A 72,089-nucleotide genomic window follows, 5' to 3' on the forward strand; every position below is an offset into this window, starting at 1 on the left:
ATTCCATATCTGTCAACAGACTGCAACTACAGGCTTTACCAAATACCTGCCTCCAATTCCAGAGAATCACAGCTTTTGGCTTTCTTTCTTTGCAATTATGACACTCACTACAGCCACTTACATCTGGGGTAAAGTTGAGATTCAACAAATTTGTAGCTACTGTATATGGGCAAACCCTGAAAGACTTTGAAGACTTTTTAAAATTATAGAAGAATGAAATATATGATAATAATATGGTATATAAAATGATAATAAAAAACAAAACTTATATGTACATGTTTGCAGACTGTTATCACACCATTCTGCTGATAGGCCAAGACAAAACTGTTACATTTGTTTTTAAGAACTGAGAGATATTGGGAGAGCTATGGGAAATTATTAGAGCAGACAAGCTTATAAACAATTCTGTTTCTAATAGAAAGTAAATTTAAATCAATAATGAGAGTGAGTTTCACATATTAAAAGTACTATTACGTATATTAATATACTGTTATGTATTAAGATGTACTACTACATTAAGAGTAGTTCAAAATTCATGGGTAAAATTTTGCTTCTAACAACACACCAAAACATGTTAAGCAGGTTAGTTTTCTTTGTTGGTTTGGTTTCTTTGGTTATGTTCATTTATTTCTTAGTAGGCTTTATGATAACATTCATTTTTTATGGTCTTGCATGCACAATACTGGCGCTTCAGAAACAGGCATAGATTTACAGAGAGAGAGAGCAGGAAAGGAAACCTCCAATTTGTGGTGTGTTGCACATTTTGTGCCATGTGAGAAGGAAGAATGTGAGCAGTAGTATCTGCATGCATATATAGACATAGAGTCAGAGATTTGACTTATATATGCGAACGGTTTTAGTCTTTAAATGGAAATGGGAATAAAACCTGTGCTAATAAGGAACAACAATTGAAGTGTGCTTATATTTCAGTATTATGACCCCATTTCCACTTGCTTATAATTTTTTCAAACTTGAAGCATCTGAGCTTAAATTTTCTATGCTAGTTGTCTATTTCAGGTTGATATTTCTTCAATATTAAAAAAAAAAAAAGTGAATAAATGTTGCTTTTCATTTCATGGTTAAGGAGAACTTTGTGTGTATAAGATGAAAGTATTGGTTTGTACTTACAAACTCTGAATAAAAGTAATTACGTTAAAAAAAACATGATGCCGAAGTAGAGACTGCACTCAAAATGTTTCTGTTTCAGCATGAACATTATAATACTACCTTGATTTTTTTCTGATCATTGTCATTGAAGTGAGTCATTTTTTAAAAAATATTTTAAAGATGAATATTCTCCGTAGACCACAATACAATCTACACTCTAGAATTTATTGCAAACTCTTACTAATTGCTTATTCTATTAGATATGCAGTGATGCATATAATTGATTCACTTTATTAAAGTTTTGGTTTAAATCATGCATGTTTTGTAAGCAAGTCTTCCATTAGATTCAGTAAGCATACTTTGATATGCATCATAAATTTGTTACAGAGCACATAGACTGAATACTTTTCAGAATAATTTAAACTTAAAAATGCTTCCCAGGAACACACTTATGGTGCTCCAACAAAGAATTGTCACTGGGTCTGTAAAACAGGACTACAGTGGATTGAAAGTAAATGATGAAATGCATTTAGAATGTCTGCTGCTCATCACAGACTTTTTCATTCTTCAGGTGCACTTCTACTGCAACACATTATTTGCAAACATTGCCAGTGCATTTTTAAATATTGATAAATTTTATGGATTAGATTAGAGATTCGTCCTTTAAGATCCTGGTTACGCAGGTTTATATGAAAAAAAAAAAAAGTATTATAGATTTTAATAAGGGCACAAGATAAAGTTATTGTGACAAATGAGTCCACAAAAATAATTTCCTTTACTTTGAGATCCTCAAAATGAAAACTTACTATTTTTATGCTGCTTTTCCTTGATGATATGATTAAAAGGAAACGTGTTCTGAAATCTTTTTTTGTCTTAATTTTTTAATGTATGCTTTAACAGACAAATCCAATGTAAGAAATAATTTTATTCAGCTACAGTTCTCTTTTTTCTTTTCTTTTTTTTTCACCCAATCACATTTTTTTAATGGCTTTGTGTTTGAGGTTCTTACCGTCTTTCTAAATTATTCTTTGTCGTTGTTTTGTATAAAATACTGATATAACCTTTTTATTTCCTCGTCGGTACAATATTCATAACTTACCCATAGTGTTTCATAATTTTGAAACATTTTTATATCTTTGGATTGTGACCTTAAAAGAGCCTTCAGCTAATCCACTGTATTTATTACTTGGAAAGGAACAGTACAAAGCAAAGGAATTCCAAATGTTCTTTACTTTTAATCTTTCTAAATTTTTTCTTTCCCTCAAGATATATAACTGCTAAATTTTTTACGGAACATTGTCACAATCCCATTAAAACCAGTTCAACAATTAGTGACATATTCTGGATTTCTTATCAATTCCTTTCTAATTGTTCATTTAGCCTGTAAGCTTTGTAAGGCATGGCTAATGTCACTTATAACTCATGCTGAAGTATTCACAGGACAGTATTTGCTGTAAAATCATAAAAAGGAAAAAAAAGTAGTAGTGATCCTGAAAAACGTGGTGTAAAATGTTCAAGGAAAGAAAAGCAACTGAACCAATCCATTTCTAGCAAATATTACTTTCCTTACATACTGTGACATGCAGAAGCAGTTCATTATAAAGAAAAGAAAACTTCAGCTAAAGCTATCCTGTGATCATTAGAAGTTGAAAGATTTTAATGTTGTTGTTGTTTTCTGCTGCAGTGAAGGTATCAATATGTAATTTTATTATTCACAAATTCTTCAGATGCTGATAGTATAATATATACCAGCATACCATTACTGAGAATCTAATCTTGAGTACTTTCTCCACTGTAAAGTCATTGATGTTGCTTTTATATACTAAGTGTTTTGAGAGGAAATAACGCTTACCTTCCAACCTTTTTTTTTTTCTTTTTTTCTTTTTCCTTTTTCTTTTTTCCTTTTTCTTTTTTTTTCTTCTTTTCTTCTTTTTTCTTTTCTCTTTTTTTCTTTTCTCTTTTTTCTTTTTCCTGTAGATATTATAAATAACCATCACATTCCTAATTTGTCAATGCAGAATATTACAGTAAGGTGATGATTGCTTGGGATCATTTTGTGTTCCTTACGCATTGCAAAATGCCATGAATCACAGAATCATGGAATCATAGAAGTTGGAAGGGACCTCTAAAGATCACTGAATCTAACCTCTCTGCTAAAGCAAGTTCACTAGAGTATGTTACACAGAAAAGCATCCAACAAGGTTTTCAGTGTCTGCAGAGATACTTTTGAATATCTCCAGATTTCATAGCCTCTCTGGCAGTCTGTTCTAGAGCCCTGCCATCTTCAAAGCAAAGAAGTTCTTCCTCATGTTCATATGAAACTTCCTATGTTATAGTATGTGCCAGGGCCCCCGTTCTGATGCTGGGCACCACGTCGTGTGCTTTCACACAGTCATTTTAAGATAAAAGTAATAAAAGTACTGACATGTTCTTTAGATATTTTTGTGTCTAGAATGGCTATAATTTATAAACATGAGACAACAGTGAGGACTTAAGAAAATTCCTAGAAGCATAAAATAATACAGTTACATTTATAAAATCAGAAATATTTCAGCAATATTTTCAAAGTGATATCTTAATTTTTTCCTAACTATTGTAAGAAACGCTCAAAGTCAAAGATTTCAAAGTAGGCAAAGGTCTTAGTGATAGCAGCAAAGTCTATTCATTATTGCAATATAATGGAATGCAATAATGGGCTCACGCTGCCTATTGGTAAGGGAGAAATTACACAGCGGTCAGTGAAATTCATTCCGTTATATATCCTAAACTAGATGCAGGTAATGCTCTCCTGTCACTCATTCACTGGTTGAGCATCTCAGGCTCACAGTATCCCCAACACTGTTGCGATGATACATTTCCATAGAAGGTCCATTACCAACCTGTTATTTTTAGGTATGCTTTGTACTTTTCTATGGAGATAGGAGGGCAATGTTTCCAAGAGTAAGCACATTTGTTCTGTTCCATACTAGGCTCTCTCCACCCTACATTTTTACCTTATCTTGTGCCTGTACCAATTCTGTCCAAGTCATGGGATGGATGATTCTTGGAGATACTTGTTTCTCAATGAAAATCTTGCTAAGAAATAAACTAAGGTAAACTGTACATAAATAAAGATATATTAAAGTTATCTAACTCAAAAAGATGTAGAGAGGCTACTGAGAGGATAGTAGTACTGAAGCATGAAGTAAAACTTCAGTAGGAGACATTATTTTGTTGTTTTTTTTTATATGTTGAAACATTGTTTTCATGTGGGAAAAAAAAAAAATTCCACTGTCTTTTTTCTCACTGTTCTATGCATCTTCCATACATCTGCAAGTTTATATTCAAGAATCTTCTCCATGATTTTTTTTGCAATATTAGATTCAGAGCAGGTGTGGACAAAAAAGGAAATTTTTCTCTTCTTTCTGACATTTCTTTCTGAAAAGACAACAAAAAATTAACCTCCATCATACCAGCACAATGCTAAAGCTTCATTTTGTTGTTGTTGTTGCTGTAGTTTCTGTAGCTGTTCTATTACTTTGCATTATATTTATACTACAATTCTTCTGATGATTCTTCTAAGTCTAGAAAAGATCTAATTAGAAGAGATCTAAAATTTCATTTGAACTGTAGAGGTATGTATAAAATGAAGGACACCTTCTTTTCTCCTGCATGAAGCTCCACATGAATTATCTTCCGCTTTGAGTTTTTTTTCTAGTATGGTACTATTATTTTGATCATGAAGGATCACTTTGCTCCTTTAAAATGCACAAGAAAATTTTGTTTTGACCCTGATCTCCTTCACAGTAACAAGAAATCTTCTTTTGTAACCTTTCACTTCACAGCTTTATTCTTGAGTCTTGGTGTTCATGCCCCTTTTTCTTGTATGCTAAAAAATTTCCATATATATAAAATTACATGTCTCTGAAAGTGTGAGCATTTTCTTTAATTACGTAAGAAAGAATTGCCACATCTATGCAGGTTAATAAGGTTTCTTATCATGTGCTAACATGACATACAAGAACTGTTGAGAAAATTTACTCTATATCCTTACATTTTTAAACACAAATCTAGTTAAAACAGATTGTGGTAATTACCTCAGCAGAAGCTGCTCAGGTTATACTAGGTAACAAGCATGCAATTTATATCCAGCTAACAATATCAATTTCTCCTTTACTAGCTGTAATCAAATAAATATACTAATAAACAACACTTTTTCTTATCATCTCTGAAGTTCAACAATACTCAGTTTTATTTGTTGTTCTCTGGCAAATGTTCCTGCAGAATTTACCCTTTTCTTATCTAGCCAGCATTAAGAGCTATGTTCTTATATGCGATACTTCATTTCCCCAGTAACAGAAAATTTGACTGAAAATAAAATTATTTTGGGAGCTACATTTCATTGCTTTAATCTTGCTTTAAATAAATATTTGCTTTGTTGGAGGCTTGAACATCCTGATTTTTTTATTTTTATTTATTTATTTATTTGTTTTGCTGGATGTAGCAGTGATTCTCTTAGTCTATGCATGGGTACAAAAAAACATTATTTATTTATTTATTCTCTGTATTTTTTTAGACACTACACTAAATATGAATTATTTCAATGTATTTGGATTTGACTCTGCTACCTTTGATTTCTGTTTCTCTTGGAAAACAGGAAGCTTTGAACTATGGCTCTGTTGTTGTGATAGAGCACTGACAGAGCTGACAAGTGCTTTATACATGAACATGCTATGAGGACAACCTTTTGAAATGGTAGATCTAAGATCACCATCAAACATCAATGTTTGTTTTAATATTTAGTCCCCTTCCAAATGTGAACTGGCTTAAAAGAGATTTATATTAGCTATGCACAGTGACTCAACCAGACCAGCACCTTTTACTTGGATCTTTGTCACTTGAGGCAGACAATTATTCATTGTGTTAGAAAGCCTACTTCTGCAGCTGGGATACAGATAGCATATCTTAAATTTCCTACTTGAGGTACATGAGAGGTGAAAACCTGGATCTTCTATATCAAGGTGAATTTTTACTTTAAAATGTATTCTCTCTACTTTAGTTAAGGAATATATACTGGTAATAGTAATGCACTATCCAAAATAGATTTTGAAACACCAGGTAGTTATGTTGTTTCATTTCCAGTAACTATAAAAAAATACAAGAGTGACTAACTTTAATTTATAAGAATTTGTTGAGTGACCAGTGTAAAGCTTCTCTAATAGGACATTAAAGGCAAGTGACTTTAAATATATATATATATGTATATGGTGAGATTTCTATTTTTCTTTCAAAGAAATGAACTTCACACTGTGGAATACAACAACTGGAAAAGTATTTGATTTAGTTTTTAAAACATGTATTTAAAGAGAGAGTTAAATCATACATTAGCAACACTAAATTATTACAAAAGTTATTTATATAATATCATTACAAGACTATTGTGGTGTGCAATGAAGAATTGGGGTGATTTTGGTCTCTCAAATGGAAGATTTCTCTCTCAAAATTTTCAGGCTCCTTTTATGCCTGCTTATCTGAATTTCAGCCTTCCACAGTTCTTTCAGTTGAATGTTAACTACGATATCACTGTTATCACAGGCTATTTCAATTCTAATTTCACTGTGATATTTCTTTTTGTATATTTATACGTAAAGATTTGCTTTACAGTTGAAAAATATGTTTTGGTGTTTGAATATAATGTTGGAAAAAGGTCTACAGACTCTTAGTGCAGTCTAAATAGAAAAAAACCCTTCAACAGTAATCATAATGTGAAGTGAGAGAGGTTAAAGTCATCGAAGAAGTTTCAAAAAATATACACAAAGTATACAGTTCTGATTCACTTGTAACAGTGAAAAGTTTATAGACCTGAATTACTGAAAATTGATAAATGTAAAGAGCAACTTTGGAACTGAAATTTGGGATAGAGTGGGACATATCAATCAGATATGTCAGTGTACCCCCCCCCCTTCCCCCCCGTACAATTGAATCTAGTGATTATGCCCATTGGAAAGACAAATTTTAGAATATGTGCTGATTCCTCCAAACATTTATGTATTTTCTAAAATTATCATACACATTATCCACACAGACCATGAAAGTAAAAGTAGAATGTAGTGAAAGTAGTGATAATTTATTTTAAAACTTACCAGCTTTACTTGGAAAAAAATGTTCCTAATATTTTTCTGTTGAAAAATTTCACTGAATATCATATTCTTGAATTGTACCAGTTAGCAAAAATTCTTCAGAAGTTGTGAATGGCAGTACCTCACATTAAAATTCACTGTAAAATTTTTAGGACCCTTTAGAAGAACTTTGAGATTTCCCGCATCCAAAATTCATCTGTGCCTCACTCCATCAGTTTCTCTAATACAGAAATTATCCACCTGGTATAAACTACTATTCCTGCCATAATTGTTAAATCATTGACACGTGCCTCAGCCGGATGGTAGCATGACCCCTGTACTCGTTAATGGGCTTTTGCAGATGATTTAGCTAACCGTTTCATTGCATATTTAAAAATTTTATAGAAGATAACATTTATGTTATAATAACCTTTGTAGCCCTCTGACAGCTCATCCAACCTGGAGTAATGAACAAGTTTTCATATTTTCAGATGAATGACTACACCCTTCCAGGAGAATAACACCAGCTTAAGTAGACTTTTAATTAAGTTCCACACTAGGCATCAGAGAATACATTCAAAAAAAGGCCATTAAGTTTGTGGGTGAGGAATGGGCCTCATAACATAAAAAAGAAAAAACTACATTGCTTTTTTTATTTGCACAGCAGTCAAATTCTGATCACAAAATGTAGCAGTCCTGTGAAAGATCTTCTTTCTCTTCATAGTGTTAATGAGCTTCTCACCAACACCAAATGATTCTTCCCAATACGTTGTTGCAGATTTCTTCATTTTTTTCCCCCACTCTTCCTCTTTTGGTATAAAACAATATTTTGATTTCTATCTCTTCCATGACAGCATCTCAGGCTCTTAAGTCACTGTGATTCATGCTCTAGTATTATCTGCCCTACTTTTATATTTGAATCACTGGTATATGCATTGTAAAGCATAACTAAAATATGTGCTACCAATCAAATGGAATTTATGGGACAAATATAAAATTTATTGAATTAATTTATTAACATTATGAGTGAGAAAATCATTTGTAGGTCATAAATTGTCCCTCTTGGCCCTAAACAATATGAAAATATGAGTGACACAGAATTTCATCTAAATATGGGATTAAGTTTCCACGTGAATGTTAAAATGACTCTGTTAACATGCACACAGACTACAGATCAGATTTTCAAAAGAACTTATCGTTTGCTTCAGTAATTCAGAATTAATTCAATAATTGTCTAACTAATTACCTTCACATTGGGAATCTACAAACTCAAGAAAGCCCCTATGCTATTTTATTTCTACTGTTATAATCCTAGTTGGTATTTTCTGAAAAAAAACATGGAGAAATTGACAGTGCTGTTAACTGCTGGGGCTTCTGCAGTACTCATAGTGCTAAGACTTGGAGAACTACGTTGTGTCTGCCTCTGCTTCTTTTCCATCACTGAGCAGATAAGTCTTCCTGTCCTTTTGTATATCTTGTTGTTGTTGTTGTTTATTTTGTTTTGTTTGTTTTAAATGTTTAGAAAAATAGTTTTCATTGGGATGTTCTGTGGAGGAATATTTGAGACTTTTGAGAGAAAGAATTATGATAGAGATAGAGACAAATAAGTATGGAAACACAGATTCTTTCCATGTTTCTAGCAAACACATTTTGCAGAAATCAACTCTGCTAGAAAGAGTATCATAGAAAAAAGCTTTTGAGCATCCAATTCTCTAAAATATTTTTGTTCATTTCTTTATAATTTTCACAAAGGTCAAAACTTAAAAGCATTAATTTCACTTTCCTTTCTCCTAGTATTCATTCATCTAATATGTCTGATGTTCTTTTTTGCTGTGTCACAGATTTTGAACACACTATTTTTTTATTTTTTATTTTATTTTTAATGCCTCTGGTAAGCTTCTTCTGCTCACTGTTTTCCTGATACTCTCCACCTACTTATTCTTCCAAAACAGAAATCTGCAACACTAAATAGACTGTACAAGCAGGAGGTCATGTCAGGTCTTTGAGTGGACCAGGAGGCTTTGTAACACCTTCCCACTTTCCCTGGCCTTACCTATCAGCTCTGATTTTTCTCAGCTGTGTAACCTACGATCTGAGAGCTGTGAGGAGTTGTTGGACCTGTTATTGGGGATTTTTGTATTCTTTGCTTGGGATCTATGTTTAAGATCAGGCCCTTGTCCCAGCCCATCGCATGTGCCTCTGACTGACATTGCAATTCTTGTCCCTGACCTGCCCTCATTGACTGGGCCTCTTGGCCCAGTCTCAGACCTTCATTGTCATTATGATCATGGATGGCAATCCACTGATCTTCTTGCAGGGTACTTTGGGACAATGTCCCTTGTTAGAGGAGTCACTGCTCAAACTGCCTTATCACTTCTGACTGCTATGCTTGCTTCTCTCTGACATAATATGCCCTGTGACACCACATTATGAAATGCAATGACTAAAGTAATACTTTATACATAATACTCTAGAAAGTCTCTAGTAAATACACTTAGTCACTGTTTCTGAAATTTAGAAGGTAGCTGCAGGTAAGGTTTAATCTTTACTAAAGGGAATTCATAATATGAGCCTAATCCTTGAAATATAAACTTCACAGACATACAATGTGGTACTTTCTTAATAGCAGTGACTTCTGTTATTTCTTTCTAAAGTAGCTTTGTCTCAGGAAAAATATATCCATACTTTTTTCAGTATAATTTTGGACAGTTAATCTTTTCTACTTTTTCATCTTGATGTTTACTCAACCAGCTGCGCTTTGAACTTGGTTGGGAGTCAGGAGAAAGAAACCCTAAACTACAGTAGAGATGATGCACTGTGGATGTTTATGTGAAACATTGCTAGACTTGAAACCGGAAAGTAACTATGTGAGATGGTGCAGAGAAAGGTCTTCTAACACCTGACAACTGGAAACAGTTGTGCCCTCAGGCACTGGTGCTGTTAAGTACATAAGGTTGTTGCTTTGTTGCATTCTCGCAGTGCCTTAAAAAGATTTCTGATGAAAACAGTATCAAATGCAAAATCAGCAGGTTCAAAAGTGATATTTATCTGCTCTAACTATTAAAGCATTAGCATGTGGAACATTTATTCTTAAATGAACATATTGTATTGTGATTCAGAGTAGTAATATATATGTTTAGTAACGCATTATACAGAGATTATATCTAAGTTACAGAAACTTTCCCAGAGGCAGCAGTTGCAAGAATGAAAGACAGTATTTAGGCTGTGGGATCAGAAGTGGATAAACTGAGCAAAGATACAAAAGCAGATGACAGATCTTTAGGAACTGCTTAGAAAGTAGCTGCTTCAGGCTTAGACCCCCTTGTATATTTAATATGTAAAATTGCCAACTACAATAGCAGAAATCCTTCCTTCCTCCCTTCCTCCCTTCCTCCCTTCCTTCCTTCCTTCCTTCCTTCCTTCCTTCCTTCCTTCCTTCCTTTTTCTTTCTTTCTTCCTTCCTTCCTTCCTTTTTCTTTCTTTCTTTCTTTCTTTCTTTCTTTCTTTCTTTCTTTCTTTCTTTCTTTCTTTCTTTCTTTCTTTCTTTCTTTCTTTCTTTCTTTCTTTCTTTCTTTCTTTCTTTCTTATTTTTTCCTTCTCTATAGGTCATTATACAATAGAATAAAAATATAAGCAATTCTGCAGCTTTGAGGAAAATAACTGTCTTCACACATGTTCTCATTTTTTCATTCCTATTCCTCTTGGGTGTGGTCTAAAAGACATACAGTTACAGTCTAACAACCATATATTTTTTTATTAAGGAAAGTGTTCACCATTAAGATTTGCCATTAGAGATGGACAGTTATAAATATGTATATATAAACAATCCTATTCAGGCTGATGATACAATTAGAACAGATGAACCTAATGCTGTTTAGCAATATTCAGTGATCAAGGGGAAAAAAAAGAAGAAATGCTAACAGTTTAAACTGGATCTCCACTAAGGGCCTGGCTAATATAAGTATTGTCAATAGCTTATGTACTTCAGATTAAATTTTTGAGTAAATTAAAAGTGCAACATGATTAGCTTTCTCTCCTTTCCTTCTGCTCAAAAGGCCTGGCAGGACTCTATTGTTACATAGGATGAGCAAAAACATTGATGGACCTCAGCATGAGGGAACGAAGACTGTGCTCTAGCAGACAGCATTGGTAAGGTATGGCAAGCCTCTTGGACTCTAAGGGTTACTTTAGGGTTACAGTTGGTGGCTGAAGCAAGTTTAGTGACCTGAAACTTAAGTAAGATAAACTTTCTTCCTGTAAGATATGTGGTAAAGAGAAGGAATATAAAACACGTTCTTTAAGTAGAATCCATTAATGTAGATCAAGATGTAAATTCTATTGGGCCACCAAATGTTTTGAAATCTGAGCTCAATAAGAAACTCATGTAAGGAGCTGTAGCAGATATCTGTCGTATGTCTGGAGTTGTTTCAAACCCTTGCAAGATAAAACTGTCACAATGACAACATATGGAAGGCTGAAGACTTGGTTTGGAGGACGGAGACCTGTGTAGATATGACAGCCTGTTCAAAACTGCCCTGTTTTGTTGCAGAAGTTTTCACTGCAAACTTGTATATTGCAAACTCTTTTGTTTGATTAATGTATGATGGTGAACAGCAGGCATAAAAGGATATTCTTTTAAGATAATTGTGGTACAAAGATTCTCATTAAAATTGATGATTGTGTTTGGGCATTGAGTATCATTTTACATTAATCTAACCACGGTTGCTTAGTGAATCACGTCAGTCCTTCCTCCCATCATAGGCTGAATGTGACAGAACATACAGCTAAAAGGAAGCTCCTCATTTCAAAGATAATTGGGATAACTCATCCCCAATTTCTGCTGCTGACTTTTTACTTTATTTACTGAACTTCTTATTTTCAACATAATAAAAATATTAAATTTAATATTTATTTTAAATTCTATATTTAAAATAATATTATTAATTAATAATTAATATTAATAAAACAGAATTTTAATCAAATAATACTAGACATAGAAATGCAGATGAAAGCACTAGATCTGCTGCAGGTTTTCTGCAGTGAGTTCAATAACTCTGAACATGTTAAACTCCCTGTTGATTCTTTATATACCAGGAGTTGTATAGCCTGTAGATTTATGACTTTGTAAAATCTGGCAAACTAATTGATTTGGATTTACTGTTCAAACCTGGTTGCTATACATTTACATTAAAAAAATAAAAATAAAATACAAACTATCCTTTTTCCCCACAGGAAATTTCCATGATTAAAGGGAGAATGGGAGCAAGTGATATCTTAGTTCAGATTTCTCTGAACTAATTCAACATAATTAAAACCTAGCTAGATATAAGCCTATTTCTTTCCCAGACACTACTGACTCAGAAAAGGCATCATTTAAGAAAACACCTAAAAAAATGACCAAAGGATGGGGTCCTTAAACTGTAGAGATTTCTTTGTCCAATTTTTTTTTTTTTTATGTAATAGCTAAAAATTACGATGTTCAGTACCTTCCTCAGCCTAATGAGCTTCAAATGAACAACTCTCATTCTCTGATATATTTTCTAATCTGTAAAGCTATGAGCTATCAAAATGGCTGAAGAAAGAATGATACTTTTTATATATCTTAGTAAAATACTGTTCAGTGAGAAATTCAAAATTCATGGATCTAGAGCGTGTCGGATTCTGTAAAGTGAAGAGTCAAAATTCTTGTGAAAGTGGGCTGGTTAAGAAAAGCATTGTTTTCTACATGCTTTTTATTTTGTTTCCAGTGCTATTTAGCAGAAAATTCACAAGCTATTTAGGCATATTTGTCAGTGCATTGAATTCTCACAAAACATTACTATAGCTCAGAACTAAGTTACTCTTTCTTCACAAAAAAAACATCTTCATAAATCAATCAAGTAAATGAACACCTAAATGAAAATGTAAGCTGTCACATCAATCAAGTTAATTAAATTAAAAATGAACTTCTACTAATCAAGTAGAAGTATTGCAGTGGATGTGCGCTGCAAAGTTTTGGTAGCAAGGGGCTGCAGGTTTGGCCTCTCTCAGCAGAGCCCAGCACTGCTCCATATCAGATCAAAGCAGCTCCAGTCAGCTCCAAAAGGGACCCGCCAACTCTGATTCTCCTGACACAAAGGGTGGTGAAGAGATAAAACTGTACAGATTATTTTAGATTATTCTAATAATTTTATTTGTCCAGTAACTTTTTGATGAAATTGAGTAATAATGCTAATAGGCTTATCATTTTAGAATAGGATCTCTGTTATTAGAATAACGCCACATCTGCAGTACAGCTAAAAAAATACTAAAAGAGGAGATAAAGAGAAATAAAGAAAAAAGTGGAAGTCACATCAATAAAATTGATTTTAAAAATAAAATTAAAGAAGAGGAAAGATGAATGTGTAGTAACATAATTACAAAGACAAGTGAAGTTAGACAGAAACAGTAATATGATATACAAGGGAAAAAAAAATAAGGAAACAAAGTACATAGAAAGTATCAGAAAAAAAATTAAATCATCAAAATAATGTGTTTATGGGAGATGAATATATGAATAAGTGTAATACTGAAAAAAGAAATTTAAAGCAGTTCTCTAAAATGGAGGAAACCCCGTTATATAAATGAATTACTAGGCATGAAAACAATACTGAAGAGGGGAAATTGTTCATCTCATCAGGAATGAGAAACAGTATAGAAATATACACAGACAAGCCACTGAATGCCTCTTGAAATATTAATTGTATACCATTCATTTATTCTGACAGTTGAAAAAATGTGTAATTCTTACTTTGCTACAGGTGTTTATTTCTGAGATGCAGTAGGAATAAACTAGAAAACTGTGCTGGTTCTAGGGATAATGAGACAAAGAATATCAATGTAATGTAAAGTCTTCTGCCTGTTGTAAAACCTAGAGGCATTTAATTTGAAGTGCTGACTTCCTTTTTCCCCTAACTTTGCAACCTGTGATGCCAAGTTGCAAAGCTATACAGTGTGACTTGCATCATTCTTAATGAGGATTAACATCATTTCAGGAAATCTTAAGTCCATTATTAACAGAAATCTGCAAGGCCAAGTAGAATGTGTCTATTTGGCTGCATGATACCTCCACTTGATTAATGTGTGTCAGCTTAGACTATTGAGATGTAAAATGAAGCAGTTTGTACACATTCTACTTTACCTAGAGGCTATCATTTTCAAAGTCATTTCTGGCACCTAGTACAATACAGAAATTGAAAAAGTTGGACCCAACAATTTTTCATTTTGAATTGTCCTTTTTAAAGTTGGAATGGTTCACCTGATGATAAAATCTTCTATTTTATGCTGCAACAGTAACTAATTTATAGTACATTTTGGATTTAGGATACAAGAAAGTACCCCCCATTAGAATAAAAACACTTTAACTTGCCGTAGCCTTGTCATAAATTCCATTCTTGTGTCTAATTATAGCTAAAAATTCCAGCATACGTAAGAAGATGTTAAGTATTTGATGTAATTTATTAGTGGCTTTCATTACTTTATTACTTTTAATATTTTTACTAAATGTTCTTCTGATTGAATTTTATACTTAGTTTACAGTGTTAAACTAGGATGATCTTGGAAAACTAAATTATTGTAAAAGAGAATCTGTTATATATTTCTTTTTCTATAAGCATGAGAGATAGTAAATAATAGCAAATAAAGAGTATTAAAGAATTAGGCTTATTTGCAAAGATCAAAAACACCTAAGCTAGTTTCACTATGATAGGAAGAGGTCAAAGTGTGCAAAAAGGGAGCTCTTATTATTGTATTTGTGACTGTGTCCACAAGTATTCCCAGCCTTGATACAAAGAGCCCACAATTACTGGGTTCAGACAAGAATGTTTAACTTCTGCTTCATATATGTATTGCACTTATTTCCAGAGAAAAAAATAAAAGCTGTGATTCGTCACAGTTAATCCACTCACTTTCCTATAGATTTCATCCAGAATCTTTTTTAGATAAGGGAACCTTTCATTGTTTGAAGGTATTTTAAGCACAAGACAATGTCTTGTGGTCACTGCCGTCTTCTTTTCGATCTAACTGGTGATGAATGTGAGCTGAGTTTCAAAGCTATTAATCACCAAGTGTCAAAAAATTCAACTTAAGTATTTCTGAAAATCTAATCTTAATTATACCCAGGGTGCTCGAAAAGTAATGCTTCCTGTTTATTTCTACGGAAATCACAACAAAGAACACAATAATACTATTTGATAGAGAAAATTCTCAGCTACAAAATATGATTTTTCAACATAGATGCCTCCATGACTTCTGCATCTTCATCAGCAATGAACAAGAAGCTTTCATGCTGTGCTCATAAAAATCTGAGCCAACAGAAGTGACCTGTTTTTTCACAGATGCTATGATGACATCATTGCTAAGACAGTGTTGCCCATATAGTCTGTCTTTCATTAGCATGAAAGCCAGAAGATGCCAAATCCAGACCATATGATGAGTGTGGTAGTGACGTGCAGAAATCAAACTCTATAATCCAGAGTAGTTATAAAGCAGGTATGTTTAATAAGCGCTGCGCACACGCCAGATGCAGAGGGGATATCCCCATCTAGCCTGCACACTAGAGGGCAAGAAAGGCACATACTTAAAGAGCAAGCTGATATCCAAAGATTTAGATATCCAAGAAAAGGCTGGGTTATTACAATGAGTTCCCAAAATGATTTACATCCTCCCTTCACCCTAAGTCTCAGCTCTTTTACCTGTTACTCTTAGTGGTCTTTCCAATGAAAGTCATTGTGTTATTTTCTTGGGCTGGGGTTAGGATGGAGGACACTTGGTTGGCTCTGGTAGGTTGTCTCATTGGCCACAACTCCATTCACCAATCTGCTGTTTTATGGTTAATTTGTGGTTTTACTATTCGAGCCTGGTACCTTGCATTCCAGAGATAGAATAGCTAACAATGTTATTTGAAAACAAAACAAAACAAAACAAAACAAACAAACAAACAACAACAACAAAAAAAAAAAACGAAAAAAACCAGGAGACTCATTGTCTGCAATAATTGTCTAAGTCTGTAGAAAAGCATGTTATCGGCAATGAGAACCTGGCTTAGCAAGATCAACTCTGCAACTGCTGATTCAACACCTTATGAAGCCACATTACTTTAAGCCTAATTTACTTTCGTAATAGTCTACTCAAAACTAGCAATGTGCTCCATAGTCTTCAAACTGGTATGGGTCTGGAACTGTTGATTGCAAGGGAAATGTTGTCTGGAACTCTGGAAGTTCAAACCTTCAATTTTCATAGTAAAGAAAACAAGAAGTCAATTTTAAAAATATTTCAGAGACTCATATTTTCAGTTTTACATGTAATTTTTTTTTTAATTACATACATTTCTTCTGGTTAAAACTCTGATACTAAGAAATATTTATTATATTAATTTGGCCTTTAATACCATGACACCTCAAACGATACAGATAAATTTATATTTTCTTTAATATGAGACCTTAAATTCTCAGAGACTTGTGTAATATTGTTTAATCAGTTATTCAGCTTCTTCTGTTTTATGAAATTTCACATAGTTACAAACACCAAACACAAGGAAGTGTTAAAGAATTTTCATGTGGCACTTTAAAATCAAACTAGAAGTGAATTTAAAATAAATAAATAAATAAATAAATAAATCCCTGCATTTTCCATGAGAAAAGTCACTTAGATACCAACTTCGTAGTGATAAATGTCAACCTATCCCTGTACTACCATCTGTGAGCGCTGCAAAATAGGTACATGGACTGAATACTCAAATGCAGCTTTATCTGAGATGCATGAAACATCATCACAACAGTCTCAGAGAATTAAACTGGACTAAGCAGTCTTACCACCTTGCTATTCATCAGTGCTCTTCAACTTTGAACATCTGATGAAGATGTAGGCACAGTGAGTGTGTGTTTGGTGAATAGATGTATCCTTATGTCTCCGAAAAGATGCAACAAAAGATTTAGTTTCCACCTGGACAATCTGACAAAATGAAAGAATGCTGGGAAAGTTCTTTTCCAAAACATAAACTTTTGTGACTTTCGGCCTACTGAAAATCTCTGTCTGGCCCATATGGACATTCACCTGCATGTATCACCTCTTTTAGTCACACAGAATTATATCATATTGTTGTGAAGTTTTTTTATATGAAACCTGTAGAAAGATTTCATAGAAAAAAAAGTTATTTTTCTATTCCTATTGTTCCCAAGGATATCTTAACTTCTGGCATACTGGGATTTCTTTTACTGGTTTTGAAACACAGCCAATGAAGGTCAATATATTTTGATTTTATAGGGATAATATTTTATACTGCACTTCTTGTTTTTAATGACTGCATGTGCTAAGATTGAAAAGTAATTTTTCATAACTAGAAATTAGGTCTCTGCCAGCAGTGGGAAGTTCATTCACCTAGAAAATAGAAAGATCAATGAAAAAATTAATCAATCAATATATAAGAATGCCAGAAAAATATAGGAAAAAAGAATGAGATGAGAACTACAGAAAAATAAATAACTTATTGTTGTTCTTCAACAAGATTGAATTAATTTTCTAATTAGAGGTCAGAAAAGGCTATGCTAGAAGCCCATGACATCAGAGATAGATGTTGATAGAATGGCAGTTGAGGCTGAGTATTTCCACCAATATTCCACTGCATTTTACTGCCATGTGACAGATGGCAGCAGAGGAAGAGTTTGACAAAATGGCGTCTGACATGGAATTGTGTATGAAGTAAAGGTATGTCACTGAATTCCTTCTTCTGGAGAAAATTGCACTCACTGACATTCATTGAAGCTTGCTGAACATTTATGAAAACCTAACGCTTGGTGTGAGCTGGGTGGTGCATTTCAGCAGTGGCTGTTGCCAACGTGAAAGACAAACCATTTTCTGGACTGCCATACAGATTTTTACAAGTGCAGCATGCAGGCTTTTGTTCAGTGCTGGAAAAAATGCGTAGTTCACAGTGGTGACTATGTTGAAAAATAGTTTTTTAGCTGAGAAGTTGCTCTATTTCTAGCTCAATATTATTTTTCTTTAAGTTAAAAAGAAAGTGTACTTTTTTGTTAAATGTTATGCAAAATTATACATATTTTTCAGACCACTGAAGGTTTGTGCACAAACCAAAGAAAAAATAGGTCAATTTATTTATATTATTGTGTTTAGGATAGTGTGTATAGAACTGGGGCAGATTTATTCCAATTGAATGTGAAATTTCTGAAAAATACAAACACATATACTTAAAAAAATATAAATAACTATATAGAAGTTACTTTTAATTATATAGTGAGTCACGTAAGTCCCACAACACTAGCAATTACCTTGAGAATTAAACTTGTTTGATGTTTACAGCTACTATGAATGAACTAGTAGGGTATCCTAACAACATCCTAACAAAGGTTACCTATGTTACTTCAACTGAAAGATTACATGTACATGTATTTAAGGGAATATAAAACTACAGCCACACAGACTAAAAAAATATATTTGTGACAACAAAATTGCCAAGGCCAAGGGAATAGAATATTTCTGCTATAGACAAAATATAGAAATAAAGCATATACCAATTTGAATATTTAAAAATATTTAAAAATATTAAAAATATTTAAAAATATTAAAAATAAAATTAAAATATTGAAAACATTTAAAACACTTTCTCACCAGATTTAGTAAACAGTATAGGAAAAAGATATTTAATTCCAAGTTTCCACCTCAAAGCAAATAATTATAAAACTATTATTCTGGTTTATTTATAAACAACAGCAAAAACAAACAAACAAAGAAAACCCTTATTCTACATGCAGAACCTTCAGAAACTATGAATAGTGAGGAGTTGTTGAAGTCAGATTTGTCATGCCGAATATCTAATCTTGTAAAATAACCATCTAGTCTACTTCTATGCTCTTTTTAATGCACTTCGGCATACCATTGGCCTTCTTGGCCACAAGGGCAAACTGCTGGCTCAAGACCAACTAAGGAATCTAAAAAGTGTGATTTAAAGACTTGAATCTTTGAGGTTTCTAAATCTTTTATTTGGATCCAGTCATAGCTTTGTACCTATTTTCTTCTGAAGCACCTAGTAAGTCTTGGTGTGTTTAGCAATCCTAATAAATGGCTCCATTTTGAGATTCAGAGTGGATAAGTATTTCTGATTCTTTTCATTTGTGCATATTTCCTTTATAAGTTTAAATTGCGATCATCAGTTACTGTTCAGGGAATTAACTCTTTTTGTATTATGAAATTACTTACTTTTACGTGTAAATGTTCTTACAGTCATGATTTTAATATATTACATTATCCCTCTCTTTTTTGAGACAAATAACATGGGGGGACGTTAAAATAAATTATTTACCAAGAAAAAAATAATTCAAGCCTTTCCCATATTTACAGGAAGCAGTTGTTAGATCATGAGGCATTCCTGCAATTTGTCAGCCAGCACAGAAAATAAAAGCACATTTTATTCAAGTTCACCAAAGAAAATACATAAAAGCTCCTACTTTTTTCTAGGTTTAAATATTTTTGTATTTCCAATCTGAGAATAAATCATATTGTAATATTAAGTTACAGTTAGTGGAGGTCTGGACAATACAGCCAACTCTAGAGGAGATGAAGAATGTGATCACAGTGAAGTACCACCTGCAGAAGGATTCCATTCTGTATGAGTGGGTATCTAGTTCCACTTGGCCTCATTTCAGTTGCAGGAACTGCTGCAGATACTCTGAATATCTGCCAGTCTGATGGACGCCATAGGATGACCAGTAGAATCTTCAATGTCTTTGATCTAATTAAAAGAGAACAAATATATGCTTATATCCAATTAAAAACAAATAAACAAGAAAAAAAGAAAACTTCCAATATATGCTTTAGAAAAAGCATATATGTGTATATATATGTATGTGTGTGTGTGTAGTTCTAACTTTTAGTATTTATTTTACATAAAATAAATGCTAAATTTTTTCTGCAGCACCAAGCACTCCCTGTCAATAAAAATTATTTATAAAATATCTTCCACGCTTCCAAATCCAAATAATTTTTATTACAATAATTTTCTGAAATCAACAGAAATCCAGTCAGTATTTTCCTATGAAAAACCAATTGGCCCCCAGATCTGCCAAATCTGCAGCGGGATTACCAATGCTGTTTGAATATACCAAGCTCCATTCCAAGTTTCTTTAAGAACCTTTGAGCCTCTAGCTATAGCTAGATAGAGTCCCATAAAACAAACTAACTATAGACTTTGGAAAATTCCTAATAAAAGAATGCCTTGATTTCTGGACAACAGTGAATGAAAGACAGGCTGAGGTTTCGATGCTAATGTATGTCACTTGCAATAAAAGCTGCATGGAGACAAAGATTTATGACAGATGGTAAGTTTTTAATTGGATCTTGTTCAGGAAATATAAACACCAAGCATCTGTGGCCAAGTACTGGCTATGTAATTGTCAGTGAACCCACAGTAAAACTGGAAGTTTCTTCCAAAGGAACACTGAGAGTTTCAGTTTTTAAAATTACTTTTATCTAAGTAAACTAATCTAGAAGCTGTGCTTCCTGATATAGAGATTCATGCCATAAATTTCACTTGCATAAAAATATTAGGTCAGTAAAAATTAAGTCACAGAATCCTAGGGATCAGTACCTTTTGCAGTGAATTGGAAGTAAATCAGATTTAAGGTGTATCTTTCTATTTAAATTATTTTAAAGATTTCTCAAATACCAGATGTAGACGGCAAATGATATGATGGCCAGATGATATCACTTGAAAATTCCTAAGAACTGTTAAAAAATAATTAATCTTCTTATGAAAACTACATATTCAATGTCACTTCATATGACAGACACAATTTTAATACTGAGTTTATACTGGAGCTCAATTTCAAGCAAATATGCATAAAGTGTTGCCTGCATATCATGATTTAGCTTGAGCTAATATAACATCAGATGTATTTTCTATGAAGTATGCAAATATCAGAATAAGCAATTTTATAAATTTGCCTGAAATGTGACTACTTTGCTCACCTTCTAAAAACATTCTTACTCTCTATCCAATATTGATGTCTTCTTACATTTGACACTGAACATACCAAAACTTATTTTTTTAAGTCTCGGCAATTTCACTGTTAAGGAGCAGAATGATCCAAGCTGTTTGTCAAGGTGCAATGGGTGCTCCCAGTCCTAGCTGTGACCAGCAGGTGCAATCCCACAGTCATCCAGCATCCAGTGGAGCCAGGGTGATGAAGATAGGGTGCAGAAAGAGAGGCTGGTGTGGTGTTATGTAGGAGGGGATGAAGAACGTAGAGAGAGGGAAAAAAGCAAACTGGCAGGAGAATTACAGGAACATACCCATATACAAGACCACTGACAAACCAGAGATTATTGTGAAGACAGTTTTAGTGGGATGGGCAGGATTTTGAAAAAAGGAGACAGTTTATTAGTCTCATTTTCGATTTTGGATTTTTTTTTATCTGAATCAAAAGTTGTAGATTTCATCAATACATACTGACCCAGAAGAAGAAATTTGAAGGTGTGAAAACATACATGTGAAAATTTGTCTATTGTCATTAATAAAATGAAAAATAAATATATATGCCTGAAATGCAGATATATGTATGTATATTATATGCATAAGGAATGTACAGGATATAAGAATAAATATATTCAAATTTGGAACTGCTCATGCTGATGGACACCGTCTTCTGAGAAATTATATTTTCCTGTTATTTCTTCTGGAAGCAATAGAGCAGAATTCAACCATCAGTTGAAGTACATGGCTTTTATTTCACATTTGTATTATAGAGAATATGCAAATGATCACCAATTGCTCTCTGGAGAGCTGTGTGCCCCCTTTTTATCTATGTATTTATCCTGTTCATTCTTCTGAGATTAAAGAAACACGGGAGGAACTGCCCAGTTATTATGCACTTTGAAAAAAAGGTTTTGAAATAGGAAATTCTTTAGAATGTTTTTTAGAATGGCTTTTAAATTCCTCACCTTCTTTATTTATGGATACACAGAACAACTTGAGGAAAGGTTATGCAATATCTTTGACTGCACAGCACAATTGCTTTTGATTAAATCTTTTATTTATTTGGCAAAATGTTTATATCCACATATAAGATACATATACTGAATTCTAACTCCCTTAACATATGCAATAGCTTATATTTCAAGTGTTCTCCAAACTATTTCAAATATTAAAAGCCAGAAATACTATTTTTCACAAAATTTATAAAGTATTAGAACTCCATTTGGTAACCTCAGATTCTAGCACAAGTTTAATATTTCTCATTCCCCCCCATGTGGTTCATGCACTGAAAACATAATTGTTACCCTGGATCACTTAGGAAATTAAGTCTGCAAACTTACCTAAAATCTCTCTCTAGTCTCTTCTGCATACCCTCAAAGCCCAACTTTTAAATATATGAACAATATATTTATATATTTAATATATTTAATATATTTAAAGTGATATTACCTATTGTTTCTATGTCTGGCCACTTTTAGAATACAGCCATTTATTTTTTCTTCTATAGCGACAGGAGAAATCTCTTGCGCAATATTCTATCATCCAAAGACAATCCTCCCATAATGATCTGTAACACAATTGGAAAGAGTTCATATAGATACAAAGAAATAAAACAGTTTAATAATTTATAATTTAACAGATCTTTTTCTTTCAGTGATTAAGAAATTTACTCACAAAGCAATGAATCTTTAAAATATATGCAGTTTCACAGTTGCTAGTGTAAATTAGTTATGAAAACACCATTACCCTAAAGGAAAAAGATACTGACCTTGTACATGATCATATAATTAAATTATGCCCTTCAGCTTTAACATTATTCTAAAAATACATGAAGCTACAGTAACAAATGTTCTAGGATTGAACAAGCCTGAAAATTAGAATAAAAAATTATTATATCCTAAAATCTGTCTGGAAACATGCTAGTGTACAAGAAGAAATATTTAACTCTGAAGAAGTTTGACCACCTCTTATTAAACTTGTAAAAGTAATATTGTCAGTCAGACTTGATGTAACATTGAGCAGATATTCATCTGGTATAAATTGGCCGAATCTCACTACAGACAATGGAAGTGCACTAATTTATGTCAGCCCAGAATCTGTCCCCAGGGTCTTGTTCTCTTGTACTTATCTATCCATGAAATTCTAAATAACAGTTTATTAATAATAACAAGAAATACATTTCACCAAAGATTTTGGTCATCTACAGCTTTGAGAGGTCATGACTGAATCTTATTCTGCACAAAAACAGAGGCATAGCTCCTACTGATGTTTTTCTAACTGTGTCATTCCTTGGAAATTCTAGGAAAACAAATTTCTTTGTCCTTCACATGTTCCTGCAGATGAGAGAAAAAATGTCTGACAAATCAGTGGAAATGGGTCAGATCCAGTTAGCCTGGAGTGAGTTAAATACATAAATTTTATATAAATGTATATATAAATATAGGATTTCCATTCAAATCAAGTCTAAGACATTTAACGTCTTGAAATTTTTATCCAGCACAGCCAGGTCACAGCCAGGGGTTGCTGTCAAGAGCTCTATGTTCAGATGTAGGGCAGTCCCAAGTGGTATCTTCCAGGGGTCCATCTTAGGACCAGTGCTCTTCAGAATCTTTATCAACATACTGGGATCAAGTGTATCCTCAGCAAGTTTGCTGACACCCATCTGTGTGAAGCAGTTGACACAACAGAAGGAAGGGATGCCACCCAGAGGGATCTCAGTAAGTTTGCAGATTACACCAAGTTGGCAGGAAGCACTGATCTTCCTGGGGGTAGAAAGGCTCTACAGAGGGATCTGGACAAGCTGGATTGCTGGGCTGAGGCCAATGAGACGAACTTCAACAAGACCAAATGCCAGGTCCTGTACTTTCGCCACAATAAACCCAGGAAACACTACAGGCTCGAGGCAGTGTCTTAAAGAAAGACTGTGCAGAGAAAAAGGACCTGGGGATTTTGGTAGATGTTCAGCTGAACATGAACCAGCAGCGTGTTCAGGTAGCCAAGAAGGCCAACGGCATCCTGGTTTGTATCCAAAGTAGTGCTGCCAGGAGGAACAAGGAAGTGATCACCTCTCTGTACTCAGCACTGGTGAGGCCACAGCTAAAGTACTGTGTTCAATTTTGGGCCCCTCACCACAGGAAAGACATTGAGGCCCTGGAGCAAGCTAAGAGGGATGACCAACTGGTAAAGGGTCTGAACCACATGTCTAAAGAGGAACAGCTGAGGTAACTGTGATTGTTTAGTCTGGAGAAGAGGAGGCTCAGAGGAGAACTTATTGCTCTCTTCAACTACTTGAAATGAGGATGCAGTGAGATGGGGGCTACTCCCATGTAACTGGATTGAGGGAACAGTCTCAAGTTGAGCCAGGAAAGGTTCAGGTTGGATGTTAGGAAAAACTTCTCCAAAAGAGTAATGAGGAACTGGAACAGGTTTTTGAGGGAACTGGTGGAGTCAACATTCTTAGAAGTGTTCAAGAAATCTGTAGATGTAATACTTAGGGATATGAATTATAGGGCATTATTAGTGTATTAGAGTAGGTGGACAGTTGGAATAGATGATCTGAGAGGTCTATTCCAACCAGAATGATTCTGTGATTTGGCAACAAATTTAAATATACGTTATATTTTTATATAATGCTTTAACAAGCAAGATTTGGAGTATATCTAGTCAGTTGTAGTCAAAGATCCTAATAACACAGAACACCAGGAAACAAAAGGCAGATGTGAGAAGAAAAACTTACAAATTCCTTGAAGTCAGTAAAAAGACTGCCTAAGCAGTCTTAGTGCCTTAAGCATTATGCGTGTACTCATGTACATGTTTTTTCAATATGATTTGAATTAAGCACTCAGAAATGAAACTCTTATCATTGTTTTTGACATTACTAATACATCATGCCTATATACTGAGAAATCTAATTTCATTTTGACCATCTCTATTGTACTGATAGGTCTTTGAAACTTCTAATGGTCATAACAGGAATCACACAGGAAATGTGAAACTAATGAGGTTTAACATATCAAAGTGCAACATTTTGCACTTGGGTCAGAGTAATCCTAAATACATAAATAACTGGGAGAAGAATAGCCCTGCTGAGAAGAATCTGGAGGTCCTAGTGGATGAAAAACTGAACATGAGACAACAGTGTGCTCTTGCAGCTCAGAAGGCCAATGCCATCCTGGCCTCCATCTGAAGAGGGGTGGTCAGTGGGGACAGGGAGGGGATTGTCCCTCTCTACTCTGCCCTCATGAGAATCCACCTGGAGTATAGCATCCAGGCCTGGGGGCCGCAATACAGGAAAGATGTGGAAATGTTGGAGAAGGTCTAGAGGATGGTCACGAAGATGATCAGAGGGCTGGAGCACCCTGAAGGGGGCTGAGGAGCTGGGCTTGTCCAGCTCGGAGAAGAGAAGGCTGTGAGGAGACCTCATTGCAGTATTCTAGTATTTAAAATGGGATAATAAAAATGAGGGGAATCAACATTTTACAAGGATAGACAGTGATAGAACAAAGGGGAATGGTTTTAAGCTCAAGGAGGGAAGGTTTAGATTGGTTGTCAGGGGTAAGTTCTTTACAGAGAGAGTGTTGAGGTACTGGAACAGGCTGCCCAGAGAGATTGTGGATGCTCCATCCCTGGAGATGTTCAAGACCAATTTGGATGGGGTCCTGGGCAACCTGGTCTATTATCAGGTCTGGAAGTTGGCAGCCCTGCCCGTGACAGGGGGTTGGAACTTTATGATCCTTGGGGTCCCTTGCAACCCAAGCCATTCTATGATTCCATGATTCTATGATTCTGTGAAATGTTAATAGACAAAAACAATTCGGAGAATTGTAAATTTATTTCCTACTTAATATCCAACAGTTAGAAATGGCATCTCTTATTTTCCCTGAGATTTCTGGCTCATTGGACATATAAATAGCTTTTCTAGAAGGCATTTAAATGTCAAAGGAGGGATTACTAGCATTTAGTTCTAGACATTCATTTCAATTAACATTTCCATGTTTCAAGAATTCAAGGAAATATTGATGCATGAAACTACTGTGAAAATTTAAGTACTCCACTGAAAAAAAATATTTCTTCTACAAAAAAAAAAAAAAGCTTTTTCAATGTGGGGATTTCTTTTCACTCCAGGCATGATTCCATTATTTAAAAAGATGATGTGTATTCCTAAGTGCATTTTTCTGTTGTTTAGATCTTTAATATCACAGAGAAGCTGGTAAAAAAAGGGAAAGCAGCGCTGTAAAAATTCTAAAATAATCTTAATTAATTTCCTTCCTATTATTTAAGAAAAATAGTTCCATTCTATAATAAAAATATTTATGTTTTTATGTAAGGTACACATTTCAGTGTATTCAGTAAATCTTGAAGGATATCCAGGCGCCTCCTTAAATGTCACGACCTTGAGTAAACTTTGTTTAGCATGGAAGTTTTTGAAATAATGTAGTGTTTTTGAGAAGGCAATAGTATGACTGCAGAATATTAAGCACTTTATTAAAAAGATTTTCTTACCAAAGTAGCTCTACGTAAAATAGACCTCTGTTTTTACTCCAAATACTTTTAATAAACAAGCAAAGTAGATACAGTGAGACTATAGAGAACATGTAAGAAAGAGTTGTGCATAATTGGGCTGAACAGTACTATTTGTATTCAATAACTGCCATTTACACACTCATTAGGTCAGTCACATATAAACAATATGATGAAAAGGAAAGCTTAAAGAAGGTAATCATATTTGGAGGAATTTAAAAGATTGTCTTTAGGCAAGTTGGCACTTTAAAATGGAGATGATATCTGCTCCAAACAGACTTGGCAAATATCGTGGGGTAAAGCCCATGAACCGCTGAATAATTCAGATCTGGACAAGAGAAAGATTTACACTTTTTGTTCTGATGTCGCTTTCTGATTATACAGTCTTTAAGGAACTGTGTGTTAAAATCTCCTCTAAACAGAGCACAACAGAATAGTAAACTTATCTTACTAACATGTACAATGTGCATAATGCTTGGAGATCTATTTCCTTACAAGAGTTTTTCTTATCATAAATCAGGAATGTTCACACTAAAAAGTCGTTTTTTATATGATCAATTTTAAGTATTTTACGTATTTTACTCAATTTTATCTGCCTATTTTATTCCTAGATTATTATTGTTGATTGTTTACAAATTTTGAGTATTCATAAGATTTCTATTGCCTTTTCACAGGAACCAAATAAAAAAATTAATTAATTAAATGGCAGACTTTGCAATAAAAGCTTACCATTACAATTGAATACCATCCTTTGGGCCTGAGATGATCTTGAAAACTCCTCTGGCATTTTCTGTAATAGAGAGATTATGACTTAATAGTGAATTCAACTGGAACTCTATCTTCTAAACTGGGTTGGGGATTTATTATACTGAAATATCTTTGGTCTCAGATATTTAAAAACTTTTCAGATTATTTATATATTTATATATTTATATTAAGCAGTCTCATATTTCATGCCTGTATTTACCTTACATTTATGGACAGTTAATAATGATCACACTACAATGCTCTGAAACAGCTGACTGATAACACAGTTGAATGAGTTTCTGATGGCAAGTACGATGCATTTTGTTTTGCATATTCTCAAGGATATTTCTGGGAGAAGATAAGCAATCTTAATTTTTTTTTTTTTATCTCAAGAAGATTGGGATGTTAAGAATTTATTTTATTTTATAATACCACAATATTATCCATGTAAAAAATCTTGCAGAGAAGACTACCTATCCAGTTCCTCCTCCTTTTTCTTTTCTTAATGTAGTGTTATTGAATTCAGTTTAGATACACTTGGTTAACAATATTTTACCAAATATAAACCATAAATATCTATATTCAATTGAACAAGTTTAAGCTCACTCATTTTTTTAATTTTTAAGAGAAAAGAAATACTATAGACATTCATTATCTGTCCAAGAAGATAATGTCACAAACCACATATTGCTCCTGAGTGGTGTGGTTAGGTCTCCAAGATAATGCTGAGAGTAGCTTCGCTCAAGAAACAACATCCCTCTGGATGTTAAAATTATGGAATGTATACAGAATTTATGAAAGTGAAATAAAAAATAATAATTTAAGTAATTTTAAGACTGCTTTTCTTAGGTCTAGTGTCTCAAGTTATGCCTGACTTACCTTAGCTCTGTAAAAAGCCTGTGTTTCAACAAGTGTGTGTGTGGTCCAGATACAATAGGCTGCTGAAATTACTCTTGGCAATTCAGAGAAGTCTCAGTGAAGGTTTAAGTTTTAATTAATAATATTCATAAAAATAATTTAAACCTCTAAAAACATAGAATTAATAATACAAATTACTTTTTCTTCCTTTATGAATTTCTGATAAAAGTCTCATAATGACTATTCTCATTAATCATTACTTTTTTTCTTTTTCATACTAATTTAAGATAAAACCTTTGTTCTTTGTACAACTAACATTGACTTATGCCTCCCAGATTACAGATTTTAACAGGCTAGGAGGACATACATAGCAATTTTCTACCACTACTTTTATTACCAGAATTTGCATATTCTTTTTTACTGAACTGTGAAATTATCATTACAAATTCAAATAAGCTACACTTTCCAGATGTGAAAAAAAATTATGAGGCCTGGATAAGGTCAGTCATAAAATCACCTCTCTTGGATCTCCCTATGTTACTTTGAATGCAGCCTTGTCCTGAAATCAGTTTCTTGGGGAAAAGTGCTGCTTTATATAAAATTATTCTAAAAATATAACCTTCTGTTGTTTGGCTTCAGAGTACGGGAACTTAAATATGATAAAAGATGATGCAGTACCAAACACAGTGCACAAAGAATGGCAGAAAATCTTCAATTTATAATATAGCAGAGCTTTTACACAGTAAACGGGAAGAGTCATTAAAGACAGCGTTATCTGTGACATTATAAGTAGAGTGAACCTGCATAGTGTAGAGTATTAACTCTTTAAACTCTTCTGATTTAGAATCAAAAAGCAATTTCTTCACTATTAAGACTAGCAAAGATCTGTGGACTCTGTTGTTTTTCTTCCTTAATTATGAGAGCTATTTTTCACAAACTAACTTTGGAAGCCAACAGTCTTTCTCTGCAAACATCCAGGCAGACTGCCAGTGACATTAAAGGTCTTACACTTATTAGAAGGTGTGCAGATGTTCTGTGGCTTCTGGTTCATTTGGGTTTGTAATTGTCTATGTTATTCCTTTGAGATAATACCTATTCTAGTCATCAAATTGGCAGGCTGACATGATGAACCACTCCAGCCTCATTGTTCTGTTATAAATCTATTTTTGACACTTAGGTATTAGGGAGACAACCTCTAGCTCTGACTGAAACTAAATTCTAAGATTTAAACGTTCCTGTTATTATATTTTATCTCAAGTCAAATTTTATAGAGACTTCTATTTTTTCCAAGATGGATGACTGAATGTTTTCAGAATAATTTTTAAACTTCGGATGAGCTCAGCTCTTGTAATTAAAGATTCCCAACTAAAAGCTTACTTTCAACAAAAATCATCTGAATTACAATAGAGTTCTGGACTTCAAGTTGTGAGGAACTGAAGGAAGACGACTGTTTGAACTTCCTGTTTAAATCTCAGTTATGAAGGGCATATTACATAAACCGTTATCCTCTTAGGTCATCAAAAACCCTTAGGAGGGATAGAGAGTTATGGTGCTGGAGTGTCCTAATGACTATGATGGGTTACCTTGGCTGGCTACCATACACCCCACTCAGTTGCTCTCTCGCTCCCAATCTTAAACACAGCAAGGGGAGAATATAAGGTGGAAAAAACTCATGGGTAAAGGTAAGGATAGAGGTTGCTTAACAATTAACATCAAAGGCAAAACAGACATGACTTAAGATAAAAGAGCTTGTTATCAAATAAAATAAGTTTGGCTAGAGAGAAATAAGTTAGAACAATCTTTCTCCTAGTCTTCTTCCAGGCTTAAATCCACATTTTCATTCTCAGCTCCCCACTCAATCATTGCATCCACATCCCCCAGTGTGAGCAGAGACTCTTAGTCCTCAGATATGGAATCAGTGGCTAAGAAAGAGGAATGAATAAAGCCTCTCGAGAAGAAGGCTGCTCTTAATTTCCTGATTTAAAATTGCCACCTCAGCTATGGCAACACCTGAATATATGAGAGAATCCTATGATTCGTTTTATTCCCTCATATAAATAATGAGCATATCATAGTTTTAACAGTACATTTAAAAGGAGAACAACCAGTACACAATATAACAAATATACAGCAAGACCTTATGTATCTTTAAATTCCTTACTTATTTTCAGTCCAATACACTTGTGTTTCCTTAAGAAGGATAGCTTCTCCTCTTATTAAAGAGTTTTGAATAATTAGGTTCAGCTGAATGTAATTAGCTTCCAGCTGGCAGTGCTTATCTAAGTTGCGTTGAATAGTGATAAATTCAATAAAATAAAAAGATATATAAAAGAAAATAAAACAATCAAACCCTTCTTTCCTACTTGTCATTAGTCACTGACAATAGTCAGTGTTTTCTGTTCTCGAGATTTTCAGATGTATTTATCACTCTGTTGGATTGCCAGCTTTGTATCAGAAGGGCCCTTAATTAGTAAATATGTTTAGTCTTAGAAGTAGCATGCTGCTTGTTTTTGATGTGAAAGCTTCTTTAAATGTCTGAGTCTATAGGTTTCTGAAGTACGTTTTGCTCCTTTTCCCCCAGTAATGTAAAGCTTGGTAATATTGTTGAGATATCTTTACCCTGCTGCCTTACAGGCAGTGGTTTAAAAGAAAAATGTTATGAAATGTAACTAGTTTTCACTGAATAGCAAAAGCATATAAGTGGACACAAATCTCAGTCATACAGTTTTGTGTTTACATAAATTGGTCATTAAGAAGTGCACTCTGTGCAGAACCTTCCACAGGATCTTGTGAACGTTATTCAAATTCATTTACACTAAGAATTGCAAGAGAATTACAGTTGACTCTTCACCTGGAGTAATGTGTTCATTTCTGGGCCCCCAGCATAAGAAGGATGTGAACAGTTTTGAGAGGGTCCAGGAGAGGGCCACAAGGATGATCAGAGGAATGAATCATACCTAGGGCTGGCCTACAGCTCTGGAAAGGAACTCTACAAGGGAGTACAGTGATAGAACAAAGGGTAATGTTTTTAGACTAAAAGAGGATAGGTTTATATAAGATATCAGGAATAAATCTTTTACAAAGAGGATGGTGATGCACTGGAACAAGTTGCCCAGAGTTGAGAATTGTTGAGAATTGAGAGTTGTGAATGCCCCATCACTGCAAGCAGATTAGATGGGGCTTTGGAAACCTAATGTCATAGAAGTCTTCCCTGCCCATGTTATAGGAATTAGAACTAAGTGATCTTTAAGGTTGTTTCCAACCCAAGCCATTCTATAATTCTATAAAAAACATTTAATATCTATCCTGTTACATATGATCAGATTATGGGATTTGAGTTTAATTGGGTTACCTATACTGTAGGACTTGTTTGCTTATTAGAATAAATTTGGGGGAGTACTTGCTTCCTAAAACTTTATGATCACATTCTTTTTAATGAAAGAAATAAATCAAAGGTGGTATTTCTCACAGTTTTCAGCTTCTGTCCTGAATCCTATCCTATCTTCTTTCTCAATCGAAGTGAACAAAAGAACTAACCTGTCTAATAGCCCAGTCAATAACCAAGACATCATCTTCATCTTGAACCTCTGTTTATTAAAATTGTTTTAAAATGTTGTCTGTGTGTAGACTATGCAAATTTAAAGCTAAGGCAAATAAGCAGATTATTTTCTACCAGACAATGCTGAAAATCAAAGCAACTCATGTCTCCAGTTGGTATGAATTTTTTATTGTATTACAGTAATATCTAATGAAAATGTTTATTACTGTCAAAATCTTGTTTATGGGTAAAAAGAAGGCACAGCATATGAATGGACAAATATATGCATATAGACACATAAAGCCAAGAATATAGATACATGTATGAAAAAAAAATCACATCAGTATAATCTTAACAGTAGTCATTACTAGTCTGGATCCAAATTAATAGGAAGAATACAGTATCATTAAAGTGGCTGTACAAACACTTCTTGGTTCCTACTCCATTTTCTTTGTGAAAAAGAAAACTTGGTACATTACTATTACATAAATAACTTATAAACCTTTTTTTTTTTTTTTTTTTGGTATATGTGTGTGGACAAATGTAATTTTTAACAGATTTCTCTTTTGTTGAAATAGCTAATTCTCTTAATTGCAGAGCAAATGAGGTAAAACTGCCTACTCTCTTTTAAGATCTTCCCTCATTCACCAGTTTATTTCTGCTATCTTTAAACTGTTCCAGTGTTTACAGTTATATATTCCTTTTCAGCAAGTGGTCATTGCAAATAATGCTCCCAGCCTTACGGAGATTTTTAAGGATAACACCCCAGAGATCTAGTTCTTCTACGAAATAACTAAAGTAGGAATAATGTGGGGCTATATTATTTTTTAAGACCATATGGTTGACACATTCTGCCAACTGACATAAAAACGGATTGCTGGTAATTTGCAACTTCATATGCTACTGCCAAACGTTTATGGGCAGGCATAGTAGCTGACTCCTTTCAGCAGACTCAGCTGCATACAGTGTCTATAGTTGCAGGGGATATCCGTGACAATAATTTAAGGCAAAGTGGTAGAGATTTTTCTGACTCTTTCTCATTTTTCTAAGGACACAACCCAATTTGTTATCAAACAGACTCAGTATGTTTATGGGAAAAGATAAAAAGCTTAGAAGAGGTGAAACAGATTTTTTTTTAAAACCATAACTGTATGAAAACTACATTCTAGCCTGGAATCATGTAAAGCAGAGGGCTGGGTATGACTTTTCATGTCCTAGGCAGTTTGCACAATAACTTACCAATATCAGGTTGGTCACTAAACACTGGCTTAAAAATACCATATTGCAAAACACTAATTCTTGTTTCTACAAAATAGGAGATTTCCTGAAATAATTGATTTTATTCTTCACCAGGTACAGAAGTGAATTTTAGCGCAATTTTCTTTGGTGAGCACCCCTCGCTGATTTAATAGAAGCCCGAAAATATTGCTATAATTGTTCTCTCCCAGACCTGGAAGCATTTTAGAGATGTATGGATGTGGCATTAAGGGATATAGTTTAGTGATCAGTAGGTGATTCTGATCTGACGATCTTAAAGGTCTTCTCAAACTTACATGATTCTATGACTTTATGATTTCAAAGTTCTTGAATAATGTCACTTATTTTCTAGATAGCCCGAATAAAAAATAATATTAAAAACTGAGATTATTCAAGCCCACAATTTTCCTGTAAACCTTAAAGAATCCCCCTCTATATTTTAAAGGATGTGTCCTTATTTAATTTTCTAATAATAAAAATGACTTTTTGTTTGTAGACTTTATATTTTCCCCAACTGAAATACAGACCGACAGTATGGGTTCTGCTAAAATGCTCCACTTTGGCTGTGCTAGTGGTAGTCTTCTGAGAAATCTTCTATAATGAATTCTAAGCAGTGTTTTAGACAGAGAAAATCATATTGAGTAAATAGAACACATAATTGTCTTCAGTGGATTAAAATTTGAGTACATTTTTTTCTTTCTTCTTAAATTGCTAATATTCCCTAGAAACCATCCTGTTGTGAATGAGATTCTGTTTCACTTTTTCTAATCATTCAAATTTATTCATTACAGCTGTTGTAATTACACAGCAAAAATTTTTTGAGTTTGCATTTTTAGAATATTTTTCCTATTGTGCAGAATACATCAGTGATTATGATAGCCCAAAGCTGATTAGACTCTAAGGTGTGAAGATGTCAAATGACTGTATGCAGTACATGTACTGAGACAGTTAATCATCTGGCTATGCAGAAGAAGAAAAGAGATTATATGCAGTTTTAAAAAAAAGAGATTGTATGTGGTTTAAAAAAAAAAAAAAAAGCAGGAAGTAATTTTAGAGAAACATTTGTTTATTGTTTTTCTCTTGAGTGCTCTGATTGCCAGATGGAGTCATAAATTAGCTGAGATTTTCGTCGTACATGCTGCACGTACTGATCAAAAGGCTAACCGGTTTACAGTAGAATCATAGAATCATAGAATCCTTAAATGGGACCTCTGAGGGTCATGTAGTCCAACTTCCCTGCAATGAACAGGGACAACATACAGAAAGGATTACACTTGCTCTTATGGTAACAGAAGATTCCCAGTTGTGATATTCCAAAACAAGAACAGGTACTAGTAACTTCTAGTTTTGTGTGAGATAACGAAGATTATGTCTCAATACAGATTTATTGACCATACTTATTGGTTTTCATAGAAAATTCATTTCAGATAGTATCGCTCAGATTATTGCATGACTGAGGAGGAAACAGAACTCAAGGGAAGATTTACAAAGATTTACTAAAATTAACTCATGATCATGAGACTCCCAGGCACATCCTGTTCCATTAAGGAAATGAGAGGGAGACAGTCCCACCATGAAAATGGGGATCAGTTTCTAGGAACAGTACTTAACTCTTTCCTAAATATCACTGTTAATTTTTGTGGGATTTTTTTATGGCCCTGGTGGAAACCCATAGATACACTTTCTTACAGCACTCCAAATGTCTTCAATCATTAAAGATGGTGAGTTATGTATGTATCTCTCTTTCAAGTGGTTCATAGAGTTCATCAGCAGTGTTTGTCTAAATTTTATGACTAAATAGTGTGCTCTAAGCATAACTGTTATGCTGGACAATAAGCTTTGTTGCAGACCTGTGTCTCTCCTTTGTTATCCTGGTAGTAAAGATATGTACTGGCTATGTAAAGCTCATTGTCATTATTCTGTGAACTTTTAATCTGTAGGCAGCAGAGACTCCATTTGTGGAAAGGAAGAAAAAAAAAAAAAAGAAAAAAAAATGCTTGATAGTTTGTGGTAACAGGTGAGAAAATTTCCCAATTTTGGATCAAAGTCTTTATGTATCTTTCAAAGAAGTGCTTAAATCAACATCACCGGCAACAGTACGAGGGTAGGGGGGAAGAGGAATCTCTCATCTGACTACATGAAAATCTGTAGATATTTGCATATAAGACCGTGTCAACAGTTCATGGGCTGGTTCAGCGCAGATCCATGACTAGAGGGGCAGAGAAATCCACAGATCTGTGCCTCCGGAAAAGGGGATAAGGGAAAGAGGGTAGAGAGATGGGCCCCAAAATAAAACAGCAGCAATGATTTGAGGAGAAACGAACTAATTTACTACATAAGATATCAGAATGCAAGATAACACACTATAATACAATATAATGCAATATAATTAGAATTGGAGCTAATAAATCAAATATAATGAGAGAGTATCTCTGAAGGCCTTACACTAATGCTGAGGTGATGCATGTGGTCGGAATGAGCAGCAGAGAGGAGAGCCAAAAAAGGGCGGGTCAGCTGATCTACGAAAGCTTATATCCCTTCTCTGAACACAAAGTCCTGTGGGGAATGTACTTCTTTTCCAAACAGGTGCTGAAGAACTGAAGCATTAACTGTTTAACTCCCAGTGCACTACATGATGTTATGTGGAATACCGATAGCCAAAAATCATAAAACCATGACAGATTATCATACAGATTTTCACGTAGTCAACAAAAAGATGTGGGAATCCCTCTCAGGCAATTCATTTTGCACTAATAGTATATGTAGTCAAGTTCTATATGTCAAAATTTAAGTGGATTTGAAAATGCTATTTCTTTCAAACAAATTCTTGATTTATTGGGCATTATGAAAAAAAAGAGAGAATAAAAGGAAGCATATGAGTACAGGAAGGCACATCTATATTAAGCCATATAATTCAATGTATTTCTTTTATCTAAGTTGAAAGAAAAATGTATTTCTCTAGGTATTAGGTTTCAGGAACACTTTCTGATTAATTAAGGTGAAGATTATGTAGATTTTACTAAAGCTGCTGAGACATCAGAGAGCAGATACTTCACCAGCCAGGTCCAACACAACAGCTCTTGAGAGAGAGCAGACATGACTTTGGGGTCAATCTAGAGCCCAGAACAGTTGAGCAGTCCAGGGTGACAAAGTAGGTCTAAAGGCCAGCCAACCATCAGCCTACAGGTGGGTCCAGTTTGGCAGACATGTGGCTGTAATGCAAAGGGAGCTGCAGCTCAGGTTGGCTCAAGATGAGATCCTGAATTTAAAACAGCTTCTCAGACTGACATTCAGCCCTAGCGGTAGTTCTTGTAGCATCTGAGAACCTCTCCCCTATTATAAGCTTATTGTAATATCCCCTATTACAGTGCTTATTTGACCCTAATCCCTAGTGATCAAAGCCCCAGGAGTGAGGATGTTGCATACAAAATCCTTTTTCTAAAGGCTAAATGTAAGAGATGTTATACTGAAATAGCATTTGGGAAATACAGGATGGAAAAGAAGCAAGTTTACTACTAAGCTCAAAGGTGTTATTAAATCTTGGAAGTCATCACAGAAAAAAATTGTCAGAAAGCATCAGAGAAAACCTGTGTTTCAACAGAAAAATATGTTTAAGAGAATGATCCATCTTAAGGACACAGATAACCATCACCAGCATTCAATGGGAGTTATACCGTCACACAAAAATTCAGAAGTGTAAGGGAGGGTTAAGTTTGTGTGTTCTTTCAGAACATAGCTGGTTTTCTGTGACAATGTCTCTTTAATCAGAGTGAAGCTCTGAATTCTTCAAATTACAGAGTCTATCATCTTGATGGCTGGATCATTAACTTTGCATATTGCTATTTTCTATAATGATGGATCTTTGCTAATTTTGTACATACAGTCTTAATTTTCTGTCTCATTATTACCTGACTTTAAACTGGAGGGTCCAAAACATTTTAATATTTTTCTTTTGCTACAGAGTACAATATTTTGAAGATTTTCCTATATCTTAGGCTATCACCGGTTCTTTGATTATTTAGTGGAAATGTTTGAAGATTCAGACAGAATGACGATCTCATTTCTATCTGTTATCTCATTTCCTTTTGATGTACTTGGATATTTTAATACTTCCTTTTGCTGCAGGACACATCATTTTGGAGCCAAAGTTTCTGAATGCTTAGGTAATGAAGTCCTTGATACAGTAGCACCTTGTGCATTCTTTCTCTTGCTCCTTTCTCTCCTTTTAAATACTTTCATATTAACTTTTTAGTATGGTGGCTTTATTTAATCCATACAAGCTTTGATACTATTCCAGCAGCCTCTCTCCAGCATGCAGTACCAAACATATCCCTATAGTTGTCTTTACCAGCCCTGAAAGCATTTTACTTTCTACTGATACAATACTCATTTTTGAAATTACCTTTGTTTCTGGATATATGAAAAGGAAGACGTAGTCAGTACATCCTGCAATTTATTTTTTTTCTAAAATAGCATTCCTGTTTTATGGTGATGTAAAATTATTTAATGTCTTGACTTATAAATATGTCATGTCTACAGTTTTGTAGTTTTTTATTCTTGGACAAATACTAATGTTAACTATTTAAAGCACAATTATGGATCTGAGCCAATTGTATCCAGCACTGGATAAGATTTTCCTTTTTTTAAAAAAAAAAAAAAAAAGTTTGCAAGAAATGAGAAATTAAAATGAGACTCAAGAGGTATATCAAAATAGTAGAGGCAGTAAGGAACACAATTTTCTGACTGAATGTGATACTGTTATAGGTAACAAATTAGGAATTCAATTAACATAAATGGCTATAGTCAATTGCTATATTAACTGGAGGTATACTCTCTGGAGAGGTACTGTTTCCATTGATGGAAAATCTAGTGTATTATACTAACTCTCTACTGGACTAATTGTACTAACTCTTACTGGACGTATTGCTGTAACCATTTCCAGAAGTGAAAAGACCTCTATCTCTCATTAGGGAAATTCAGTCTAGTTGGGCAAAATTATCAAATAAAAGAGTGGTAATTTTCTAGACTGGCTCCAGGAAACTACATTCTCATGTCCTTTTTTTCCAGAAAATAAGGTACATATCATGATTCAATCTGTAGTTCTTTTCTGTCTACTTACCAGTCTACATATAACATGGATTTTCGTGTCTCTTGCTTTGCTCTTCATGTTTTGTGGGTCATTGTTAATTGAGATGCATAACTCCACTGGTAAGAGTCTGTAATGAAACTTTGTTACTTTCTCACTCTTAAATAAGAATTTGATATGTATAAATAGTACTTACCTGCTATTCCATTATATATTAAGAATTTGATTTTTATTTGAATGATGCTTGCATGTTGCAGCTGCACAGCCCTCCTAAAAACCACCATTCATTATTATGAGTAGGGCTGTAAATGCTCAGTAATATGAAATAAGGCATAGAAGTTTATGTCAAGAAATTAAAATTTCATGTTATGACAGTTACACCACTTTCTGATGCTGAGCTGTGACAAATGGTCTCTATCTGTTGACTACACCAGCTTTTTTCTTCCCTTCAATTTTCGTAAAAGAAAAAGGTTCAAGTCTCACTTCTGACTCAGTCTTGGTGAAACATATTTTACTTATGCTTCTGGCCTTGCTATAGTTGTGTCGTGGTTAGTATTTGCCACCCTCTGGGATTCTTATACTTCTCATGAGTTGCAATCACACTAGTATCTGTCTTTATTCAAATACTCTAAATGCAGTCATATTTCACTGAAAATTCTCACAATTGCCTGACTGAGAATTTCCTGTTAAATGCTGAGCAAGTTTAAGTTAAAAAGTTTAATGTAAAGAAAATGAAAGGACAAGGTCTTGATTAGAAATTCAGAAATTCAGTTACGAAATAAAATTATACAATTTAGTTCCAGAAAAGAACTTCTCTATTAAGTAACTCTCAACTATTTCTGGCTTTCAGCACACTCAGAAAACTTCCTTTCCTCTGCTCTTCTGCTTTACTCTAAACGTTTTCAAAACATGCCTTATCCCTTTTTTTTTTTTTTTTTTTTTTTTTTTTGATGGCACAGGTGCTCTTTCTCTTTCCTCTGTATTTATTTTTACTTTCATCCCTGGTTCTTTTTTTCTTAAATAAATTCAGCCTTAGAATCTCTATAAACTATATTTGTGATAGTTTTGTGATTTTTATCTTCTCTGATCTTTGCAGCTTAGTATCTTCTTCCTTCTTACCTTAGTCTTTTTCTCCTAGTTACTGAACTCCTCTCTGTTCCTTCTGGGTTTCTTTGTATTTCTATCCTTTTCCTTAACATGTTCTTTTGAAGTTGGTAGCTTGTGCCACTATAGCATTACCATGTTATGCAATAGCATGCTGCAAGATGTTGGTGAACAAGTATCTCTTCAGATTTACAACTTTTGTCTTGGTATTTGGTATATAATTTGAATATCTGAGAGCACACTGAGCATACTTAGAAACTTCTCCTCCCTTCACCATTTTTTTTAATTGTTGTTGCTTATGGGCATGCAGTTGTGTTCCTTAGCTGTACCTCTTCCTTTATGTATCTCTGTACATTAACGGGTGATTTATTTTTGTCAAGTAGTTACATTACTGCTATTTTGTTGTGCATTAACTTTGCTTTTCTCTAATGCAGAATAAAAATTGCAAATCAAGAGCTACAGGGAGGTGAGGAGGATGTATAATTCTCCTGCCACTGGTAGTTGCCTCCCATGAGAACCCACCATAACAACACTATTGGGGTTTACAGTTATTAGGCCAAAAGAACAACAGCGGGTGAACATCAAGGGAAAATACTGCTACAGAGTCTCTGGAAACTGCTGCCTTGGCTGTCTCAGCAAAAGATTATAGAGCTGCAAATTACAAGCCCTTAGGTGACTGTTTTTGTTTTTATCATGATGTGTCATGGGACTGCGCTCCTTCAACATGAGAAAAGAAAGGAAGAAGGAATTGTTAAACAACAGGGATTTGAAATATGACTTCTGTGGAAAAAGAATGGTCTGTTTCATCTGATCTTCTTCAATAGTCTTTATGAATGTGTTATGGCAAAGGTAGTTCCAGAAGCAGCTGATGTCAAGGGCCTGTTGATATTAAAATACTTCCTTTAATCAAGTCTGAAATATTTTAATAATCTTATTTAGGTTTATGTTTTGAATCAACAGTATTTTTGGAACATTTAAAATAAAAATAAACAGTCCAATTTCTCTCCATGTATGTTTTATTTCTGTGATTAGAAATATGAGTTATTTATTATGCTTTTGTAAATAAAAATATTACTGATTACATAATTTTGAAGACATTACATTTTAAGAAGAGTAAGTTTCAGCAACTGAACTACATTTACAAATTTTCCATTATCCAAAGCCCTAGTTAAAAATGGAATCCACATTCAGTTGTTTGTTTGCAAGACATACATAATAATTCAAGAGCAGGTGCTAAAATTACACACATGCTCATGAAGTTCTTTTCTATAATACATTTCTCTTTCTTGCAGTCAGCAAGTGGAAAAGGAAATTGTATTATGCTTGCTTTATTTTGTAGTAAGTAAAATAGTTTGTATATCTTTAATGAAATAAAATAACATTGCCACATATCACTAAGAAGTCTCCAAGGAATAATATCCATGGAGCAGCAGGTGTTGAGCCAGAGATAATATGCCTTTCTTGTGAATTGCTCTAGTCTGATTGAAGAAATTAGGTTGGCAGAACAAAGTCTATTACTTCATGAATATATAATAACAAATTAAGTTCTGTTACTTTTTGCTATGAAAACAGACTTCTGTTGAGTACCTTTGGAAGCTTTATCCACACACACTTGTGACTACTTTAATTAATAACTAGCACATTGCATAAGTCCAGAATATTGAAATATGAAAACATTATATATAAGAAATGATTTATTTTGAGCTGAAAATTAACATAGATGAAGATAACTCCTTACTAAAGTTTCAGTTTCACTTCTTAGTGCGTTCCAAAGCAAGGGGATTTAGTGAGCAATAGAAGGAGACAGGAGGTAAACAAGAGAGTACTTCCAGTCATGCCAAAATTAGATGAGAGACAATTGCTTAAAAACTTTTATTTCTGATAGTGATTTATTTTGAAAGTGTCATGAACTCACAAAGATTTGTTTTCTACACATATATATATATATATTTTTTAATGAATATTATACAAGTTTCTGTAAGTCTAGAATAGTCCCCAGGGAGGTGGTTGAGTCACCATCCCTGAACGTATTCGAAAACTTTTTGGATGGGGTGATCAGGGACATGATTTAGTGGTGGGTTGTTAGAGTTAGGGTAGTATGGTTAAGTTGAGGTTGGACTTGATGGTCTCTAAGGTATTTTCCAACCTGAGCAATTCTATGATTCTATGATTCTGAGTGCATGTTTACAACCATAAGCACCATTCCGAACACAATATTGTAGCCCAGAGTGAACTGCTTAAAAATGTGTAAGTTAATAAATAAATTAATTTTGGAGTATACTCAAAAATGGATCATCCTGATTTCGCCATTCTGCAACCTCTAAGCACTCACCTCAAAGACTTTTCTCAATCTGTTAAATTTTGCATCCAGTGAAGTATTTCATTTGTTTCTAACAGTATAATGTGAATGGAATTACAGAATGAAATAACTGTTCCTATGCTTAGATATTATGTGAATCCAAATCTCACCTAGGAATAATATTCACAATGGTATTTTGCCTTTGGCTGTCTTTTCTTATTTCAGGTTTGTTCAAATAATTCTATTTTAATGATAGTGACACGGTGAAAGAAAATAACAAAACAGATATGCTTCAAAGATGTAATGATTGTTTTTCACTTGAGTCAGATGAAGTGGAGTGAAGGAAATGCATAGATTTAATTTGTTAGTATAATAAAATGCACAGTAAATTAATTTATGGTATTCCCTCAGGTTTCCGCCCAAAATACAGGAATATGTTTGCTTATTCTTTCAAATTGAAAACTATTGTTTTCCTTTAGGATCTCATCCTTGTTGACTGTGAATGAGAATGTTTATTTCACATTCCCATAAACATACATGTTAATAAAATACGTCACATTTTTCTTTTAGTAAAAAGCTATATTTAATTTTGAGGGCACTCTTTTAGCAGCAGAACATGTTTAAATCTTCCTACCTTTCCTCTCTGTCTTTTCCCAAATTTGTGATGTGACCACAGTACTGCCAGTACCTCTGTATGTGATAAATCAGACTGGGATTTCTTCTGGGTTAAAATTAAATTAGATAAAAAAAAACAAGCAGTGATAACTCCCCACAAATTTTTAATCCAGAAAAATTATCCAGATTAAGTTATCATATTGTCCTGGAACATATAAACTTATTCTCTTAATTGGGATGCTAAAGAGTAGAAAGAGAGTTCTCACCTGGGAGAAAGGAATCCTAGGTTCTGTCCCTAGCATTGTTTATGAATTTATGAATTTTACATTAAACAAAGCACTGGGTAGAATACAATAATTTTAGGAGAAGCTGTATCATTATTATTTCTTAAAGGCAGTTGTATTGATGGGGGCAAGGGAGAAAATAGACAATATATATCTATCCTCTCTATAACTACTCAAAATGAGGTTGCAGCATGGAGAGTGTTAGTCTCTTTAGGTGAAAAGAGATAGAAAGCCAGGTAACAGCATCATGTTACACCAGGGGAGATTTAGACTGGAAATTAGGAAGAATTTTTTTAGGCATCTGTCTCGCTCCAATTTACAGGAGGGAGACGAGTTTCTTTTAATATAACATACTCGGCATAAGATTAAGAGACAACGGTTCAAATGTTGGTTCAACCGGTTTATTATAAATCCTAATCAGGGAGATGGGAAAGGGAAGGAGGGTGATAGAAAAGATAGGAAAGAAGCAAGAATTGTGTAAAGCGAGGATAGTCACCACCAGGATCCAGCAGCCGTCCCATTGCACGCTGTTTCATAGGTCCGAGGGAAAAGCAGCAGGGAGGAGTGCAGCAGTAGTGTAGCCGGCCTTGGGCAGCAGGCAGGTGGCAAGAAGAAGTCGCAGAGCCAATCCGTGAGGAAGCAGCAGGACTTAGGTAGCAGGCCCAGGAGAGTCCATCAGCATGCAGAAATTCTGTAGTGAGGAATCTGATGGCAAACACGTTGGTTCTTCTTCAGCATGCCGGTAGAGCACAGAGCAAGTCCAGGAGGGAAAGAGGCAGGTCATGAGGCTTCTTGTGTCAGAAACCTCTTCTTCATGAGAATCTGCTGCCAGAAACCTCAACCTCATGGTTATAGGTCCCCTTTTTATCCTTCTTCTGCTAGCATGGCATTCCTGGGCACTTGGGTAAGAGTCATGTGAGCACCTCCTGAGATGGCCATCTTCCTCAAGATAAGCCCACAAAAAAGACTGCTTCCTGGCCATTAATCTGTGGCTTATCTCTCTCTCGTTGCCTCTGGCCTTATCCATCTATGTTCCTCAGATAAAAGGATTTTGCAATCCTTGCCCAGGACTTGTCCATCAATGTTTTCCAGACAAAGGATTTCTCAGCCCTTGCCCAGGACTTGCTTAGACTTGTTCATCGGTGTCCCCAGCAAGCTTTGAGACAATGATGTAAAAGATTAATCTCTTACAGCATTGGAAGTTGGTGGAGCTGCCATCCACGGAAGTACTTAAGGGATATGTGGATTTGCTGCCTAGGGACATGGTTTATTGGTGTACTTCTAATGTTAGATTATAGATGGAGTAAGCAGTCTTAGAACTCTTTTCCAACCTGAATGACTATATGTTTCTGTATTGGACATACAAACCCTGGATTAGAAGTAGCCACATTCATATTAAGAGCAATTGTTCTGAATCTAACTTCAACTTCATTATGTTAAAAAAGGATTTTGATCCAGCTGGGGAAATGATCCCCATTCCTTGAGCCACATGATGCGAAGGGGCTTAGAACATCACTGCTCAAATCTAGCACCATTAGAGACGGCCAAGAAACAATGGACACATCACCTTGTTCAGCACTGTTCCCACTGGCATGGCACCTAACTATCTTTCTCATAATCTTTAACATAGTCAGTTTTTTATTAGTTTTTGTATAGTTTTGTTTTGCTTTCCATGAGAGGACATCCCTAGAGTTTTGAACAATTATCAAAAGGCTAGGCTAAATTCTTCAAATACAAGCAGTCTTTTCTAAATCCTCTTAATCCAGGATAGTTTGAGGTATGCTGCCATAAAGGCCTGAATCCGTTCTGTAGCATCTCTTCGGGCCTGAGATATTTATTTACTATTTAATGACTCTCTTAGTCATAGTGCATCCTAGCTGAGAAGTCTAACAGGAAAGAACCATTGCTTGCAAATACTGTTGTAACCACAGGGACAAAGGTGAAATATGGATTATACTATACTGACAGTGTGGAATCATGAGAACAGAAAATTAAAGATATTGGTACCATGATATCCAAGGAAAAAAATAGTAAACTGAGCGATGATTTTGAAAGCCAGTTCAAGACAGAAATTTCATTTCTGAAACTCAGTATTTACCAATGAGACATATTTCTCCCTAATGCTACCCATGTGTGTCTACACATACATCCAGCCCTTTATCTTGTACTAGTTAGTATGGTTATCAAAAGTTGGTAGGCTTTTTTTCCTACAATGCTAGGCTAGAAACTAACCTACAAAGAAGAATGACAAGCTTTAGTCTTAAGCAAGATATAGTAAATCTGATGTTCATAACATTCATGTGAATTAATATTGCTAATTGTATTTAAAGAGAACTTTAAGATGTGCTGCTATGTGTTGTTGAGTCTTGCTAAGTAACTTCTCTAAAGCAATGAAAGTACTGGGGAACCATAAACATGGTGAGCCCTTGGGCATAATTCTCATTGCTGTTTTATGAAACATCATTCATTTTCCTCTTGTTTTAAGGTTCTAACTTACATATTTAAAGAAATTTCAGTCTTGTGACTGTGAGCTCTGCTGATTTCTTTGAAATCTTGCATTCTTAATTTCATTGCTGTCAAAAACTCAGACTTTGGGAAATGCTTGTATTTTATGCTAATGATTTCTAATATTAATTTGTTGATAGCTTTATATCTTCTTATATTTTCTATATATAATATTCAAAACAAACAAAGAAAAAATCACATTCAGGAGACAAAGGAAAAAGCTACAAATTTGCGTTATTATTGCTCTATATTGTAAAGAGTCAAGCTATACTATAGTGCTTTCTTAGAATATTTATACATATTTATAAACAGACTGAATCCTCCTATGGATTTTTCTGAGAACACTGAAAATAAGCAAATTATAGTAACTAACTGGTGCTACATAACTCCCTTTTATTTATTTTTTTTAAAGTAGAAAATTCATGAGTAGAAGACCTATTTTAATCTAGACTAATCATTTTCAGACTCAAAAGCATTATGAAAGAGAAATCAAAGCATGATAATTAGGTAGTTTATAAGAGAAAGCTTGAGGAAGGCATTTTTTGAATCTATGCTGATAGTAAATTAAAGCTCCTTAATTCCCCATTATTGCATAACAGAAATTTTGTCAGTATCTTCAAATGAACAAGCAATTTAAAATCTGCCATGTATGCAGGAAAATGACAGAGTTTCAAGATTTTGTCTCTGTACTACAATGATGAACTGACTACAAAACCTTGATGCAAAATTTTTTATTTACAAAGGAGAGTCTGAAACACATGGAAAACCTAGGAAAAAAAAAAACACTTAAAAAATAGATGAATTGTTGTCATGGCTGTCACTAAACACTTGAGAATGTTATAGAGAATATTTTGATGTAACCAGTGCAATAGCAAAGGGTTTCCATCTGCTATGTGATCTTGTAAATAAATATATGGAGGCTAATATATTCACAGGAATAAGTTCTTGTTTATTTTTTATTTTTAATGTTGGAAGAAAAGTGTTGATTGTAGTATTTTCTTTTTATGATATGTATGTAGTCCCTTATGGAGTACTCCACTTGTTTCTCAGAATAAATGTTAATCTTTTGCTCATTATTCTGGAGCAGCATCTCTTTAATCTGACTATGAGAATAATCTGAATATAAGAAACTCAATACAAACATATGATGAACCCAAATTTCTAGTAAACAATGACAAAATGTTGTATTGCCTTCTAGGGTACCTTTCACATAAACATACATGATTAATTAAAAAAATAAAAAAAATAAGAAAGGGTGAAACTATGAAGGGGAAGACAGCAGACAGAGGCTGCAACTATATTTGAGAAAAGCAGTGTAACTTGTTGTAAAGTAGCAAGTTTGATTTCTACAGTTAGGTATAGTTCCAAAAAAAAAGTTACCTATTGGAGTTCTCTTATATTCCATATTATATTCCATGTAAACCTGCCACTTCAGACATGTTCTCATTATTCTTTTCTCTTTCTCATGGCTAGTTTCTTTTATGTTATTTCCTTCAAAATGTTCCACTGACATCATTTGAATGTTTTTATGCTGCATATTTAGATGCACTGAAAGCATCAAGATCCATTAAACATGACATATTGTTGCAGAAAATTTATTTGGAATATGTTTAGCTGTGAAGTATGGTTAAGTGTAATTTGTCTGTAGTGGATCTCACAGTGACATTTAGTACTTCCTTTGTTCTTCATAGTATCTCTAGAATTAAAGAAAAATCCTCAAACTTGATCACTACAGGCAAAATCATGGTTAGAGGTAAGCCATCAGTTGTATGTTTTGTACATGTTCATCTATGCCTTTTGCTCTTTTCTTTTTGTGCATCTGTCATATCTGTCAAGGTTTTTAAGTTTCTTGTGTTCCATTTCTTCATACAGTCCTATTACTACTTAGGCGTGAAATAAAATATTACCAATACTTAATTGTACACACACATTAAAAATAATAATAATAAATAAAAAATTAAATTCTTTTAAGGTTATATGCTTATTTTTAAGCATTTCCTAACAAATCCCCTAAAGTTGAGAGGACATGCTCTGGCATCTTTGCTTTACAATCACTGCTTATTCTTGCAGTTAATCATGAAACGTCATGCTATTACATTATGTCATGAAAATAGCGATGCAAAACAAGCTAAATCCCACTCTCCAAGGAATGTTTTCTTCCATGCTAATTGTTTGTGTTAGCAAAAGGACAGATGTGAGATGTGGTGGGACACTATCCTCTGTTATTAGGTAAGGAGAGTGGTACAATGGAGATTCACAGCAGATGAAACATCATTTGCACAGGCAACTTTGATGACACATTGTTATCTGGAATGGCAGCAGGATACAGAAGAAATCTATAGATTATTTCTCTGCCAAAATTTAGCAAGGCTTAAATAATCATGCACTATAAAAGCAAAGCAAAACAACACAGAAACAAAAAACCCCAAGTTTTTCTAAATTTTTAGCACCTAGTTAAATGGCCATACTTTTGTTCTCCCACATCTTTTTACCAAAAAGTTTTCTGAACCTATTAAAAAAAACTGTTAAAAAATATTTAATGGATCTAAAAATATGCTATAGAATCTAATTTATTTCTGAAAAATTTACTTGCAAAATGCATCACTTAATTTTTATCTCCAAACACTTGCTGATCATGCCTATTTTGCAAGTGAACAAATTATTCATTGATGAATCAGATACCCAAGTTGAATTCATCTGAAAACATGAATTCCCCTCCTTACAATTCTACAGGTGAAAGATCACAGAATGGCCAGGGACCTCAAGGATCATCAATCTCCCCCTGGTGAAGCTGTGCTGGCTGTCTTGGATCACACGCTCATTCCTCATGTGATCAAGCATGTAATCCAGGATGATCTGTTCCATGATCTTCCCATGCACAGAGGTGAGACTCACCAGCCTGTAGTTCCCAGGGTCCTCTTTGCTCCCATTCTTGTAAATGAGAGTGACGTGACCCTTCCTCCAGCCATCCAGGACCTCACCTGACAGCCACGACTTTTCAAATATGATGGAGAGCAGCTCAGCAACCACCTCAGCCAGCTCCTTCAGAACCCTGGGATGCACGCCATCCGGTCCCATAGACTTGTACACATTCAGTCTCATGAGGTGGTCTCAGTCCTGCTCTGCCCTCACAGTGGTGGGAGAGGGGGGGAGGGGGGAATTTACCACCTTGGTCTCCACCTAGAGGTTTAGAGATGCAGGGCTCAGGACATGAGAAATACTGGAATCCTGGCCGCCAGTGAAGACCGAGGCAAAGAACTCATTCAGTACCTCAGCCTTCTCTTCGTCCATTGAAGCCAGTTCTCCTTTTACATTTACCAAAGGAGGTACACGCATTTTGACCTGTCTCTTCTGGTCAATGTACCTGTAGAAAGTCTTCCTATTGTTTTTCACGTCCCTCACCAAGTTCAGTTCTGCCTGTGTCTTGGCTTTCCTGATCCCACACCTGCAAGTGCAGACAGCATCCCTGTATTCTTTCCAGGTGAAAGATAAGTGACTTATTCACTGCACAAGGCAAATCCTCACAATGTGCTTGTGAGGATATGACCACTGGGTTATCATGCTCTTGAGGAAAATTAGTTCCTTGAGAATTATGCCAGAAACTGGCACCACTGAAAAAAAAATCTACTAAAATGTTATTTTAAGCTACAATTTTTACACAATTTAATTTGTAAATATGATAGAAATTGGAGCAGAGAAAACATGAGCCTATTTCCTAAACACACGTGAATATTTCTTGTAGAGAAGCTATTACTGAGATCAGCATCTTTCTTGAGCTCCATTTGACTTGCAGTGCAGTTCTGAAGAGATTTTATGAAGACTTGACTGATCAGAAATTACATTCCAGTGAGTGTGTCAGCTCCTGGCCTCAGAACCAATTAAACTGAAGCATGTAGGAAGTGTAGATGATGTTTTTTTCTGTACAGTGGTATATCAGAAACACTTGACATTTGCAGTCTTTCAGCAATCTAAAAGCTGAAAGAAAGAGATATACAGTAATTCCACTCCAAAGGAGTGTGCCAGAATACTCTGAACAGAAATGTAAGGAGGCAAGAGAAGCATATCCTTACAACCCAGTGCTACTGAAGCTGTTGTACAGCTTCTTTTTTCTTCATTCCTTCCTTCCTCTTCATTTTCACCATGATCTGAGTGGTATTTCTTCTGAGATAGAGTTTTAAATGAATAATTTGTACATGCTTTGAGTAGGTTCAACAAAAGCATTTCTGAGGCTATCATAAACTGGAGGATAGCCAATGTCACTCTGGTCTTCAAAAAGGAAGGAAGATCCGGGTAATTATAGGCCTGTCAGCCTCACCTCTGTCCCTGGAAAGGTGATGGAACAGCTTGTGCTGGATACCATCTCCAGATAACCGGGAGAAAAGGAGGTTATCAGGAGTACTCAGCACGGGTTCACCAAGGGGAGGTCGTGCTCGACCAACCTGGTGGCCTTCTATGATGCTATCACATGCTGGGTGGATGGGGGAAGAGCGATAGATGTAGTCTACCTTGATTTTAGAAAGGCATTTGATACTGTCTCCCACGACATCCTTATTACAAAGCCGAAGAAGTGTGGGATAGATGAGTGGACAGTGAGGTGGGTTGAGAATTGGCTGACTGGCAGAGCACAGAGGGTCGTCGTTGGTGGTGCAGAGTCTGGCTGGAGACCTGTAACCAGTGGTGTCCCCCAGGGGTCTGTGCTGGGTCCGGTCTTGTTCAACATCTTCATCAATGACCTTGATGAGGGGATAGTGGCCACCATCAGCCACAGTTTGCTGATGATACGAAGTTGGGAGGATTGGCTGACACGCCTGAAGGCTGTGCTGCCATTCAGCGAGACCTGGACAGGCTGGAGAGCTGGGCAGTAAGAAACCGGATGAGGTTCAACAAAAGCAAGTGTAGGGTCTTACACCTAGGGAGGAATAATTGCATGCACCAATACAGGCTGGGGGATGAGCTGCTGGAGAGGAGCTCTGCAGAGAGGGACCTGGGTGTCCTGGTGGACGACAGATTGGCCATGAGCCAGCAGTGCGCCCCCGTGGCCAAAAAGGCCAATGGCATTCTAGGGTGCATTAAGAAGAGCGTGTCCAGCAGGTCGAGGGAGGTGATCCTCCCCCTCTACTCTGCCCTGGTAAGGCCTCATCTGGAGTACTGTGTCCAGTTCTGGGCTCCCCAGTACAAAAAAGACAGGGATCTTTGGAAAGAGTCCAGCGGAGGGCCACAAAGATGGTGAAGGGCCTGGAGCATCTCCCCTGTGAAGAAAGGCTAAGTGAACTGGGTCTGTTTAGCCTTGAGAACAGACGACTGAGAGGGGACCTGATCCAGGTTTATAAATATCTGAGGTGTGGCGGCCATAGTGGTGAGGCCAGTCTCTTTTCAGTGGTACGTGGAGACAGGACGAGGGGAAACGGACATAAGCTGCAGCATAGGAAGTTTCGCACGAATGTGCGTAAGAACTTCTTCACGGTGAGGGTGACGGAGCACTGGAACAGGCTGCCCAGGGGGGTTGTGGAGTCTCCTTCTCTGGAGATATTCAAGTCTCGCCTGGACGCCTACGTGTGCGACCTGGTGTAGGGAACCTGCTTTGGCAGGGGGGTTGGTCTCGATGATCTCTAGAGGTCCCTTCCAACCCCTACAATTCTGTGATTCTGTGATAGAATAGATTCAGGAGTGAATTAGTAAACTGTGGGCACTAGAATAGCAACAAGAATATTTGACAAGTCATGGCACTTAGGTGAAGTCTCTGGAAACGGAAAAAAAAAAAAGCAATATAGCACCCATTTTTAAAAAGGGTAGAAAGGACAACCCAGGAAACTACTAACCTGTCAACCTCACCTCTGTGCTGGGGAAGATCATGGCAGTGATTCACCTGGAAGCTAGGCTAAGGCACATGGAAGAGAGAGAGGTTATAAAGGACAATCAGTTTGGCTTGATGGTTGGACTAGATGATCTTAAACATCTTTTCCAACCCTAATGATTCTATGATTCTATTAAATCCAAAACACACAGAACTCATAACTTTAATTTCTAATGTGTAACACAGCAGGAAAGTTAGTCATGATCACAGTTTCTTGCATCCTGAGACATTTCCCAGCTACTAGCTTCTAAATTTTAATTTGTAACAACAAAAAAATACATAATAATACAAAAGAAAGAAAAAAGAAAGGAAAGAAAGAAGGAAGAAGAAAGAATGTAGGAAAAGAAACAGTTACAGAAGTTAACCAAAAACTCTGAAGCAAGTTGGTTTCCAAAAAGAATACACAAAAAGGATTAAAATAAAAATACAGAAAGTGATAGGCAATAACATCTGGAAAAGTTCTCTTCAAAGTTCACTTATCACTGTTCTGGATGCAGTAAAGATGATATGTTCAGTAGCACCGCTGACTAAGCAGGAGAGAAGTATACTTTGCTGGGAGCTATATTTAAAGTAAAAGGCATTATATGGATATCATCATGATTGATTCTTATAGCATGCTGGATCAGCTAAAGGCTTGTAATTCTGACATTTTTGATTTGTATACAAGCAAAAAGGATTTTTGTCCCTCATGTATTAGCTTAAACTTCAGTACAAAATATTGCACACTAACAGGAAGTACAGCCCTATCTGCCAAGCAATGTTAAACATTATTCTATAAGAAATGTTAAACCACTTTTCTTGACATTCTATTTGATGTACTATAATGTGCAATAACTATTGCGGCAGGTGTGAACTAAATAAGTCATTGTGAGGGCTGGTAATACTGCATTTTCATAGCAGATCAGCACAAAGTGGTTCTGCAGCAGGTGCTGGTGCAGTTATGATAAAATGAGGACAGTCATAATGCTTAATGATTCCTAAATTCCCTTACTGAATATGTTTGCATATTGGCCTCAGTAATACATAATAAGAGAGGTTGATGTTTGAGATCACATATTAATATATATGTTTATAAAGTTATTTGCATGGCCACAACTAATCTATTCTGCTATGGTTCCCTATATTTAAAATAGTGCTGTCACTATTTTTATGTCCTGAACAGCTAAAAAATCTAAAATAAATAATTAAGATTGAAGAGGCTATAATACCATATTTTTTTCTAGAAAACCTATTGAATAGAGAATTATCACCATATGGTTCAACACAGTACAAGTGAAATGTCTTGATCTGACTATTGAAAGAGATAACATGTATTTGCTATGTAGAAAATATTTTAATTCCAGTAACATGGTGTATTCATATTAATTTTATATATATTTATGAGATTGAAATATATATTTTTTCCATCAGTAAGGATGACGTTAAAATAACCATTATGAGTGTGGCGAACATGGAGAGAGTTCATATAACATGCAGTCATTTTTGTATGAAAATCTGCTTAAGCTTTTCTAGTGAGTTTCCCCTCCTTTCTAAATTCTTAAGGTGCTGTTTCACTTATAAATCAGTTTTCATCCTGTATATGCTAAGTGCTACATCCTACGAAGGGAGGGAGAGATGATCAGATTTCCAAATCCTCCCTGGATCAGTTAAGGCAAAAATCACTTTCAAGATCCAAACACAATCATTATTTTTAACAAGAATCTCCATACTACAACAGTCTTAAAAGTTATGCAGTTAAACTATGAAATTTCAAAAGAAACTGAAATAAGCCTTGCATTGCTTAACAACTTTGTGAGAGAAAAAGAAAGAAAAGAGAAAGATAGAGTGGACTGGGGGTTGAGGGGGAGAGGACAAAGAAAGAGATCATCAGTCTGGGTACCAGTATGCATCCAGCCGACATGGAGAGGAGGGAGGGAAGGCAGTTCATGTTCTGTGGAGTGCTCATCCAGCACTTCTAAAGTTCCAAACTCAGAATTCTCAGAATTCCCCCCAGACTTCTCCCAAACATCCCTTTATGCCTACTAGATTTACAGGATTTGCCATCAACAAGTTCTCCATTAACAAGTTTATTGTCAGTATATTCATAATCAACAAGATTTCAGTAAAACTTTGAAGTAAACTGAGGAGTTTTGGACTAGAGGAAGGCCATCCTGTCTCTGCAGGACTCCTTTCTCCAATCACATCTCCAGCCATTAGCCTGTTGTCATGGTGATCATCTTGCCTTATAGACAATTCCAGGCATGCCACAGATAAAGTGTTTTGGTCTGCTACAATAACTATTTTGATATATTCAAAACAAAATACAAATGTAATGGAATGCAAAAGATTATCTACATTCACGGATGATTTATGGGCATATATTTTTAAAATTAATAAATACATTCAGTAATTCATCTTTCTATACAGCATTTAATCTTTAAACAATTTTACTTTTTTTTTTTTTTTTGCTTTTTTCCTCAAGTACCATTTTACGACCTTAATCAAACTAAAATAACAGCCAAAAACCAAAGAAGGATGTAAAAGAAACCTATCAATCTCTTATCAATTCACAATTATTTCTACAAGTAGTATATAAGGCAGACAGAAATATTACTGTAGCAAACACCACATCTCTGAATTTGTTTGTAAGAACTGCATTAAACACCCTGTCGCCAACTCTAGATCAAAGTCAAGCAAAGAAATTTCTCACTATTATTAAATATAGCAATTAATTTTATTCCTTCACTTTGTTATTCAACAACATCTCATAAAATAAAATAATTTCTTTCTCAGATTTACCTTCTAATCTGTCAATGTTCTGATACCAATATCTGCACAAAAGTAGTTAACTAATAAGGTATGTACAACAAGCATTTCAAAAACTTCATATTCTCTATCATTCCAGGAACTCAATACCTCTTGCTAAAACATTCATATTTCATCATCAATATGGAATGTACCTCAAAATACGCTGGGAGTATAAATTAGAGATAAACCTTATGCAAGCACAGATTGAGAGGAAAAAATTAACTATTTCAAATCATATCTGCCTAGTAAAATTCCTAATCTGTTTAAATAGAATAAATGGAGGGGAAAAGGAATTGCCTATGAATCGTTAAAATCTCAATAGAAGTTGAAAAGATCACTGTTTTTGAAGAGGAACATGCATTTCTAAGTGAATTTGTGTCTGTTTTTTTGGGTTTTTGTTATTGTTGTTGTTGTTGTTGTTTTGTTTTGTTTTTTACAGAATATGTCAATGAAATAGCCCTACAAAATATCTTTGATTTTTTCTATTTTCTTACATATATTAAACTTAAATGTTTTTTTTATTTATTTTATTTTAAAGTATCTTTTTCTGAAGCCAAACAATAGGACAAAAATAGTAAAACTAACTCTGAGGCATTACAGTTGCAAAAAGTACCTTTTCTCATTTATCATTATTATCAACATTTTTGTCCAAACATTGCAATAATAGTCTCATGTCAATTTTTTTTTATAATATGTAATATTTTCTTAGTCTTTGCTGCAATAGTTCTCTTTTCATACAGAAAAGATATTAACTGGACTACCTTCAGGTGTATCCTGTCCTGTCCAGCAGATGTGGGCACATTAATCTTAAGCAAACAGAACTTACCCTGATCATCCTTTATTGTCAGCTACACTTTTCTGCCACAAACATTGCTACAACACATAGGGACCTGGAATACACGGTTAAAAGTCCCTGAGTGCAAAAACAGGCTCTGTTGTCCTGACCAACCTCACTTGAGACCCCAGCCCTACACACAGTCATTTAGGTTCAGTTCTGAATAGACAGCATTTACTTTAGATACACTGCAGGTGCATTCAGACTTGTTGCCCATTGGTGTTGACTTAGTATCTGGGCTGCATTTTCTGACTGAACTTGCAGCTGACTGTATCAGTCTTGCTTGGATATATTGAACAGCGCCCCATCAGTGAAGGCACTCTCTAACCTGCATCCTTGACTACCAGCTGGTCCTTCCTCATGGAACAACTCTGATCTTAGCACTGCCTGACAGCCTAAGCAGACCTTGAAAGTAAGGAGGACATTGAATCTCTCTCCTTTTTTTTTTTTTTAAAATACCCATTGGTACTCGGCCATGACCTCAATTGACAGCAGTACACTTTTTTTTTTTTTCTTGGACTGCATTTTCACAGTTGACATACCTCTAGATGTCATTATTTTGACCTTCTTGCACTTTATTCATTTCAGCTTCTGGAGAACTTTGATTTTCCTTTGATGCTCACTTCTCCTAGACCATTTTTTGTGCATTTCAGCCTAGTCATGAAATCCTCACTCACCTAAACTGTGCTGCTAATTAATATGTCTGCTCATTTTTCTGCTCCTAGCGTGGACTATTTTTCTGCTCCAAGAAGACTGCCTTTGGAGTCAACTGGCTTTTTTGGCTCCTTTTCCCTTTGGGTCCCTTTCCCACAAGGTTCTGTATACCAATTTCCTGAGGAGATCAAAAATCAGTCTCCTAAGCTCCAGGAGGTTTATTCTGCTACTACTTTTCTTCACTTGCTTCAGATGTACTCTCTCATCACTGCAGCCAAAGCTTCTATTGACTGTTATGATTGCTTATCCCCAGTCAATTATTTTTTGCAAGTCTCACATCAGCAGAGCATCTTACAAACCCCATTTATCTAAAATGTATATTATAAAGTTTTCCTGACGCTGACATCCTTACTTCACTGTATTGTCCTTCCAGCAGATATCAGTGTTCTTGAAGCCTTTTCCAAGAACCATTCCCATCAGCTGTATTAGGTTTATACATCCCTGGAAATACTTCAAGTGATCAGTAGTTAGGAATGTCCTTCCCCTGCAGAAGAGAACCTCCGACTATCCTTGTATAGTGATTTCTCTTTGTGGCACTGCTTTCTGGCATGGATTAGATGTAATAGGCCCAAATGTGCACAATCCCCTATAGATCTTTTTCACCTTTTGCTGGATAAGTAATGATTCTTCAAATGAACACCTGTAGATGGCCAGGATTCACAAGCTTCCAATCTCTGTTATTGTAAGAGTTCATCTGTCTGCTAGCCCTCCTCGCTCCTTCTGTGCAACATAGGACTTGGACTGTTGTTTTGCACAGGCTATGTGCAAAGAGAAGCATGTCTTTCCCCTCAGATATCCCCTTCAGATACAAGTCACATGCTGAAATTTTCCATTATTACATTAGGATAGCTCCTTGAAATAAGTATTATTCTATCTGATAGCTGCATGTGCTTTAAACCCATCTCCTTAAAACACTAAGATCCTTCCAGTAAATTGCTGAAAATAAAACAAATGAGAATAATAGCTTGGCTTTCAACTTTTATTCTTCTTATATTTTTTTAAATATTTAAGTGCTGGAAAATAGATATGAAATAGATAGAAAATATGAGAACAATAAAGACTATCAAAAGTGTATAGCAGAATGTCAAGCCTGTGCTTTATAAAAGTATTTGGTTTATGGAATAATGAATTACAATTCCAAATCTAAAAAGGGACCTATTTTTTTCCTGGTTAGCTATAAAATCTGTGAAATAATAAGCCACTATTTTCTTTTCCACTGCAGATGTTGTCTTTCAAAAAGTCAGGGAAGAAAAAAATCTGCTAATAATTATGACTCTTCTATTTTTCTAAATATGAAATTTTGTGAAAATAATCTAGATTTCTAGTACAAGATTTCAAGGGGGTTGATTTCAATCTCTATGTCTATCCACAGCCTTAACACTAGGCCCTAGACTAAATTTTATATTTCTGATCATTACAATCTCTAATTCAGCATACAATTTTTTTTCTCACCTATTCTGTAAGCAAATAATAGCAGTTAGTGCTAGTTATATTCATCACATTTGATCTTAAGAATCATATAACACTTTTCATAACTTCATATCTTAAATGTAAATGTTATCTATATTTTGTTCAATATTATGTAATATTGAGGTGTTCTGCATTTTTTTTAAATTAATCTATAGCAAGGTGGGTTTTTGTGTTTTTTTGTTTTCCCAAAGATAGCGAAAAAGAAAACTGAAAAATAATAGTTATTACTTGACATGCAATGTTATGGTAATTAAGTATTGAAGACAATGATGGTACACTATAAAAACTTTATACAGCATACTGCTACACTGGAATTTTAGAGTTTGTATTTCTATTGATGCAACTCTGAATTATGCAGTTTACAAGTGCGTTTCAAAAATGTAATTCCTTGGTTATTCTAGCTCAATGGTAGAAGACGCAAAGATACTGGTTCAGCAATGCCCACCAAGGTTCACTTTTTCTCCTCAAACAGCCATGACATAGTATCATCCTGGAGATGATAATTTTGTCTTGAAATAGAGGATTTGCTTTCTACTACATTAAAGCTTTTACTGACTTTTACCACTGAAAAGTCATGTTGCTAAACTGTCCCTTGTCTCCCTCTGGTTTTCAGGGGAAAGGATTAATACCACTTTGGGCTGCCTCGTGCGTCTTTATAGATGTACTGTGCTGGGATCAGGAGAAAGGCAGGACAGAAACACGCAAGTTTAAGAAAAATCCTTTAGGACTGTACAATCAATAGGTGTACTATCAATAAGTGTACAGAGGTTAAGCTAAGTAGGATTATCACAGTGGAAAGATGATAAATGAAAAATGCTCACCAATGTCATAGTCTCACAATAAACTCCATGAGGAACAATCTCCAGAAAGAGATCATTCCCCAGTGGCAGTCATCACTTAAATGGGATCTAAGAGAGGTGGAGCCAGGCTCCACCCCATCCAGTAGCAGAGGTGAATTGCCTTCACCTGTGCTCCTGTGTCTGACTCATTGCTTGCCTCAGGTGGTCAATCAGAGGCTCAGGCCATGATCAACAGTTCCCATACAAGGACAAACAGAACTGCTTTTTATTTAAAATATTGTTTTGGTTTTCATCCAAGGAAGATAAAATGTGAAATGCCTGCATATTTAGCTGGAGGTTAATTAGATCCTTGTATGAACCAGATAAGCATTTTACTGTCTAGAAAAAATAAAATTTCTAGAAGTTCTTTCTTTTGCTGCTCTTCCATACTAAGATTCCTTCTTGAGTAGCTACACTGCAGTTCAGAGGAGGATGTATGTGCTAAAAATACTAATTTTCCCCTTTACTTTTTTGCTTTTTTATTTATTTTTTCTGCACTTGTATGTTCTGTGGAATATGCATATTCAATCACTTGAAACTAAGAAAATAATAGAATTTTTCATATAACTGCACCATTTCACTACTATGCAAGATAGATGAGTAGAATTATAGTAGAATACCTTCAGCAGAGGATCAAGTCATATCGTGTAGGAAGAATGATATTTATCACTTCCTACTAATTGTCCTACCTCCCTACAGATAAAGAAGATAGCTATCTTAAACAAACTCTTCCACTTTTCAGTTCATTTTTCTCTCTATTAACCACCTAGGGATTTAATGTGGATCTCCTTTTTCCCCATCTTTTCAACTTACATTCTTAAAATTTAACTTAGTAAAACTGTTAAACTCTAAAATGAGCATGTTTTAAAAGTCCAGTTTTTAAATCCAACTAGGATTGAAAAATCCTAGTTTTATTGACTAGAAGTAAACTTATAGACTAGCAAGATACCAATACAAATGCACAATGCCTAGAAATATAAATTATTAAACTGAAAATGATTTTGCAGGAAATTTGATATGAAATGGAATGAAATGAATGAAATTGCAATGAGACTGCTAGAACAAACTGTGACCTGTATGTTAGAAAGTTGCCTTTCTTTCTTCAGATTTGCTTTTTGTTCCTTCCACATAAAGATGCAGCACCCAGCAGAGTGCTATACCAGTAACTGAAGGCAAAGTTTTTCTAAAATTATCTCTGAAAACTGCTATATGTTATGGTTATTTTTAGTCTTTTATCAATTGCAATTATCGGACATTAAATATTATGTGACTCTATAAAATTAGCACACAATAATAGTTGTTATCTGACTTGTTTCTGTGTGGTGCAATATGAATCACAGCACTGAAAACTTCTTAAGATTTACATAGCTAAAACAATTAGAAAATAGCTTTACACAGGAAATAGTCTATAAGGGAACTGAAATGAAAATTGATGTATTTTTCTCGTAACAACGTGGCTTGATTTTCAAATGATACATGCAAAAGCTCTGTCATAATTAATAATTTTCTAAAGATTTATTTAAAAGTATTTCTAATAAGTAATACAAATTTTAGATAATAGAAGAACCCAAGAACTTCAGTATTAAAAGAGCAGAAGTTGACTGCAGCATTTTCCTGAGAAAAGAAATAGTTAAGAAAACCATAAGTAAATAACCTGAGTTTCAAAAAAAAAAAAAAAAGGAGAGAAATTCTAGATTACTTCTATTGTTTGTCATCATAGCTAAACAAGAAATTCTTAGTGTGTGCAATAATTATTTGAAACAAAAATCCCCATATACCAACTACATATATTTCTCCCAAATCTGATACATCTACAGTATTTCCTACAAAGATATCATAAGGTATTTGAGGTTGAGCTTCTGTGCAATCATGGAAAAATGGGATTGTTAAAAAATCTGCAACTCTGAGGGAACTGATAAGTGGAGTTTATACTTGAGAATGTAATGAGCATTGAAAGCTATTTGTGACATGACTGTATCATAGATTGCTAGTGGCATGATAGCATCACCATTTCTAGCAGAAAAAGATGTATTTTCTGAAGGTGAAAATGTCACTTAAACAGTTGATACCTTTCAAATAGTCCAAGTTAAATGCCTTATACTGTTCTTGCCTTTTCGGATTAAATGTACGTAACTTAGAATTCTGGATGAAGAAATAATGCCCCTGTGATTATCAAATCAAAGCAGGCTTTACATTTGCAATCACATACATGACCATCTGTAGAGGAATTTAACTTATAGGGGCAAAGATTCATAATCAAAAAATGCTGCAACACTGTGTATTAATTTTACATCCTGAATATCAGCTCAGTTTGTATAAATTATAAACTGAAATACAGTTCATGGAGCTATTTTTAAAAAGTTTTTTTGCTTAGTCAGAATCTTACACAATTTTATTCTCTTACAGAAAGAAAGAAAGAAAGAAAGAAAAAAGAGAAAGAAAGAAAGAAAGAAAGAAAGAAAGAAAGAAAGAAAGAAAGGGAGGGAGGGAGGGAGAGAGGGAGAGAGGGAGGGAGGGAGGAAGGAAGGAAGGAAGGAAGGAAGGAAGGAAGGGAGGAAGGGAGGGAGGGAGGGAGGGAGGGAGGGAGGGAGGAAGGAGGAGGAAAGAAAGAGAAGAAAGAGAAAGAAAGAAAGAAAGAAAGAAAGAAAGAAAGAAAGAAAAGAAAGAAAGAAAGAAAGAAAGAAAGAAAGAAAGAAAGAAAGAAAGAAAGAAAGAAAGAAGGAAAGAAAGAAAGAAAGAAAAAGAAAGAAAGAAAGAAAGAAGAAAGAAAAGAAAGAAAGAAAGAAAGAAAGAAAGAAAGAAAGAAAGAAAGAAAGAAAGAAAGAAAGAAAGAAAGAAAGAAAGAAAAGAAAGAAAGAAAGAAAGAAGAAAGAAAGAAAGAAATTACAAACCTGCTCCCATAGTAGTGGTAAAGTACTAAGCAGAAATTTGGCTGGGATGATCACCAACGCTTAAAACTTTGGTTTGGGAAGGAGATGTACTTCCAAGTGATAAAGAGAGGTCAAGGAATGCTGTCACATTAGGAAGCAGAGGAAAACCTCAGATTTGTTCTAGAGGACGAGGAGCAGATGGAACTGAACTTGGTGAGAGATGCAAAAAGTAACAAGAAGGAATTCTACAGGTATATTTGTCAGAAGAGACTGGCAAATGAGAGCATACTCCCTCTGGTAAATGAGTAGGGAGAAATGGAAACAACAGACATGAAGAAGGCTGAGTTGCTGAAAAAGTTCTTTGCCTCAGTCCTCACTGGTAGTCAGGCTTCCCATGACTCTCACATTCCTAAACCTCCAGGTGTGGATCAGGAGAGAAAAATTCCTTCCACTGCAAGAAAAGAGGAAGTCCAAGACTGATTCATGAGGCTGAATGTGTACACGTATCCCAAGCTCTTTAGGAGATAGCTGATGTGATTGCCAAGCCACCCTTCACCCTACTTGAAATGTCATGGCTATCAGGCAATGTCCCTTGTGACTGGACAAAGGAAAACAACACTCCCATTTTCAAGGAAGAAAGAAGGAAGGCCTGGGGGTACTACAGGCTAGTAAGACTCACATCTTCCCTTGGAGACCTAGACACTGGGATCAAGTGAATCCTCAGTTAGTTTGACACCAAGCTGAGTGGCGAGCTGATACAATACAAAGAGGGGACCTGGACTTTGGCCTAAAGGTTGGTGACCCTGCCCGTGGCATCGGGGTTGAAACTAGATGATCACTATGTTCCTTTTCAACCCAGGCCATTCTATGATTCTATGACAGGCTTGAAAAATGAGCCATGAAAACCAAACGATGTTCAAGAAGGCCAAGAGGAAGATATAACAATGGGTTTGGGGCCATCCCATGTGTACAGACTGAGAGAAGAACTCATTGAGAGCAGTCCTGCATTGAAGGGCTTCACATTCCTGATGGATGAAAAACTGGACATGAGCTGGTAGTGTGTGCTGACAGCCTCGAAGGCCAACTATATCCTGGGCCGCATCAAAAAAATGGATGAAAAATAGATGTGTTATGGCATTTTCTTATCTGAAATTTTAACTATTTCTTTCTCACCAGTTACTGAATTCCTTCTCCAACCTGCTTCATTTCTAAATTCCCCTCCAGTCTCATTCAGTCTGCATCTGTCTCAAATACACTTCCTTTTCCCTTTCTCTTTTGCTGATTTTACTCGCACACTGCTTAGTCTATTACCTATAAATTATGAACTTTTCAAAGTTATTTGGTTTTTTTTTTTTTTTTTTTCTCCTTCCAAAGATTAGTTCTTCCTGTCCATGTGATAAATGCGTGCACCTTCGTGCCCTCAATAGAGATATCCCTGAAATTCAAAAGATTTACATGCTATTTAGGTACTGCATTGACTTCCAATATAGTCAATCCATTTTTCATTTGCAAGTTTGAGAAGTATAACTTGTAATGAATTCTGTTTTATTCTTAGCACTTTTTTTCCTTCTGTTGGCATTGCTACTTCTCCTGTCAGCAGGAGAAAGCAGGGAAAATGATCTGCTAATGGCTAAAGCCCTTCTGAAAAGCATTCACCTTTTCCTGTGTTGCCTTGAATGTCATATAGAAAAAGTAAATGCAGTCAGCTACAAATTAACATGTATGCACAAGGCATAGAAGATAACTAAGATAAGATTTTTTTTTGGATGAAGTTATTTGGATGTAATATTATATCATGTATTTTTCTAAATTAGTTCCACTAAAATATCATCTAAATGTATCTAAGTAAAATGTTTAAAACTTGTAGTATATCATTATTAAATATCATTCATGTGGGCATAACAACGGTTGTAATTTACAGAAGTGATAATATTAGCATATCAGGTAATAAAAGATTATTCACTACATGAGCATAGTGGAAATTTTTGGAAGGGAAGAGAAAGAGTAGAAAAATATGAAGGATACCCAGCGGAACAAGATAGAAATGACAAGAGTCTTAGGAATGGCTATAAGAACATTATTATATATTCTCTAATGTTCATTTTCACTTAATTAGTTCATCAAAAGTCCACAATGGTCATATCTATTATTAAAAGTGTGACACTACTCTGAACATAAAGGTACCTAAGCATCTCTATCACAGTATCAGTGTTATTACTTTGAAAGCAACACTGATCTAATAAGTACCTGAGATTTGTGTAGTTTGCAAGAAAAGATCTAGAGTTTTTTCCGGCTCAGCAAGTTCTCACAGAATGATGTCCACAATTTATTAAAACAGGGAGAGGAAAAGACATTATATTCACAAAGATATCCTGAAGAACAACACATTTTCCCATATCCAACCAAATTAGCACTTCATTAGTTTGTAGCTCTTGCTTCTCAGGTAGATGCTGTCTATTTCAGATTTCAGTATGGACTTGTGAACAACTGCAGGGCTTATTCATTGACAGCCCTTGTAAACCTTCAAATTTAATAACATAAACTATGTCAGCTGTATTATTACACTGAGTTCTCTGTGAATATTAATATATATAGAGAGAGAGAGCAGTGTTATATATTCTGCATTCACTAGGAATGACTTCTAGATGGAAATTGAAGCTTTCATTTATGTTTTTATTCTTGTAGGTGACTCTGGTAATGATGCGTACAGTCATATATATATTTGTCCAACACTCTCTGTGAGAATCCTTCTTCGTTTTTTTTTTGGCTCAAAGCTTGCTTCCTGAAGTATTTCTTGTGATAAGACTCTGATTGATTTGTTGAGGAGCCAAATGATGGGTGCTACCGTGTGACAATAGACATCACTTTGAGAACATTTGAAAGCCCCTTCCTCCAGAGCTGCTTGCCTCAAGAAGAGAGTGCTCAGGAGTGTTTACTGGCGGAAGATCTGGCCTGTGACTAAATAGCTCCAGCTTGGTATGGGAAAACTGGGGAATGATACCATTGTGTCCTGTGAAAAACAGGATGCAGATGAACATCCCAGCTCCCTCTTATCTGCTGGCAAGGCCCGGAAGGTAAGAACAAAGGAGTTTCTGCTGAGATCCCAGAGCCAGAAACTGCCACTCCAAAGAGACCTGACTCGACCACTTTGAAAGCACTGAAAAGGGGCCATCATCGCCATGGTCACTGTTATTACCACCGCTGGCATCGTCGTTGCCATTGTCATTGTCAACAGAACAACAATGCCCAATGACCCACCGCTACTCAAGATCAGTGACTGAGCTATGAACCAGGCTGGATCCATGGTGGTGATTATCTCCCTCTTGCTGCCTACAAAGACTCCTTGCTTCTTCTTTTCTATCTTTTCTATCGCCCTCCTTCCCTTCCCCATTACCCTAATTCATAATAATGTCTGTCCTCCCTTTCCCCATCTCCCTAATTAAGATTTATAATGAACTGGTTGGACCAACATTTGAACCGTTGTTTCTTAATCTCACGTCGGGTATATAATATTAAAAGAACCTCATCTCCCTCCTATAAATCGGAGCAAGACACCCTGCTATTGTGAATTCCTTTTGTCAGTTATAATTGTAATTTGGCCAATTCTCAAACATTCGAGTTGCGTCCAGCTACTTTATTATTAATTTATTTATTATTTTTTAAGTCATGACAAAAACAAGTGTCCTATATCTATATTGTAGCCACTTGAAGCAAACACAAGAAGTTATTCTCACAGTATGTGAGATTCCCATGGGTTTGCACAAATTCTGTGAATTCACAATAGCAAATAACAGTGATGAGACATCTGCTGTTAGTATATGAAGATCTATGAAATATAAGTACTCTGAGAATCCTAGTCTTAGGAAAACACTACAAAAAAACTTGTACTCAGAGGTACGCTAAGAGATAAGAACTGGAAAATCCATTAAGGAAATCAATTATTCCAGCAGTGCATATAACATCTTTGTGATAACAAATTTAAATTACGATTATGTAAAAATAATTGAGACTGTACTGATTCCCTGTGTCACACAAATAGCTAATATGTCATCTATTTATTAAGAAGAGAGATTTTGGATATACTCTATTGTGTGACATGGAGCATGCTTTTGCCTGCTAATATTAGTGAAGCTGCAGTTTTCCTATTACTCCTTCCCCTTTTCTTGAAAATAAAATTAAATATAGGGAGTCTGCTTTTCTGTTTTGTTTTTCGGGACTTGAGGATAAAGTTTCTCTTTCCTACTTTTTTATTATTGTCATTATTTTTATTATTTGTGATAAACTCTTTATAAATTCAAAGGTTTGCCTTTTTGATTTATTCTTTTTTGTTGCTGTTAAATTGTATTCTTTGAAATCCATTAACTGCTTTGTAAGAGAAATATGGACGCCTGCTGAAGTATGTGAAAAATGGATTTCTCTTCCATTTGAGTTGAAATGCCCTGATTTTGCAGGAACGACCTATTGTTTTATCTTCGAGAAACTTCAGTTTTATTTTAAGAACAATTTAAATTCCTGAACCTCAAGAATCTAGCTATTGTATTTGAGAAAAGTGAACATTTTCCTCATGTTATGTAGAAATGTGTGAAGTACCTATAATTTAGTGGTAATTCTTACATTATTTTTGTAATGGATGTGGCAAGTCAGAATTTACTGTTACATATTACCAAGTAGCTAAAACAAAAGGGTTTTTTGTTTGTTTATTTGTTTATTTGTTTTAATTCTTGGTCTGTACATAGTCCTCCATTTTTCTAAATACAGAAATCATTGTGATGTTTTCCAAACTCAAAGAGAAACACTGATGACTGAACTTAATTAAAAAGACCATGGATTTTATAGGCCTAATATAGAGCTGTTTAGCTGTAACTGAGAGTTATGCCAATTGAGGGTTTTTTCATTTCATAATCTTGGTTTAGGTTTCTGAGATGAAATATCTCTGATACTAAAAATATTATCCAGGTGTTCATTTCTTTGGGTTGGGATAGCATAACAGTTTGTACCAAACTCCTTTCTCATCTAATATTTCTACTAATTTAGACACTTTTTAATCTTCCTTTATGCTTGAGGGGGGAAAAAAAAAGTGCACACACAAAAAACAGACATCGGATGCTTTTAATGAAAGGGTTATTCTTTATATATTTTGTCTCACTTCTTACTTTGCCTCTCCAGCATGTTTTAGCAGACATTCTGAAAGCTCCATTATGCAGCAAAGACTTTTTAATGTCCACAATCTATTTTAAAGAAATCCGTTGAATACAGAGGATTTCAGAAAATAATTTGACTCCTTTACTCAAGATTAAAAAGACTTTCCACCCTGCAAATTCCATAAACTTGTGTTTATCTACCTATGTAAGAAAAAATTCAGCTCTTCCTTTGAAAATGCTAACAGGTGAGGGCTTCTCAAATTATTTGGCACATGCAATACATTCTCTGAATTCTTCACTGCCAAAAAATACATTAGGCCACGTAAGAAAGCTTCTCCTACAAACAAACAAATGCACAAACAAACAAAGGAAAAAAAAAATCAGAATTTCTCATCTCACTATTCACATTATTATTATTTATATGTTGTATGTCAAAGAGATGTGATGTGCTCTTAGTCACATCCCTACATTCTTATTTATTTTATAAGCAGCTCTTTTGAAAGGGCACCCAAAAGCTTAAGTCATACTGAACTTTTTTTTTTTTTTTCTCAGAACACGGAAGTTCTTATTTTTTTCTTATTTCACCATACTTTAGGAGCGGGAATCCATCTTTAGGGCAAGAATAGATCATATGTTCTAAGCCTGTTATGTTCAGGTTTTATTGCTTCATTTCCATCTCATCTCTTACTTTCTGCATAAAATCCAGCACAAAGTTTATCTTGGTACAAAATTTTAAAGCAAAGGGATGGCAGTAAAGAAAGAGAGAGGGAATATAATAAAGTAATATCAATCTGACTTTTTTCCAGTTCAATAAAGAAAGTTGGCATCCTAGTCATATCAGGTAATTAATTCTGGCAACTACTTTACTGCTTTTATGGTCTTCCTGCTGTGAAAATATATCTTCATCATATGTTGTGAACAGCAGCATACAATTCCAAACTGAACTTGGTTTCAAAGATAGATAACTACTGCAGCTCCATTTCTAAACATGTCATTTTTGTTTGGAGTCTGCATGCATTTTTATTCTCTTGCCCAACTTAGAAAATGGAATGTTGATGGGACTGTATCATGCACACTACTTTTCTGCATCTGCCTACTGCAAAAAGCATGAAATGGAATGCTTTGTTCTATCATTGATTTGTTGCCAGTGTAATCTGCTTTATTCAAGTCACAGTCCAACTATTTCTCCAACACCACATTATTTCACAATTTCTCTTTCTCAAAGCTGATCATGCATTATGAACAAGTCAGATGTGTTCATTCAGCTTCGATTTTTATACCTCTTTCAAATCAGTACTTCTGTGATTGATCTAAAATTTAAGAGTCAGTGGACTGTATAACTGAAATGGCAAAGAAGGTAGGTGGAGGATTTTCAGTTTTGACTGAAATGAATTTCAGCTGCTATACAGTGATTTTAATGATTCACAGAAATGAATTAAATGTGTTACAATATCATTTATTATTGTACCTGTTCTCTTTAATTAAATCATATATCAGGCCATTCTTACTTCTCTGTCAGATTGGGGACAAGCTGACAAGATGGCAAAAAGAGCATTTAAGCCCTTATTTAGACTGTGTTTTTAAAGTATTTCAGTTCAAAATGCAACAATCCTTTTCTTGAGCTATTTTCTCAAATTGATTACTTGTGTATTATAACCACTGTTACCTAAACATAGAGAGAGCTACAGTAAAACAAACCAACACTCTACTAATCCAATATATTGTCTACAGCAGCAGTCAACACTAGATACTGAAGAGGGAGATTAAATTCTTCCAGTCGAGTAGTGGTATAATATCAAAGAAGTTAGGAATTCTTAACCCTGAAAATTATTATTTAACAGCTTAAGAATTCATAATCTCTGTCAATTTCCTGAGCAGCTACAGAAATTCAATCTCTACAGGATTTGTCAAAGTTGGTGGCAAAATTTCTGTCGCTGTATCTGATTCACAAAAAGTTCTTTACATGTCTATTTGATTTGTTATTGTGTTTATAAGAACAGAAGGAGACAGAAGAACCGTCTTTGTTTTCTCCTTATCTATACATGTTATAGCCCTTCTTACTCTTTTCTAAATGGAAATATTTATTCTAAACTATTTAAAATAACCTTGTATAAGATTCCTGCCAAGAATTAGCATTTTTATTAGTCTAGCTAATGCTCTGATCATAATGATGTACTTAAAAGTACACTGATATATTCTGTTTATACTACGCTTCCCTGACAGGAATTTATAAAGCTAAATTAAATTTTTGTCTATCTTAAGATATATGTTTCTTATGATAGTATTTGTGGTCAGTATCGGATTACTCTTTTTTGATGTCATTATCTTTTTCTTAGTCATAGAATTATAGAATGGCTTGGGTTGGAAGAGATCTTAAAGATCATCTAGTTTCAGTCCTCTGCCATGGATCAGGTTGCCACCCACTAAATTGGACTGGCCAGGGTCCCGCCCAACCTGGCCTTGGTCAAATCCAGGGATGGCGGGCACCCTCTGGTTCTCTGAGCAGCCTGTTCCATCACCTCATTACCTTCCAAGTGAAAAATTACTGCCTAACATTTAACTTAAATCTCCCTTCTTTTAGTTTAAAGCCATTCCCCCTTGTCCTATCACTATCTACTCATGTAAAATGTTGGTCTTTCTCCTGCTTGAGTACTCTTCTCTTGAGTGCTAAAAGGCTGCAATGAGGTCTCCCCAGAGTCTTCTCTTCTCCAAATTAATAAGGCCAGATCTCTCAAACTTTCTTCAAGGGAGAGCCCTCTGATAGCCCTTGTGGCCCTCCTTTGGACCCACTCCAAGACCTCCACATCTTCCTTATGCTGGGGGCCCTGTATGAAGTGCTCTAGGAGGGCCTCACAAGAGCAGAGTAGAGGGTGACAATGAGCTCTCTTGCCATGTTGGCCTACTGCTCTTTTGATGCAGCCCAGGATATAGTTGACCTTCTGGACTGTAAGAGCACACTGCTGGCTCATGTCCAGCTTTTCATCCACCAGAAACGCTAAGTCTTCTCCACAAGGCTACTCTCAATGAGTTCTTCTCCCAGTCTATATGTATTTGAAATTGTCACAACCCAAGTGCAACACAGACCACTGGGCCTTGTTGAACCTAACTAGCTTCTTGTGGGCCCATTTTTCAAGCCTGTCCAAGTCCCTCTGAATGGTATCCCTTCATTCTATTGCGTCAACTCCACCACTCAGCTGGGTGTCATAAGCAAAAGTGCTGATGGTGCACTTGATCCTGATGTCTATGTCATTGGTAAAGATGTTAAAGAACATGAGTCACAAGACTGACCCCTGGGAGATATCACTTCAATTTAGAGATAAAGATGTGATGTGGGACCTAACACTAGTCCAGGTACATTATATCTGTTGTTCTTCCTATATCCACAAATGCTATATCATGAAAAACATTTTCATACCTGTATGAAGACTGTGTTTTTGCTTTTGTTGTTGTCTTTTAATATTTTGTAATAATCTAATGAAATATTGTGTTTGTACAGGTACCAGCAGGAAAACTAATAGGAAAATTCATAGAACAGAGGGAACATTTATTCAAATAACATAAACATAAGCCAGGAACAGGAAAAAACTTCCCATTTCTGTGTTTAAAAATATTTCCTTGAAGCACTTATAGTAACTGCCTTTTTCCCAAGAAATGATTTTTTGTCAGCAAATTACTGTATTAATTAATAACTTTTAAGTGTTTTCTTTAAAAAATTGAAGTACTGCAGCTTTTGGTACTTTCTAAATGTTGGAAAAAAAACAAGAAAACTCAGTTGAAGATCTTGTTAACAGGTATCCCACAGTTTGCATTTCGTCTATTTAATGGCTTTACTGCAAGAGCAATTTGCTGATTGTCAGGTTTTGGGAACAGTTTCTATATCTGATAACATGATAAATATTGCTTACTAAAGGCTTGATACATCATTGTCCTTTTCCAGTGCCATCTGGAATTCTCGCTTCTGGGAAACTACATACAGAAAGCTATGTTTTACAAGTTCTTAAACTTACTGTATTTCTACAGTCATGTCCCAGTAAAATGCTCCATGAAACACAGCTTCTTTATCATTTAAGATAGCCTTAAATGAACCTGTTTTTATATCTTCATAACTTCAGATAGCGTGAAGAAGGCTTTTTTATATACAAATTTAACATATATTAATATGTTGGATAGATATTTGCATGAAGATGGAAAATTGCTCACAAACTCCTTTGCCTGTTTCTTTTACTTCACAGCTTCTTAAACTATATTATTATTAGCAGCTTTTTCATTGTTTTACATAGCCGAGATTTCTTTATATGACAAACAAGACAATAGTCGGAATATATGAATAAACAGCTTTTAGAAAATATTGTGAACATCATTTCAGTCATAACATAAGGAGATTCTGATATTTATTTTTTTTTTTTTTACTGCTGAAAATAAAAGGATTAAATCACTGCACCAGCTGCCAGGTACAATACAGACAGATAAACTTTTTCTGCAAAAGAATAAAATCTGGTCTATTATCACAGGAGTATGACAGTGTTCTCATCAGTTACCTGAGACAGTTGCCCGTCATGTAGATTACTTACTACGATGGATAAATACTTTGTAAGTAAAGCATATGCAAAATCAGGTACTGTTCATCCGATATGATTTAGAAGTACTGAGAAGTACTATTACCAGCATCTCCTAACATTTTCAGATTATCTGTGCACTCCAGGTAAGTTATGACTGTGGGCCATATGATTTACGAGGATGAACACATCAGTGTACCAAATTTTTAGGGAATTAGTAGTGACGTGGAGGAGAGAAGCTGACTTTTTAATTTACATTCAGAAAATAATTCTTTAATAGGTTTGAATACTGAAGTGAAAGATGTTAGAAGATAACATGTGAAAGATAAATATCATTAACAATAATTATGGTTGAAAAGTATGAACAAATCATTTGTAACCAGCACCACAACAATAACAAAAGTGTGCTTCTAAATAATTCAGAAGAAAATTTCAGGATGACAATTTCTTTAGACACCTGTGCTCACAGTGCTATCAAAGACTGGACAGTTTTCCACTTAAGAAGATGGCAATTGTCAACATTATACTATGTTGGTAAGCTTTCCATATGAATTGAATAGATGTCTTTTGTAGTGCTATAGATGCCACATGCCGTTCTTGTTCAGCATCTTTATTTTTTGTCAGTTTAACTCCCAGTTGCTGCCCTCTCAACATATCAAAAGCCTTTACAAGCTTTGTATTTTTTTTATTTTCAAACTTTGCTTGGAATAGAGCACTCATTACATGTCAATAACCATCAAAACACACACATATATATATAGTTTTATCCTTCTAATATAACAGAGAAATTTGTATATATCTGTATGTGTGTGCATATATATATGAACAAAATACACAAGCAGAGGAATGACCAGTGCTGTAAAAAGAAATCCTAAATAAGTGACTTACTTATACTAATTGAAATTACTTGAAAGACAATTAGGAGTGTTAACATGCTCTTCAACATTCTTTGGTAGATTTGCATTTTAATTAATTATTTATTTATTTACAGTTTTCTGTTAAAAAAATGATGATTTCTTTCCACACATAATTATTTTTAATTATCCTACGTAAAGTGTATGTAAGGTGATCTCCTTAGGAAGGGTTTCCAGACAATGCTTTTTATATAATTTTCGTAGAATTTAGATTTGTTATAATGATAGAAATCATCAGATTAATCACTATAAAAAGCAATGGCATAAAAATGTCAAACTCAGATGTTCATTTCGACTGGAGAGATTTTTATATTTTTTTTTTAGTTTTACTATTATGGCATGAATATATAAGACATATAAATGTTAATCTGCTGCCTATGAAATAGTAACCATGCTATTTTTTATTAGCTGTTTAAAATTAAGTGATTTAAGAATACTGTTTTATTAATTGTTGCCTGTCTAGCATCATAATCAAAATCATAATGTCCTGTGCTAGTAGCATAAGTTAGTTTTCTCCTTGGAGCTTAATTTTGCACTAAAAGAATTAAACAGGGAATAGAATGAGGTAGTAAATTCAGTATATCAATAAGATGGAGAAGGAAATACAAGACATAATACTTCCTTATCCATAAATGAAACAGACTGTTTTTGTATATTTCTCTGAAATCCTTAGAACTATATGGTGGGAGAGCTATCTGAAGCCAGGTTTATTGTGATACAATGTACCACTGCAATTAGTTTCTTAAATTGGCTCTGGAGAAATAAGTTCAAGAAACACTCTAGAATAAGTTATTATTTAAAATAAAATGGTCTTATCTAAATAAACATCTGTATTTATTTCTTATTCATCCATCTAGCTAACAACTGCAATTCAGTTGAGAAAGGGTTTTGGTGGTTTTTTTTTCTGATTTCCCTTGTTATGATTCTATTAAACAACTAGTCTTCAGACACAAATACAACATCACTAAAATAATTTATTTACCTCCTGTTAACATTCTTCTCCAATCCAACTAGCATGTTTTCTGTAATATATTAATCTCTTGCATCTAAAATAATCCTGGACAATTCCACAACTAAAGAGACGAC

The 72,089-nt window shown here is 34.8% G+C and overlaps 1 long non-coding RNA gene across 1 annotated transcript; it reads left to right on the forward strand.

The window, feature by feature from the left end:
* Positions 1–14,728: 14,728 nt before the first annotated feature.
* Positions 14,729–46,096, forward strand: LOC146545216 (uncharacterized). The gene is made up of 2 exons (XR_014881548.1): positions 14,729–37,293; positions 39,755–46,096. It is a non-coding gene; the product is annotated as an uncharacterized LOC146545216 (long non-coding RNA).
* Positions 46,097–72,089: the final 25,993 nt, after the last annotated feature.

This window comes from Meleagris gallopavo, chromosome 1 (assembly GCF_905368555.1).
Source record: "Meleagris gallopavo chromosome 1, MGAL_WU_HG_1.1, whole genome shotgun sequence".
NCBI lineage: Eukaryota > Metazoa > Chordata > Aves > Galliformes > Phasianidae > Meleagris > Meleagris gallopavo.